We start from the raw sequence: 72,089 nt of genomic DNA, 5'->3' as shown, positions 1-72,089 counted from the left end.
AACTACATTTTACAACAACTTTCTACAACTTACTTACAACACTAAAATCTTATGAACTCACCAGCTTAATTGCTGATAAACTCTTTCAAATAACTTGTATTCTCAGGGAACTAGTAGACAGGTACTTGCGTTGGGAATTCAGAAGATGGAGCAGTATAGCTCCAAGTCTTGTTTTGTTATTTTATTATGTATTCTATATTTTGTGAACACACACATTGTAAACACTTTCTTTCTAATGAAATGGTTGTTCATTACTTTGCTTACTATGATGCATGTCTTGTGATACTAATCATGACGTCCTCCACCCCCGAACGTTTCCGCCGTTCCGGTTTTGGGGTGTGACAATATAGAACCACAAAATTAGTCCCTCATGTTATAGAATCATGTCATATCCATCATACTTGTGACACCCCAAAATCACGACCAGAAAAGACCGATTTTCATTTATGCTTTTTAAAATAATTTCAGAGTAAATCCTTTTGATTTGAAAACGTTCTGGAATTTGTTTCCAAAAACAAAGTATGAAAAAATAATATTTACCAAAGCATTTCATAAAAAAAATATTTTCATTATATAATCAAAACTCACGATGTCATGTTCCGATACAGACCATAAAGCATAAACGATAACATTACAAGTCATTCAACAAATATATACATATACAGTATTGTAGACAAAACAACTTGATGATTCATCCATCTTATGCCCTTGCGCCACTTCCTGTAATACAAATAAACTGAGTGGGTCAGGCTTGGGAGCCTGGTGAGCATATAGGGTTTTCAACCCACAATAAATGATTAATTTAATTTTCATCAACCAACGATAACCCAATTACACATCCCGTTATTCTCACTTTACGTTCCTAAAATAACTAACACAAGGGACCTAGTCTAAGAATATTTCATCAGGGCGACAACACATGCATTCAGGGGTTTCCCGACAATATATGTCAAATAAGGCAACCATGAGGGGGATGGAGTACAGCAAATGAACACCCAAGTTCATTAACACCTACAGGTGGCGAACCTGCTAGCGTTCCACAGGACTATCTAGAAAAGTCTGTGGTCGTCATCTAAACTCCGCTAGATGACTGAATCAAAAACAAAATCGAGGCCTCTCATCTATTTATCACACAACTATCTACCCACGTTCTACCCGACATATTAGTAGATAAATATATATATATTTTTATACATAGTTTAAAAACCTGTATAGCATTCCCATTCAATACATATTCCAAACATCAGATGAGACACATACACATAACACGTATTTCATAGAGAATAAATCATATCTATGAGATAAAAGAAAATGAATATACATTCACGCATATAACAACAAAATATACACATAACACGTATTTTATATAAAATACTTCGTAATTATGCGTTAGAAGAAAGTAACCACACAATCACTTGATTAGAAAATGATCGGACAACACTACGGCTTATAGAAGTAGTGTTCTTCGGCGGATCTGGAAGATCTTCACAAAAACCGGGCTCCTCGTGGACAGAGCTTCGGCTCAGGAATTGCACTTCTTGGGATCTTCGGGGCTTCGGGACTTGCTTCGGGGCTCGGGATTAATACCGGGGCTTCGGGATAATTCGGGCACGAAAAACGATGCAAAACGGGAGAGAGAGAAGAGAAAAAGAGCAAAACTCTCGGTTGCCCTCGCAAGCCTTTTATAGAGGCTAAGGCCTCGCATTACGCTGGGCGTAATGCTCTACGCGGGGCGTATGCCTCCGGAAACGTCATTGCATGCGTCATCGGAGCACTCGAGTCCGAGGCGGTGCATGCATCGGGGTACGCTGGGCATACAGCCTTACGCTGGGCGTAACCCGGATAAGTCCGGTGACTCCTTCGGATAATATCGGGTTTTAATAATTAAATTTAAATTTAAATTATTTAATAAACTTCGAAAATTCATATCTTCTACATACGAACTCCGTTTTCAATGTTCTTTATATCCACGCGTAGGTGAGACTACGCTCTACAACTTTCGTTTAGACTCCATCGGCTAATTTTGACTTTTATTTTTATTATTTATTTTTAGTAGGCCGGGATAGGAAAACTCCATTATAAATTCATAACTTCTTCATCCGACGTCCGTTTTCGCATATATTTTTATCGTTTCACTACTATTAACGAGATCTTCGATTCTCGTTTAGATTGTTTCGGCTAAAAACCTCTCAGTCTCTAATCGAGTATTCAGGTTGCATACTGCTAAGTCGAAACTTAGAAAAACCATAACTTCCTCATACGAAGTCAGATTTGGACGTTCTTTTTATGTAAGCTCTCGGTTTAACGAACTCTATGACTTTCTTTTAGATCACTAAGGCTAAATATCGCTCTAATGTAAATTTCACTTTTTACGTCATTCAGCGTTGCCGGTTCTGTCGCGAAACTTCGACAGGTCATAACTTCTTCGTTATAACTCGGATTTCGGCATTCTTTATATCTTCGGAATCCTTGTTTCGACCACTACATCTTTATGCAAAGATATCGGGCTTATCTCACACTTCAAGTTTGACGCTTATTTTATTCTTAATTTATTAAATTATAATAATTAAGAAAATAAACACATAATTCACATAATACTCAAATATTTCATCATTAATACTCCAAAAAGAGTTACAAGGGTTAACCTAGACTATTACATCAATAATAATGCCTAGCCTGGAAATGTTGACGTTGCAATTCTCTCCCCCTTAGGATGATTCCGTCCCTAGAATCACACATCAACAAACAAATGCGGATAGCGACTCAACATGTCACTCTCTCCATTTCCCAAGTGATATTTTACCCATTCGTATGTTTCCAACGGACAAGCACTAATTCGACCATCTTGCGTCGAAGCTTCTTAGTCTTTCGGTCAACAATTGCCTCAGGTTCTTCAATCAACCTTTTGTTTTCATCAATTCTCAATTCAGAAATTGGAATTATATCAGGAACTTCTCCCGTGAACTTCCTCAAATAACACACATGAAAAGTGTTGTGAATTCCATTCATTTCTTCGGGTAATTCGAGCTTGTAAGCTTGTTTCCCAATTCTATGAAGAACTTTAAACGGTCCAATAAACCTTGGACTCAACTTTTCCCTTTTACCAAATCTTATAAGTCCCTTCCACGGCGAGACTTTAAGCAAAACCGAATCTCCAACTTCAAAAGTCATCGGCCTTCACTTCCTGTCAGCATAGCTCTTTTGACGATCTTGAGCTGCTAACATTCTTTCCCTGATCACTTTCAACTTCTCAGCGGTTTGATGAACCATCTCGGGTCCCATAAACTGCTTCTCCCCAGCCTCAAGTCAACAAGACGTCGTAGGACACTTTTATCCGTACAAAGCTTGATAAGGTGTCATCTTTATGCTCGAGTAGAAACTATTATTGTAGGAAAATTCTACCAAAGGTAAATGTTCATCCCAGTTACCTAGGAATTCTATGGTACATGCCCTCAACGTATCTTCAAGTGTTTGTATTGTTCGTTCACTCTGACCATCGATCTGTGGATGGTAAGCTGTACTTAAACACAACTTGGTACCCAATTCCTCTTGTAGACTTTTCCAAAACCTCGAGGTGAAACGGCTATCACGATCCGATACAATCGTTAACGGAACACCGTGAAGCCTCACAATTTCCTTCATATAAGAATTCGCAAGCTTTTCCATAGACCATTTCTCATTGGCTGCTATGAAATGCGCACTCTTAGTGAATCGATCAACGACCACCCAAATCATGTCGTGACCATTCTTTGTTCTGGGTAGTTTAGTGACAAAATCCATCGCAATGTCTTCCCATTTACCCATAGGCACAGGTAAAGGTTCTAAAATCCCGTATTGTTTCTTATGTTGTGTCTTGACTCTCGCACAAGTCACACACTCGGCCACATACTTTGCAACATCAAGCTTCATCGTTAGCCACCAGTAGTAGGGTTTCAGGTCCCTATACATTTTAGTGCTGCCAAGATGAATCGAGTACATGGTTTTGTGAGCTTCTTCCATCAGAAGATCTCTTATTCCTCCTGACTTAGGTACCCAAATACGATCTTGGAATACCTTCAGTCTATGACCGTTTGTACCAAACACCAACGTTTTGCCCAAACGTTCCTCCTTCGGTCATTTTTCTCAAAAGCTTCTTCTTGAGCTTTCTTTATACTCTCCACAATTGTCGAGACAAATTCTATTCTCAACGCTCTTGGCCTTTTTCTCTCAACATTGACTTTCCGACTAAGAGCATCAGTAACAACATTAGCTTTACCGGGGGTGGTAAAGTATCTCACAGTCGTAGTCCTTGAGTAACTCTAGCCAGCTTCGTTGCCTCATATTTAACTCTTTCTGATTAAAGAGATATTGGAGACTCTTATGATAAGTGAAAAGTTTGCACTTCGTTTCATAGAGGTAATGCCTCCATATTTTCAGAGCAAAAACTACCGCTGCCAACTCCAAATCATGAGTCGGGTAATTCTTTTCATGCTCCTTCAGTTGTCGAGACGCATATGCTATCAGCTTTTCTCTTTGGGTCAAAACACAACCCAACCCAACACCAAACGCATCGCTATAGACAACGAAGTCTTCAACTCCATCGGGTAAACAAAGTATCGGTGCCTCGCATAGCTTCTTCTTTAGCTTCTCGAATTCTTCTTTATGATTATCACTCCAAGAATAAGTAGCTCCTTTGTGGGTCAAAGCTGTTAATGGAGTAGCAATCAAAGAAAAGCCTTGGATAAACCTTTGGTAATATCCGGCTAATCCTAAAAAGCTTCGGATCTCCGTGGTACTTTTCGATTGTTCCCACTTCATTACAACCTCAATCTTTGCTGGATCAACCATTATCCCTTCTTGGTTGACCACGTGACCTAAGAATTGGACTTCTCGAATCCAAAAATCGCATTTGGAGAACTTTTCATACAACTTCTCCTTCTTCAAGACTTCTAAACTTCTCGCAAGTGTCTGACATGCTCCTCTTGGCTTTTCGAGTAAATCAGAATGTCATCTATGAACACTATCATGGATTTATCAGGGAACGGATTACAAACCCTATTCATTAAATCCATGAATGTTGTTGGAGCATTGGTTAGTCCAAACGACATAACCAATAACTCGTAGGCTCCATATCTAGTTCTGAATGCAGTCTTCTAGATATCCTGCTCTCTCACTTTTAGATGATGATACCCTGACCTTAGGTCGATCTTTGAAAAATAACTTGAACCTTGTAGTTGATCGAACAGGTCATCAATCCTCGGCAACGGATATCTATTCTTTATTGTTGCCTTGTTCAGCTCTCTATAATCGATGCACATTCTCATACTTCCATCTTTCTTCTTCACGAATAACACTGGAGCTCCCCACGGTGTTGAACTAGGTCTAATGAAACCTTTGTCCAATAACTCCTGAAGTTGCATCATTAGCTCCTTCATCTCCGTCGGTGCTAATCGATAAGGTGTTTTTGCTATTGGCGTGGTTGCTAGTAGCAAGTCTATTCTGAACTCTACTTGTCTATCAGGTGGTAATCTAGGAAGATCTTCGGGAAATACTGTTGGATTAGTGTCTAAGTCCATAACTATTTTGGTATGTACTTGACCCGATTGTGCATGGTCCTTTTGGGTTGCCTTCACCAAAGCAACTTGATAGGATGAATTATGGAGAGAAAGGATTAAATATGATTTATTAATTTTATATGAGAATAATATATTAAAGGAGAAATCATATTGTTTAATTAATATTAGTCAATAATTAATTGGTAATTAGTTTTGTGACTAAAAGAGATTAATTAAACTTAAGGGACTGGAATTGTAATTATAAGATAATTATAATTTGGGCCATGGATTGCCTTATATGATAAGGTGGACGAATTCTATGGGGAAGCCCATATGAAATCGTCCAAGGCCTTGAGGAAAGGGCTCCATGGGTTGCTTAGGGCTTAAGCATCCAATTTAGGGTTTCCTTGTTAGATAACCCTAATAGCCTTACTATATATAAGACCCTTATGACCCAAAAACGTGGCTAATGATCTTTCTAGGGTTTCACATGTTTTTGGGCAGCCTTCAATCTCTCTCCTCTTCATCCTCTTGCTTATGGTGTTTGTGAACCATTAGAGGAGTGACAATTGTGACTCTAAGCTTTCTAAAGTCAATACAAGGAGATTTGGGATTGTTATTACTACATAACAATCAAGGTAACATCTTAAACCTATTCTAATGTTAATATGATTATTTGAATGCTAGAATTAGGGTTTATAGTCTTGGATTCAAAGCATGTACAATAGAGAAACCTAGATCCAAACTTTAGGGTTTGTATGAGCACATAGGATGTTCTTAGGACCAAAACCCATTAGTGGTATCAGAGCCTAGCTTGGTTTCAATTGTATTGATGCATTACATGTTCAAAAAAATCAATTTTTGGTGTTTTGGAGGCTGGACTCGCCGAGTCCATAGCTGAACTCACTGAGTCCATGCAGACTCGACGAGTCTAAGCCTGACCGACGAGTCAACTCGTCTGAGGGAGGGTATCTCGGGTTTTCTTGCTGTTTTTGCTTATGGATAATTACCTTATCATGTTAGATCAATATTAATCCGATTATATGATATATTTGACTATAATTTTGATCTAATTGAATATATTTATCAATTAATAAGATAATTGTTTCCTTATGTGATAATTGATTAATTATTTTGAGTAAATTGATAAATTGTTTTGCAAGAAATCATTAAATAAATCAAATATGGATAATTATGTGATTAAATGTTAATTTGAATTATTTGTTATTTGATCCTTATTGTTATGAAAAGTTTTATATTTTCCCCTTTAGGTTTTATAGTTTAAATTTGAACCCAAAAGTTTTGAAGTTTTGAAATTTAAATTGTTAAAACCCTAATGTTTTGAAAAAGGTTTCAAAACTTGCCCTCAAGTTTTGGAATTTAAATTTTGATTAATAGTTTAATTGTGATGTATATTTAAATTCTAAACCCTAATGTTTTGAAATGTTTCAAAACTTGCCCTCAAGTTTTGGAATTTAAAAGTTGATTAAAAGGTTTAATTAGGAATGTTAAATTCTAAAACCCTAGTAATGTTTTGAAAAGTTCAAATCACACCCTTATGGTTTTATTAATTAATTAAGGAGTATAATTACAAGAGGTTTAATAAATCCATAAAAGTTTTGGTTTACAATTTAATTGTATTAAAAGTATAAATGTTAAATTTGACCACTAAGTATTTTAAAAGTATAAAATACACCCTATACTATATATAACATTAAAAGTCTAACATTATATATATGTATGAGTAAAAGTCAGTATTACCGTTAGTAGGCCTCATTCACGAAGCTGGTCTATAAGGGGTGTTTAAGGAAATTGCCTATAATATGGCGATTGAATGGGTATCCACTCTTACCCACCGCACGCTTGACTAGTGGAGGATCGTTAGCCGAACGGGTAGGATAGGACGAAACCTTCCATTATAAGTATAATGAAATACAAAGTAACTAAATGTTTTTCAAATTCCCAATCTTAGTTACTTAGGCAAAGTGAATTGATGCAATTCCATGAAATTACACTTTGTGCCCTTGCGAAGACGTTAGTGGAGCGTGTGTGGTTTACCGGCACACTAAATGGTTCTAAGCAAAGGTAGCAAAGGGTGACTCAATGTTTGTCATGGTTCGGTGGAGCGTGTGTGGTTTACCGGCACATCGAATAGGTGACTGTAACATGTGAGGGCACCATGTAAGTTTGCATGGTTATTCACACCCGCTTTGTGATCCTCGGCATCCCAGTCACAAACAAGAGGGGCATATCGAGATTTAAACATGCCATTGAAATGATCAATGAATCTCAAAGGATCTAGGAGTTTTCATAGATTTAAAACTTAAATTTCTTTTTGTTTTTCATGGTGGAAATTAGTGAATCGTCATTCACTTACCTTCAAATATTTTGCAACTAGATTACGACATCCCTTTTCTAGGTTGTAGCGTATTGTGTTGGGTCCTAGCCTTAGTATCTCATTTGGGTGATTTACTAAGGACTCAATCGATCAACTAACTTGAATTTGTTTTCTCCCGTTTTGTAGATGTCAAAGTTCGACAACTATGGTCTTCTCAAATCCCGTGGAACAAGCATCCCACATGAAGATGATATTCCACGATTCGATCGAGGAACAAGAAATCATGCTTCACTTCCTCCTCCTCCTCCAAATGTTCTCCCTAACCCACAAGATCGAAGAATTGAAAGGTTCAATATCAAGAAAGCCCTATTGGAAATGAAACATGAAGATGGTAAGCTCGTGTGTGCCCACGTTCTAGGAATGAAATCACACATTGATAGGTTGATTATGTTGGGTGTGTCATTTCCCGATGAGTTGGCTGTGAACTGGGTTCTACAATCACTCCCTGAATCATATAATGAGTTCAAAAGAAAGTATTATATGATGGATCATGACGACAACCTCATTGACCTAACTTACATGCTTATTGCTGCTGAATCAGAAATGATTTGGCGAAGCAATGGAGCATTTTTGTTGGGAAAGTCAACCGACCATGCTTCCGAGGACGTTCTAGGAGAACCGACCTGCATTTGCTGCCAAGAGAAAGGGCGTTGGATAGAAGTCTGCCCCAAGAGCCTGAAAATTCCAAAGATGGGAGAGTTAAAGAGTATGACTGCGCTTCAGGTAAAATCCACTATCTAACTTCGTTAAGTTCCTATTCATTGATTCAAATACATGATATGATAAGATTGCATTTGAATGTTTTGCAGGATCGGTGAAAAGAAAGGAAGCTTGGTGAAAGAGCAAGATGAATCTAATCACAAGAAATGGATCTTGATCGCATGGACTTGAAGATTAGATTTTGAGCTTAGATAGTTATAATAGAGTTGTTAGAAATTTTCATTTTGAAATACATAGTTTTCAATGGATTTTGCATTGTAAGGACAAATGTTTTCCGCTGCTTTTATAAATAAAATAAATTTTGGTTTGACTTATTTATTTGTTTACTTCCTTGCAATGAAATCATTATGAAAATTGATGTTTGAATATTTTTTTTTCAACAAATGGATATGATTCTTATGGAAAAGGTCGAGAATTTACCAAATAGGGAGAGTTTCTCATCACCCAAATTTCAATTGGACAGAAATTTTGAATCACGCAACTTGGTTGCATGATGAATGAGAAATTTCATATTTGGAAATTATACTAATTCATTGATAAAGTGTCAAGTGAAAGGACTAGGAGATTGAGCACACAAAGTTGTGTGTTGATCAAGTCCACCATAAGAGAAACAAAGATATTTGTCATGATTTACTAAAGGTTTAGTAAATATGATTATACTTATAAGATTAAGTATAATTCGGAATTGATTAAAAAGGTTTAAATCAATAGCAAAACGAATAAGAATCAAGTAGGCAGAAAGATAAAAGTTTCTCCATTCTAAGAAGAAGGGAGAGTACCTTTTATGCTTTATGATAGGTCTTTATGATTAAGAACCATATCTTAATTGATCCTCTAAGTGAGTCTTAGTACAATTGTATGTTTAAGGAGAGGAATCAAGAATTGAAGAAATGGTTAAATCAAAAGGTCAATCATACTTCGTTCCAATAACAAATCTTAAAGTTAAGATTGTGACAATGAGTGAAAAGTATTAAGAAGGTTTATAACATTCATTAAATATGGAAAGTTGTGATGTCTTGGATAAGACAAAGGCCAACTAGGACCAATTTATGAAGTTTTTTGATAATAACTACACTAACTCTTGAATATTTGTTTGTCAAGAATTGTTTATTGACAAGAGAATATTATATGTCAATGAGTCAGTGGGAGTCTTAATGGTCTTGAAAGGTTTCAAGAACAAATCAAATAAACCTTATCGATCATCACTAGCACACGAGTTGAGGTTTACAACCTATCGTGTTGACAATATTTTGATTCTGTGCTGTTCCAATTGAGTTAATTATGCATGTGAGTCCTATGAGTTCTCATTTTGAACGCACAAAAAGGCAAAGCACCTTAATCAATGGAAGGTACATTGATAGGAAAAGGTGAGCTGCTTAACTACTTGGAAGACGTGGTGGGCAGCTGTGCTACCATAAGTCAAGAAATCAAGATTAAGAAAGTTCAGTCCATATGAGTTTGAATTTGTCGTAAACTCTGGTTTTAACAAATTCACATGGATAGGAACAAATACACCGCTTTAAATCTAAGTATCATAAGATTTCCTCCTTCATGAAAATGATTGTGAGGAAGTGCTTTCACTAAGAAAGATTTTAAGAAGATAGTGATTGTAAAGTTGCATTCTCGAATTCAATTATGGTTACAGTATCCCTTTCCATGATTTGAATTGTGAGGTTTGGCAATTAGTCTTAATTGTTTAGACACACATATGAACTATCTAAGGCAAAGGTGTATAAGCTTAAGAGGCCTTGATAAAAGATTATCAAAGCATAAAGTATTAGAAACATGGACTTAAGAAATTCAATAGGTATTGTTTTCTGAAAGTTAAGATGTTTATGAATACATGTCGAAGCTAGTGGGAGCATAAGTGTTATGTTTTTATAGTAATCATCATGATAGTGGGAGCATAAAAGTTACGATTGTATGATTATTATGGAAAGTTTTGCAAGTTGGCAATATTAATTATAGAAAACAAGAGTTATACCTTGCAAAGTCGTAAGGGTTGTAAAGTTGTTTTGCTATAATTAAGGGAGAGAATATTATGCTTCATTTCAAATCTAAAGGATTAGGTTGAGAAATGTTAATAAATTTAGTCGAAGGTACATAGTGTGTTCTTAAAATTTCGATTATGATTACGGCATTCCTCTTCACAATTCAAATTTTGAGAACATAGCAAATAAAACATTATGCGTCGTGTCCCATACGCTTCGGGTATAGGATCGATTGCAAATGCTTTAATATTTGACCATTCTAAAATTTTCCAAATGTCTAGCACATTTAGAGAGAAAAGGGGCTAGAATCGGTTTTGACTAAAATAATTAAACAACTATCAAAGGACAATTCAAAGTTCGACGACGATTGGTTGCTTGTGAGTAGTTGGAAGCTTGGTATTGAATGGACCATATCGAAATTATTACGAATAGATAAGATTCTATTAAGAATGAGTTGTCATATGGAAAATATGGAAGTTTGTCCATATTGGGAATTGAATATGGAAAATCTATGTCTAGATTAGAAACTTTTATGCAAAAGGATGTTCAAACGAATGTACTTTGAGTGAGAGACATCATATCTAAGGAATTGTCTTGTAACAATCTCCGATAGAGGACTTTGTAATATCATTGGCAATAGTCTTTGTGACTTTGGTGCAATGATATTACGAAATAATCATTGCATAGAATGTTAGAATCTAGCATATTCTATAAGTAGCAAGAATTTGATATTCTTTCACTTATGGAAAAGGATTTGGAGTTGTGAAATGAGAATGATTGGAAATGTGTTCAATTTGATCTATTTCACAAGGTAAAAACCATAGGTAAACATTGTGTGCATGCTAGGAGCCTGGGACAAGTGTAATAATTCAAGTAAGAAGTTGATTACCCGAAACGACAAATAATGAGTAATCGATATGGTGATAAATAAAAGGAGTTTTATTTATACTCAAAGGGTTGAGGCCATATGGGATTAGTATTATTCTTGTGTTTCACTTTGCATGTTTTGACTTCCAGAATAATTTAGTTTATTAAGAATAATCAAATTATTCAAACGGGCCACAGTCATTCATATGTTGGAAGTAGATATGAATGAAGACTGTCGTGAATTGGTGTGTGGATTGTCTAAAAGAGTATTAGGCATAAGCAAATGTTTGTTGCAACGTTCATGAGTGCTTATGAATATGAATTTGAGCATTGGATTAAACCCACGCTCGCTTGGATCACTCCATGAATTGTATCATGACTGATTGGTGAGACGATAACATCTTATATTCTTGAAACCGAGATGTGTGAGTTGTATCTTGCTAATCGGTTGCACATTGATAATATGAAAATGCACTAGTAACTTGGTGTTATAAAACATATTGCTGTGTGTGGTTCGGTTAGTGAGTGCAAGCAAGCATTGTATCAAAGTTTATCCGTTCCTTTTATCCAAAGTAGGACAAAAGTGATATCTTTGGGCCCCTCGATGGTTTAGTGATGACAAACGTAAATGCTCGGCCGGGCTAAGGCTAATTTGATTTGTTTAAATAGTCAGTCGTCATAAATCGGAGATCGAGAAATAGTACAAAGAGAATGATTAGAAATCATATCTCAGACGATATCTAGAATGGAGGAATATATGATCCTTTATCTAAGGACACGCGTATCTGCTAGGATCAGAGTTGACAGCGGCTTTGGAAAGCTAAGATTGCAGATCAGGATATGAAGTCATACGCATAATAGTTATTAGACTTATCCAAGTGGGAGACTGTTGGATTAGTGTCCAAGTCCATAACTATTTTGGTATGTACTTGACCCGATTGTGCATGGTCCTTTTGGGTTGCCTTCACCAAAGCAACTTGATAGGATGAATTATGGAGAGAAAGGATTAAATATGATTTATTAATGTATTATGAGAATAATATATTAAAGGAGAAATCATATTGTTTAATTAATATTAGTCAATAATTAATTGGTAATTAGTTTTGTGACTAAAAGAGATTAATTAAACTTAAGGGATTGGAATTGTAATTATAAGATAATTATAATTTGGGCCATGGATTGCCTTATATGATAAGGTGGACGAAGTCTATGGGGAAGCCCATATGAAATCGTCCAAGGCCTTGAGGAAAGGGCTCCATGGGTTGCTTAGGGCTTAAGCATCCAATTTAGGGTTTCCTTGTTAGATAACCCTAATAGCCTTACTATATATAAGACCCTTATGACCCAAAAACGTGGCTAATGATCTTTCTAGGGTTTCACACGTTTTTGGGCAGCCTTCAATCTCTCTCCTCTTCATCCTCTTGCTTATGGTGTTTGTGAACCATTAGAGGAGTGATAATTGTGACTCTAAGCTTTCTAAAGTCAATACAAGGAGATTTGGGATTGTTATTACTACATAACAATCAAGGTAACATCTTAAACCTATTCTAATGTTAATATGATTATTTGAATGCTAGAATTAGGGTTTATAGTCTTGGATTCAAAGCATGTACAATAGAGAAACCTAGATCCAAACTTTAGGGTTTGTATGAGCACATAGGATGTTCTTAGGACCAAAACCCATCAAATACTTCCGGATAATCATACACCACTGGAATACTCTGCATCACATTCTTTTCCTTCTTAGCATCAATCACGAATGCTAAATATGATGTACATCCCTTGGTCAAACACTTCATGGCTTTCATTAGGGAAATGATTCCAGAATTTACTCGGCGTTTGTCTCCGTACACCATAAATGATTCTTTCCCTGGCGGGTTTACTTTTACTATCTTCTTTCTGCACAATATCTCGGTGTCATTGGCGCTAAGCCAATCCATTCCCAGAACGACGTCGAAACCATTAAGTTCGATAGGCAATAATTCCTCGTGAAACTTATTCCCATTAAGGTCGATTAAGATGTTTTTCATACGATGGCTAACAGGTACAAACTTGCCACTAGCAACTTCGACTAATAAAACATTATCTAGTCTATCAACAGGCAAAGCTAGTTTCCTACCAAACTCATGCGAAATAAAGGGGTAGTTGGCTCCAGAATCAAACAAAATTTGAGCAGGTAATTCGTTTATGAGAAAGGTACCTGAAGCGATATCAACTTCATATTTCACAGCCTCAAGTGTCATCTGGAAGGCTCTCGCCTTCGGCTTTGGTGGAATGTTGGGCTTAGCTGCCTCCTTCTTCTTCGGACAGTCTTTCAAAATGTACCCCTCTTCATTGCAACCAAAACACATCCTTTTGTTGGATGGATACTCATTGGCAAAATGCCCAATTTTTCCATACTTATAGCAGGTTACATCCTCACTACATTTCCCAAAGTGATTTTTCTTGCACTTCTCACACCATTTCGCTTCGCCTCATTTTCCTCCAAACTTTTTGAAATCAGACTTCGAAAATTTGCTTTTCTTATTGGAACCTAAAGTTCCTTCAAACTTTCTCTTCTCGCCAACTTCAACCTTGCTGGCGGTTCTTCCCTTGATCATGTCCTCAACAGACTTGGCAGCCCAAATAGCTGCCTCTAGAGTAGGCGCCTGACGAACTGGAACTGCGTACTTCCATGAGAGTCCTTTTGCATACCGGTCAACCTTTGTCAGCTCATCTGGAACGATGCGCAAGGCAAACTCCATTTTTTCGGTGAAAGCATTTGTGTATTCATCAACTGACATGCTGCCCTTTGTTAATGTCAGAAACTTGTTCTCCAACTCCAACAGATTTTGAGCCGAGCAGAACTTGCGCTTGAACTGCGCCAAGAACTCGGTCCATGATAATTGCAGTGGATCATTAGGGCTTAAAGTCTTCCCTAGAGTGTTCCACCAACGAACGGCTCCACCTCGGAACTGACGCACTGCAAAGGTAGTCTGCAACTTGCCTCTGCAGCCACAATCCATGAAGGCTAACACCATTTCGGAGATCCAATCCATCACTCCGATCAGGTCCTCCTTTCCAGTGAAGGTCGATGGTTTGCAAGTCAGAAAGTCCTTGTACTTGCATCCCATTCCATCATTGCTTCCACCCTGATTGATTTGCCTAACTATCGGTGGGTTGGCTTGACCAACAGGCCCACTAAAGTTTCCACCTTCTGAGTGCCCTTCATTCACTTCGAGCTCTTCCACTTAAATTAACAGCTCTTCATGATTCTGTTGAAGCAGACATCTTGTTTCATCCATCTGACGATCCAACATCGTCTGAATCATCAATTGTACACCAGCCATTGTTATCGGCTTAGGTGTTGCTGCTACGACAGGTATTTGCTCAATCACTGATGGTTAATTACTGTTTTCATCAGCATTTCCAACTCCACTTCTTGTTCTCACCATTTTTGACATATACACCGAATAAGGTGAAATTAGATCCTTATTCACGATAGATATTCAAATCATCCTTATCACTCCGAAACGTTTACATGTTAGTTCTAATATCGTAGACGCACGCTTAGAATCCTACACACATAAGGTTTCCAGATCCGGACGACAACATACCATAGATCCAAACAAATAATATCATATATGGCAACATATAACATTTAGCACATAAAAGCATTTTAGGCAACTTTCATAAAATAAACTAGTGCTCGTGTCTAAAACATAATAGACACGCTTCTCAAAATTTCACTTAGCATTCTAAGTTTAAGTCTAGAAATCCTACAAATTCCTAGTTCGCCTAAACTAATGCTCTGATACCAACTGTGACAACCCCAAAATCACGGCCAGAAAAGACCGATTTTCATTTATGCTTTTTAAAATAATTTCAGAGTAAATCCTTTTGATTTGAAAACGTTCCGGAATTTGTTTCCAAAAACAAAGTATGAAAAAATAATATTTACCAAAGCATTTCATAAAAAATATATTTTCATTATATAATCAAAACTCACGATGTCATGTTCCGATACAGACCATAAAGCATAAACGATAACATTACAAGTCATTCAACAAATATATACATATACAGTATTGTAGACAAAACAACTTGATGATTCATCCATCTTATGCCCTTGCGCCACTTCCTGTAATACAAATAAACTGAGTGGGTCAGGCTTGGGAGCCTGGTGAGCATATAGGGTTTTCAACCCACAATAAATGATTAATTTAATTTTCATCAACCAACGATAACCCAATTACACATCCCGTTATTCTCACTTTACGTTCCTAAAATAACTAACACAAGGGACCTAGTCTAAGAATATTTCATCAGGGCGACAACACATGCATTCAGGGGTTTCCCGACAATATATGTCAAATAAGGCAACCATGAGGGGGATGGAGTACAGCAAATGAACACCCAAGTTCATTAACACCTACAGGTGGCGAACCTGCTAGCGTTCCACAGGACTATCTAGAAAAGTCTGTGGTCGTCATCTAAACTCCGCTAGATGACTGAATCAAAAACAAAATCGAGGCCTCTCATCTATTTATCACACAACTATCTACCCACGTTCTACCCGACATATTAGTAGATAAATATATATATATTTTTATACATAGTTTAAAAACCTGTATAGCATTCCCATTCAATACATATTCCAAACATCAGATGAGACACATACACATAACACGTATTTCATAGAGAATAAATCATATCTATGAGATAAAAGAAAATGAATATACATTCACGCATATAACAACAAAATATACACATAACACGTATTTTATATAAAATACTTCGTAATTATGCGTTAGAAGAAAGTAACCACACAATCACTTGATTAGAAAATGATCGGACAACACTACGGCTTATAGAAGTAGTGTTCTTCGGCGGATCTGGAAGATCTTCACAAAAACCGGGCTCCTCGTGGACAGAGCTTCAGCTCAGGAATTGCACTTCTTGGGATCTTCGGGGCTTCGAGACTTGCTTCGGGGCTCGGGATTAATACCGGGGCTTCGGGATAATTCGGGCACGAAAAACGATGCAAAACGGGAGAGAGAGAGAAGAGAAAAAGAGCAAAACTCTCGGTTTCCCTCGCAAGCCTTTTATAGGAGGCTAAGGCCTCGCATTACGCTGGGCGTAATGCTTTACGCGGGGCGTATGCCTCCGGAAACGTCACTGCATGCGTCATCGGAGAACTCGAGTCCGAGGCGGTGCATGGATCGGGGTACGCTGGGCGTACAGCCTTACGCTGGGCGTAACCCGGATAAGTCCGGTGACTCCTTCGGATAATATCGGGTTTTAATAATTAAATTTAAATTTTAATTATTTAATAAACTTCGAAAATTCATATCTTCTACATACGAACTCCGTTTTCAACGTTCTTTATATCCACACATAGGTGAGACTACACTCTACAACTTTCGTTTAGACTCTGTCAGCTAGTTTTGACTTTTATTTTTATTATTTATTTTTAGTAGGCCGGGATAGGAAAACTCCATTATAAATTCATAACTTCTTCATCCGACGTCTGTTTTCGCATATCTTTTTATCGTTTCACTACTATTAACGAGATCTTCGATTCTCGTTTAGATTGTTTCGGCTAAAAACCTCTCAGTCTCTAATCGAGTATTCAGGTTGCATACTGCTAAGTTGAAACTTAGAAAAACCATAACTTCCTCATACGAAGTCAGATTTGGACGTTCTTTTTATGTAAGCTCTCGGTTTAACGAACTCTATGACTTTCTTTTAGGTCACTAAGGCTAAATATCTCTCTAACGTAAATTTCACTTTTTACGTTATTCAGCGTTGCCGGTTCTGTCGCGAAACTTCGACAGGTCATAACTTCTTCGTTATAACTCGGATTTCGGCATTCTTTATATCTTCGGAGTCCTTGTTTCTAGCACTACATCTTTATGCAAAGATATCGGGCTTATCTCACACTTCAAGTTTGACGCTTATTTTATTCTTAATTTGTTAAATTATAATAATTAAGAAAATAAACACATAATTCACATAATACTCAAATATTTCATCATTAATACTCCAAAAAGAGTTACAAGGGTTAACCTAGACTATTACTTCAATAATAATGCCTAGCCCAGAAACGCGGGCGTTACAATACTGCATTTATTGAGGTATAGGGACTGAATAGTCATTATGGAAAGCATTATGGTAAATAATATAAATGCACCTAAGATGTACTCAGTATCACAAAATAGTCCTAAGGCCATAATTAATATTTTATATTTCAACATTCTCCCACTTGGCTGAGTGACTATTTATCTTCATGTTTCATTATTTGGCCAAGATAAGTTCATCATGTTTCATGTTAATACCAAAAGCAGAAAGGTACAACATGGCACATCCTTTTCGATACAGGACCCCCACCGATCATATTATGGTACTTCATATGAAACTTACGATTACTTTCTACCAAATGACTTTAGAGTTAAGTGGTAATGCATTATATTTGTCTATATAGAACATGAGTGTGCACAAGTTAATTATATAGACAAATTGCATATCATAGAGGAAAATAATCAAGTACTTGAATAATTAAACGTAACAGTTTCATTTAAAACTTTATGCTAGAATTACATTATACTAGGTATACCCTTAAACCCATATTGACGACATGTTGTTGAAATACTTCGGGACCTTTTGTCATCGAATCCGCTAGCATATTAGTAGTGCTTATGTGTTTGACACCAATATCATCTTCCTCTACTCGTTCTTGCACGAACAAGTACTTTGTATCAAGATATAAGCCAACCCCACTTGAACTATTGTTGTTTGAAAAACTTATAGCGGCTGAGTTATCACAATAGATTTTTAATGGCCTTTCTATGGAATTAACTATCATGAGTCCTTTATCAAATTCCTCAACAACATCCCATGACGTGTGGTATTACAAACCGCAACGTACTCCGCCATCATTGTTGACGACGTCGTTAACTTCTACTTATGACTCCTCCAAGATATTGGCCCTCCTGAAAACATAAATATGTATCCCGAAGTTGACTTCTTGTCGTCTTTGCATTTTTTAAAATCAGAGTCTGGATAACCTATTACTTCCAAATTAGCACTTCTTTTGTACAAAAGTTTGTGATCCTTCATCCCTTGTAAATATCGCAAGACTTTATTGGCAGCTGTCTAGTGATCTAGGCTAGGGTTTGATTGATAACGACCTAACATTCCAGTAACATAAGCGATGTCGGGACGAGTACAATTTGTGCATACGTTAAACTTCCTACTACCAAAGCATAAGGTACCAACTTCATTTGACCTCGTTCTACCTCTATTTTTGGGCATTGAAACAAGCCAAAAACATCCCCTTTAACTACAGGAGCAAATGAGGGGGAGCATTGTTGCATGTTATATTGACTAAGCACACGCTCGATATATGCCTTTTGGTACAAACCTAGAGTCCCATGGGTTCTATCTCGATGTATTTCTATGCCTATAACATAAAATGCTTCACCAAGATCCTTTATATCAAAGTGACACGATAATAAACACTTCGATTCATGCAACAAATCAATATTGCTACTTGCTAAGAGAATATCATCTACGTAAAGGACAGGTATGATGAAATTCCTCCCACTCATCTTGAGGTATGTGCATTGATCTACCTGGTTTCTGATGAAGTTGTTTTTCTTCACGACTTCATCGAATTTCAAATACCATTGACGCGAAGATTGTCTTAACCCATATATTGATTTCTTGAGTTTACACACCAGCTGCTCACGACACTTGGATATAAAACCTTCCGGTTGGCTCATTTAAACATCTTCGTGTAAATCTCCATTAAGAAAAGTTGTTTTGACGTCCATTTGATGCAACTCTAAATCAAAATGAGCTACGAGCATCATCACAATCCTAAGATAATCCTTTTGAGAAACAGGGGAGAAAGTCTCTTTGTAATCAATACCCTCCTTTTGTATATACCCCTTAATGACCAATCGTGCCTTATTTCGTTCGATGTTTCCATTTGGGTCCAATTTGGTCTTAAATACCCACTTGCATCCCACAGGTTTACACCTGTTTGGTAATTCAACAAGTTCCCAAACATCATTCTTCTCCATGGATGAAACATCCCAAAAATACAAGCCAAAAATTTCATTTTAACTCATTAATAAAACCATAATTATCTTTCAACATATAAAAATCTTAAACTGTGTATCTCAAGAATAACAAAACATCTATCAATTATATCAGAGTATAAACATCCCAGGCTGAACAAATGGTGTGTGCACTGTAATCTTCCCGAGCTCCTCTTTTGAAAACCGAAGCACCTGAAATCAAAACTAAAACTGTAAGCATGAAGCTCAGTGAGCTCCCCCAAACTACCACATACCATACAAAGCACATATCACGAAAAACATAACTCTAGGACTACTCCCACTGCATCGGGATGAATCCCGACATTGAAGTCTTGTCCGGCATCGGGCTCACCCCGACATCCGAACACATCGGTGATTGGGCTCACCCTGACATCGGGCTTACCCCGACACATACACAACATAACATATATCATAAACACATAACATAATCATATAATCTACATCAGGCTTGCCTCGACATCGGACCGAAGTCCGGAACAACAACATATAACACATAAACTAGTACGCATCGGGCTTGCCCCGAAATACATAATACATGGCATAATGACTAACTTACATCGGGCTTACCCCAGAACACATAACATATAACATAATCACATATACTGCATTGGGCTTGCCCGACATCGGATCGAAGCATGGAACATATAACACATAACACATAAAGATGCATGAATCACAAAGACATCAAGCATACACAACTACTTCTCGGGACCACCTCGACATCGGAACGAAATCCAGAAACATATAGACTGCATCATGATCACCCTGACATACTCTACTACTTAAACAAGCCGACATTGGTGCCTTTGACCCGTTCCTACTGGAAGAAAACTCATCTCTCAAACTGGATACTAAAAACTCGGGCGAGGGTATCTCTGTCAACTGCTCTAACGACTCCTCGACTATTATGACCAAAAATAAACACTTAGACACAAACTGAGAATACATCTAAGGGTAAAATGACTATTTTACCCCTTTGATCTAAATTGGACCATGACCGAGGCCCAATCCTTTCTAGTCTTTCCAAACTCACTAAGGTCCATTGAAGTCCTCTAATGGCCCAATTTTCTAAATTGGGCCCAACTCCTCAAATGGGCTTTCCACCCAATCCCAAACTAGTCCTTGGCCCTTAACTATCTCCTGGTGGCCCATCACGGCCCAACATCTGCTAAGCCAAAAGATTGGCCCAAACCGAGGCCTAATAAAGTAAAATCCATAGTCTGAGTGTACACCGAGCGTGCTCTTGTGTACGCTGCGCGTACAACTTGCATGGCTTGTACGCTGCGCATACTGCCGTGTACACCTAACGTACTCCTCTGATAAGCCATATTCTTCAAAACTACTTAATTCTTTAAGACACAACTTCCAAACTTCATATCTGAGTCTAATAACCCTTCTTAACCCATAAAGTTGATCACTTGGTGGCTTGCACCTCACCAAATGAGATCAAACTTGTAAAAATAACAACTATCTTCATGGAAATGGCTAGATCTCTTGCATGGATGCAAATGGGCCTTAAAGATTGCAACTTTACTGCTCAAGGGGCTCAAATAACTTCATGGGTGGCCATCCTAAGTCCAGAAATGGATTTGCATCATAAAAAATCCTATCTTGAAACCAAAAAGGGACAATATCCATGAGAAACTAGATCTATGATGTAGAAGCACCAAGATGAGAACTTTATACCTTCAATAGGCTGGAAATGCTGTAAAACCTCTAGATCTTTAAGCTCTCTTCAATCTATTGCTTCTTCTCTAAACACCTTCTTCTTCAAAAACTCCAAAATACTCCTCGAATGGCTATCCAAGCTCCAAAATCAATTAAATGCGAGCTAAGGGTCGATTTCTAGGGTTTAGAGGGTGGAGGCTGAAGATATTAGGGTTAGGTTATGAGATAAGGAGCTTAAATAGGGTCCAAGACCCTAAAATAGGGTTCAGGTCTGATTAGCGTACACCCAACGTTCATACGGTACACCCAACGGACTCCGAAGAACATTCGCGACCATCCTGGTCAGTACTCCCAATGTACTCCAAAAGTACGCCCAACGTACTCTTTCTGTACGCCCAACATACTCTTTTTATACACCTAGCGTACTCGGCTAATCTTGAAACCACTAAACTTCTGAAGGCCATAACTTCTTCATTATAAGTCCATTTTCGACGATCCTTATATCCGAGAAAAGGTAACGAGAAGCCCTACACTTCTATCAACTCATAACTTCCTAAATACCTTCTGAACAAAACTTCATTTTCTACAAAAGCCCAAACTGACACCTTACCGAAATTCCCCTAGGCTCCAAAACAAAAACTGGACATCCGAATCGCTTCTAACATATCGCTCTCACCAAAAATGGCCTAGATCTTACCCTTCCAAATCCAGAATCCTTATGATGACCGTCCTTCAAGCCACAACCTCAGACTATGAGTTACTTCAGAATAGGGCATTACAATAGAATTGAGCTCATCAATCATAACTTCATTCCACTTAACTGATTGATCACAAGTCATGGCATCACTATAAGTAATGGGGTCATTTTCCTTCCCTATGTCAAGACCGGCCTCGTTTAAATATGTGATGTAGTCATCAAAATTTGTGGGTCACCTGGATCGTTGAGATTTTCTTACAGGTTGATGGGTTTCTTGACATTCATTGTCAATCTCTTGAGCAGGTTCATCGTGTGGTGCTTCATTTGCGTCTGAATTATTTTGAGGCAAAATGTTTTGATTTGAATCTCGTAATGAAGTGTCAGTCGTAATGGGCATTTGAATTATGAGTGGCACTTCATTAGATTCTTCGAGATCAAAATCACTTGATAAACCACTCCCACTGATGTTGACATTCTTATATACGACCAAAATTTCCAACTGAACATAATTTTGAAAGGATCCAAGTTTGTAACTCATGCATTGAAGGGGGTTTCAATCCTCTTCTAAAATTTCCAACCAAACGTAACATACTAGTAATTGATGGACATATTTTCTACTTTAAATGAGATTCCATTCTCGTAGAAGAACCTCCTAGTATCCATGCAAACTTGTTTTCGGTGCTCTTTAGCACTTGTCGGGTTATTTTTCCACAACGTACTTCTTCACCATCTACTTCACTCCTCATAAATCTATCAATTGGCCCTCTAATACCCCTAAAGCTAAAAGTTGTAAATAATGGATAAACACTTCTGCCACTACTAAATATGCCCCACTTTCCATGTTTTCTTTAATGTTCATTTGAGCAGATAATTTAGCATCCTAAAATGCTTTCAAATATTGTAGCATTTCTTCTTTCGCTATATCTTTCACACTACGGCAAGGATGTACATTTGTATGTGTACAAGGAATTTGTTTTTTCATTCTCTTCATTCCTTGTTTAAAGGTTTTACTACAAAAGTTACATTTTATACATGTTTAATCCTTTTCCCCACCTTGTAATACATGTTCTTTACCATACTTCTAAGTAGGATCATTCATTCTACCTTCACTAGACATCCCTACTGTGTATAAAAAACATAATGTAAACAAAATACACTTATCTACAGAGCATAAATCAACAACCCCAAGTCCATATCAACAATGCAATCATCTGAAGTACCTGAAACATAGTAAATTAATAATCGTAAGCACGAAGATAAGTGAGCTCCCCCAAAATACCACATACAACATATATCACAACACATTGTTGTATCGGGTCCATAGCAACCCTGGGTCTGTATCAACCCTAATGAATTCGAGCCCAAATCGGCTCCATGCATACAACATATAAACACATCAGCAAGAGTCACAAATACAACTTGCACAATCGACACCTAGTGTCCTATAATATAGTGAGAAAACTCACATCACAGGTAGTAGCTAGAACACAATAGCTCTCACACGGTGAAGACTGGTACTACAAAACACCTAACAACAATAAAGAAGTACCCACTCATTTTACACCCTAAAACCTCTAAATTGATCAAAAGTCATCTATGATCAAAAGTTAACGGTAAAATACAACTTTGACAGGTCTTCATGGCAACCCAAAGGCCACGTCGTAGTCACTAAGAGAAAAAGCAGTTGATACCTCCCCCAATCACCACATCGTGGCCCCATAAGCGCCATGTCGTGGGAACTGGGTTCCAACAACTTAACAGATTTAGCTCTTAATCTGCTAAGTTATTCCTTCAAACTTTCCAGAACCCTTCCTAAGGCCTAATACTTCATAAAGATCGGTTCTTTTCAGTCTTACATGTCCAATGCAAGTCTAACACTTCAAATTAGGTCAAAATGAAGAAATACAACCAAAGATCACATGCATGAAGCCCAAAATAGTAGCAGACTTCAGATCTAGAACATATGTCCACTAAGGGACCTCAAAAATACATAAAGTTGCTAAATTTATGGATTCTAAGCATTCTACCCAACCCGACATAGAGAAAAATGGCCAAAAACCTAGATATATCATGCTCATAACATAAAGCTTGAGTCTTGGATACTTACAAAGGTCCAGAAAGTAAACAAGAAAATGATGATGAGATTAGCAAGCTAGATCAATGCTTCAACAATGATTCCTTATCCTTCAAACCATAAAAAAATGACCATACAAGCTCAAGATCTTCCATAATAGGGCTAGGTTTTGAATGGGGTGGGTTCTCAGAAGGTGGGGGTTGCCAAACGAGGCAACCCTAGGAGTTAGTGCCCTTAACTAGGGAACCAACCCCACAAATTAAGGTTTTAGCCCAAAACAATCCCCACGGCGTGACTAACATAACACCACGTTATGGGAGACTTAAATGAAGTCGCGTTCAATCTGGGTCTTTCCATGTTGTGGCCTTCAAATTCACAAAAAAAAAGTATACCTTGAAGACTCGGATATTACAAAGTGAACAATAACAAGCTTTAACAAGAAGAAGTGAAGAACCAGGTTCGACGCGATTGTGAGATGAAGAAGAACCAGTAGCGACGTGGAGAGTGAATGGAGTAATTAGGTCAATAAATGAACTTTGTTTTCCTTTTTGTTATAACATCGTAAGTTAATAAAACATAAGTCAAAATAAGTCAAGAATTCAAAGTCAAAAAAGTCAAAATAATATGCATCTCTACACAAACATATTCTACCTTATATTATACTATTCATTGGTAAGAAGCATACGCATCAATTACGCCCTTAGAAGCGATGCTTCATGTACTGTATATGTCCACATCTCATTGAGATTTACCTTTTTTTTATCGATTTTTTTAAACCATGGATAAGGCTAACCTATTTATAACATATAAAACCCCTAAAGACATATAAGCAATAAGGAAACATATAACTAATAAAAAAACACAAATAAATAGGGATGAGCATTTGGACCGAGGAACCGGCCAGAACCAGTACCAGAACTGAAAAGAACCGATCGGGCCGGGACCGGAACGATATTCTTGTGGATATTTGGAACCGAGAACCGGTAGAACTAAAACCGGTGGAACGGACAAAAACTAGAACCGTATGTTGCTATTTCTTGAGGATCGGTTCCAACATTGAAGACACGGCAAGAACCGGTAGGAACCGGGAACCGAGAGAACCGAAACCGATAGAAATGGCGGTCCGATTTGGTTCTTAATTTCGGTCGACTTCAGTTCCTGGGTAGGTTCTAGCCAGGTCAGTTCCTTTGCTCATCCCTACAAATAAATCAATTGGAAATTAAAGTAAACCCTATACCTATTAATGCTTATAAAGTGAACCTCTAGCAATCCGAACCAAAACAAATTCGAAGTCAATTCATCAGTCTGAGATGTGAAGAGCTTCGAAGTCTTTCTGGATCTGAGACGAAGATGTTTCCGAAGTTTTAGTATGTACAAGCATTTAATGTTTTTGTCTTTAGTTGATGTAACAGTTCTTAGGATTAAATCAAGTAAATCTTTTAAGTGTCAAAATTGTCAAACAATTAGTATTAACTAGTCCTTTGAATGTTCTCTCAGTTTGTACCATGTCTCTCCTTTACTATTTAAGATGTAGATGTTTCATGTAATTGGCACCAAGAATATAAAGTAATCAATATTCTCTTCATATTAATTTCAAACTCTCGTGTAAGTCAAATTTCTTTCAATTACATCCTTTTGTTTAAAAAACGTCTTTACTTTGATCATACTTAATCTTACTTCATTCTTTACTTACTTGAATACCTTTTTGAATAATATCTTCAAGTCTCGACTGGTTTACTAGACTTGATTGGACCAACTTATTAGAAGCAGACATTTATATTAAATGTTAATTCAAGGTTTGAGTTTTCAAACTTTGTCTGCGCACTGAATCTTGCTCTCACAATTAGTATCAGAGCTTGAGTGGTTGTCCTTTGAATCCATAAGAACATATTATAGTTGATCTGAGATTACCTTGGTATCTCAATCATTTCTATGTTCAGGATAAAATTTCTTCTATATATCGCTTCTACTATAATACTTTAACTTCAATGGATGCTCCTAATTAAACTCAACAAATGTATTTGATGCAAATAGCAAATAGCATGGGTTGTGCTTTCTCGTGCCCCATTGCTAGTTGTTGAAGAGAAGAATTCCACGCCCTAAAGTGATTTATGTGAAGGATTGGAGTTTTCGGTCTACATGAGTTTTCGGTCTTCTGGACATTGAGGGACTCGACGAGTTAGACATGTAACTTGGCGAGTTGACAAGTTCTCAGGTAACTCGACGAGTTGCTGGATGCACTCGACGAGTTAAGGTCAACATGGACTGTTGACCTTGATTTGATCAAGGTTGACCAGGGTTGAATTTGAGGATATTTATGGTATTTCGGGATTATGACAAGTTAATCACATGATGATTATAGGCTGTTGAGTTGGAGCAGCATGTTATCTGATTTTAGCCTGTCAGTTCAGCATTCACGAAAGGTGAGTCTCCTCACCATACCAATGGGTCGAAGGCACCAAGTCCGACCCATTTTGTGATATATGGTAAACTTGTTGTTGTAGAGATACATGGTATGATAGTTAGTTATGCTAAGTGTTATGCTAGCTATATATGTGATACTTGCAGGGAAGACCATGGGGTGAGCCCATGACACTTGGATGTAAGCCCATGTGGGGGAGCCCATAGGTTTTCAAGTAAAGACCATGGGGGAGCCCATCATACTTGGATGTAAGACCATGTGGGGGAGCCTATGACTTTCCAGCTAAAGACCATAGGGGAAGACCATGACACTTAGGTGTAAGGCCATGTGGGGGATCCCATAACATCCTGGAGTAAGACCTTAGGAAAAGCCCACGACATCCTTATATGTTTGTATGCATGGCTTATGTGGTTTATGTAACTTTTATAACTAATATGATTATGTAATTATATGGATTGTCTGGGGTATGCTCTGGGGAACTCACTAAGCATTAGCTTACAGTTTGTTGATTATTTCAGGTACTTTTGAGCCTAAGGGCAAGGGCAAGTTCGGATGGTGCAGCATGCACTCTCACAAGTGTTTTTCTTTTAGGACACTCTGATATTTTAAGTAAAGTTTATTGATGTATGAATTTGAAAAAAAAAATGTATTGAGATTTTATGGTTTATGGAAAACATTTTTGATTAATTAAAATGAAAAAATTTCTTTTGAAAATTGGGTCGTTACAATACCCTTTCTATTTTTATAAAAATCGAACTGATAGTTCCTGTCTGGTGGAGATAGCTAATTCAATCCGTGATTTGACCACAAAGCTCATTAAACTAGACAAGTTTGAAGGAAATGATTTCAGGCGTTGGCAGAAGAAGACACACTTCATGCTGACCACTCTGAAAGTTGCGTATGTGCTAAGTACTCTAAGGCTTGAGGTGGTTGAAAATGAGACATTGGAAGATACTAGAAAGAGGATAAAATGGGATAACGATGACTACATCTACAGATTTCATATTTTGAATGGTATGTTTGATTCTTTATTTGATGCCTATAGTGATGCTAAAAGTTCAAAGGATTTGTGGGATAATCTTGAATCAAAATACATCGTTGAGGATGATTCAAGCAAAAAGTTTCTGGTTAGTGAATTTAATAACTATAAAATGGTTGATTCAAGATCTATCATGGAATAATACAATGAAATCCTTCGTATTTTGGGTCAATACAAACTGCACAAAATGAATATGGATGAATCCATTGTTGTGTCAAGTGTGATTGACAAACTTCCACCATCATGGAAAAACTTCAAACACAACTTGAAACATCAAAAGGAGGAAATGTCTATGGTTCTACTTGCTGGTCATTTGCATATAAAAGAACCCCTTCGTGCACAAGAGAATGACAACAAACAAAGGAAAAGTTGAATCTGGACAGCCCTCGGTTCATGTGGTTGAGAACAAACCAAGAAATCCGAATAGCAAAGGACATGGAAAACGCAAGCAAGAATATGTCCCAAATAAGTCCAACAAAAAGAATAAGGAACTGGTTTATTAAAGGTGCTTCAAGGTGGGACATTGCAAGCGTTATTGTCGTGTGAATCTAGCCAATAATGGTGTTGGAAACAATGGAACCAATGAAATTGGAAGTGGGTCTAAGGACCAAGTGAAAGGATGTTAGTATTTGAATAACTTTGATAATTCTAAATAGAATTATGTTTATCATGTTTTCACTTATTTCTGAATCATTCTATGTATATGATGGTAATGTTTCTTGATGGATCGACTCAGGTGCAACAAATCATGTATGTAAGGATGAACGGTTGTTTGAAACATTAACACCGCTTGAAGATGGATCTGTGTTGCACATGGAATATGATTCTTTTAGCCTATTTGCAGTGTCAGTGTCATTAATCTTGAAATTACTTCTAAAAAGGTTGTTAAATTTTTTGATGTTTTGTTTGTTCCTAAGATTCAAAAGAATATTGTTAGTGGTAGTTGTTTGAATCTAGATTATATTTAAAATTCTGCTTTTATTTCATCATCTTCTTCTAAAATTGACGACTCCATGATTTGACATGCTAGATTGGGTCATGCCAATTTTAGAATGATGCATGAAATGTCAACAGATGGTCTTATTCCATCATTTGACATAAATCTGGAAAAATGTAAAACATGCATGCTTACAAAGATTACAAAACAGCCCTTTCCTAATGTTACTAGAAAATCGACTATTTTTGAACTTATACACGGTGAATGTCCATTTAATTATCCAAGACTGGATTTATTGTAACCCGAGCATAGGGTAGAAATATCAGTTTGGAAAGTGTCTATACACGATCCACTGAGAATCCAGATTTCCACTATTACACTTTCTATTTTTCTAACACTGCCTACAAACCCCTTCGTATTAACGAGTTCACATTTGATACTCCGAGTGTGCACCATCCACCTCCAATCTTAGATAGAATACAGAACTCAAATTATGTCGATAGCAATATCAACACTAAAATATGTTGATAACACTAAATCATCAACATATTTTGTTTCAAACATCAGATATTATTTATCCTTTGAGTTGTAGGCTTGTGTTTAAGGTAAATATCCTTTAACTTAATACGAGGAAATACAATGATATTCTGAGTATAATTGAATTGTCTAGTGAAATGCAGATGCTATCGAAGAATTTACAAATGAATAAATGATTATGATCTTTTACAACAAGATAATACTGTTTAGATTGTTTGTCAAGATTTGAGACAAATTCCAAAAAAAAAAAAGCAATATTGTTTATAGTCAAGGTTCTAAAAAGCTCGCCATGGCTCCGCCATGGCACGCCAAGGTTCCATAGTTTGTATGTGCCGCTAAGCTTTACCAAAACTCCACCTTGACTTAGGCCATGGGGTATGGAGTGTATTTTGACGCGTAAGAGCTGACATGTAGGGGGTATTCAAGCGTGAACACCGCCCCTACCGGTGAATGTGACGCGGATTGATGGGTATCATGAACGGTTACGCGAATTCTGATTCGCTAAAGCTTTTTGAGCATTAGTTTAATTAAAAAAAACTTTCCAATGTATTTCCTCTACTATATATACACAAACACATAAACACACAAAACACATCTTTGTCTACAAATAATATCTCTCTACTATCTCATTATCTCTAAAAAATATGGAGCAAAATCAAAATACCTCTACCACTTCAAACACCCCAACAACCCCAACCACTCAAAATGATCAATATCAAGGTTACATTCAAATGCTAACATCCCCAATCCAACATTTCATTTCAACCAAACTACTTCCAACAACAATTACCACAATCCCAATTCCAGGGTTTTCAATAATTTCGACCCCAACAATTCCAAACACAACCATCTTAACAATTCCAAACACAACCATCTCAAGTCCCTTGTTCTCAATCCCCAACTATAAACTTGGACAACGACGAGGACGACCGGGTCGAAGAAACACAACAATATAGGCATAGAAAATCAAAAAGAAAAGCTACAAATAGAAGAGGAATAGCTTGGATCGAAGAGGAGGAGGAAGCTTTAGCTAAAGCTTGGATTTCTATATCGTGTGACTCGAGGATGGGGAACGCGCAAACGGGAACCAATTTTTGGGTTCGTGTTTTAGATCACTTTCACTCGCTCTTGGGAAGGCAAACGGGTCGAACGTACGACGCGATCAACGGAAAATGGCGTGAACTACGAGCGGCGTGTACCAAGTTTAACGGCATATTTGAAAATCTGAAAAATATGCATAAAAGTGGTAGCAACGATTTCAATATTTTATCAACCGCATGCCAACAATTCAAAGTTACCACCGGCAGTAAAGCGTTCGACCACCAAAAAGCGTGGAATTTTTGTCGTAAGGGTCCAAAATGGGTCCTTAACCCGGAGACTTCGCATTCGGAATCGACCACCGGCTCCAACAAAAAGCCAAGAACTTCGGAGTCTGATGTGGGTTTTGGTGTCGACCTCAATGATGACTTCGATGGGACCGAAGGGGAGGGTCCACTGGAAGTCAAACTTCGTCGATCACCTGGAAGGGATAAAGGGAAAAAAGTGGTGTCTTCAAGCGAGAAAACGATTAACGAAGACATGCTTGCGGATAAAATTGACAAAACTCAAAGTTTTTTACAAAAAAATATGAGTCAACGGAGAATGCTTGGCGCCGGAAACAAGTACTCACCGATAATCAAATTTTAAACATGAAGCCGCAACCAGATATCGACCCGGAAAATTTAGTTGCGTTTCTGAAAATCCAAAAAGAAGTTCAGGAAAAGCATGGATTTTAGGTTTTAACGTTTTTAATATTTATGTTTAATTTCTATGGTTTTTAGTTATTTAGGTTTCAAGTTTTATTTTTTATTGATATTTGGAATCTAGATTTAAAATTTTATGTTTTATGTTTTTTTATTTAATATGAAATATCTAATTATGTTATTAATTTAGTTTTTTATTTTAATTTTAATCTAAATATATAAAAAAACAAACAAAAAAAACATTGTATAGTGATAATCATTTCCAAAGCTAGTGAATATGTGGTGAACATGTAGTGGAGGGTGATGTGGCGCATACGTGATATTACTTTTTTAGTAAATACATTGTGACCATACCCCATGACCTTATATATGTTTATAAAAATAAATAATAATTGAAAATACATATAAAAATATGAATTATATACACAATTGCGGCCTTAAGTCACACCTTACAAACAACGTGGCTCGTCAAAGCTCGAAAAAACTTGAGACTTGACATTTCTATCAAGTTACGTCGTTTAAAACCTAGTTTATAGTACATGAAATAGTGAGATGAGAGATGACCTATTGTAAACTATTTGGCTTAAAATGGAAATATGATAAAATCTCAAAAACACTTGTCTTAATGATGTGCATGAGTGAAACCCTTTACTGGGTTGTGACTTTGACTACGTCAAACAAGACTCTAGGGGAACTATTAGTCGTCCACTTCCAAAAGGATTTATTTATACCAAGTTACCAACTAATGCTACTATGCCTTTTTTATTTATGGAGTTTAATAAGAACAATTGAATAACGGGTTATTGATATCTTTTTTATTATTTTTTTAGAGACAACAATTACATTATAAAGGGAACACCTTAATAGCAAGTAACTAACAGATGCTCCAAACCAACTACATGAAAATAAAGAAGACAGTAAATAAATTACAATTACATCAAATAAAAGGTGAGACAATCCAATCTTCCCAACTATAAAATTCACCTTTACAATTACATTAAATAAAAGGTGACACAATCCAATCTTCCCAACTACAAAATTCACATTTGCCTCTATTTTTTATCCAGATAAACACCATGGACTTAATGTTCTCAACAACTTTACGTGGGTTACAGAATCTCGCCTGAAACAACCGTTCATTTCTGTTTTTCCAAAGCATCCAAATCAGACCATAGCAGATTGCAATTAGTCTCTTTCGTTTTTTTGGATTGTATTCCCATTTAGCCACAAATTCCACAATATCCACCACTTCGTTTACTTCACTCAAATTAATCCCACACCACCTGAAAATCATCACTCGCACCATTACCGCAAAAGGGTAGCTAATGATAATTTGGTTGGCACATTCAGACCCGTTAATGCATGAACCACATATAGTCAAATCAAGATTAATGCCTCTGTGAGATAGTGCTACCGCAGAAGAAATCCGTCTTTTTTATTAAGTTTGCTAAAATGATGACATCATAATTAATTTTTTTATTCATTTTTAAGGATTTTCTAATTTGTGTCCTAAAGACACATAAAAAAAACATTAATTAAAGTATTAATTATTATGAATATTATCATAATAATTAAATGTGATAGACATTAATTATAAATAATATTCTTTATAATTAATATATTTATATTTGTAATATTACACATAATTAATGTTTATCATATTTAAATATGATAATATTTCTTATAATTAGTATTTTAATTAATGCTTCTTATACGTATCCTTATAACACATATTAAAAAATCCTTTGCTTTTATATCTAATATGTTCCATATGTTATTAAGGGGGTGTTTGGGATAGCTTTTCAAACTAAAAAGTCCTTTTTAGAAAAGAACTTTTTGATTTATATCTTTTTCTAAAAGATGGTTTTAAAATGTGTTTGTTTAAAGTTTTGAGGGGGGAAAGAGAAAAAATGCAAAAGTTAACAAAAGTCACACATACGTGACTTTTTAAAACCCTTCTTTTCCTTCTTCTCAAAAAACTATTTTAAAAGATCTTTTTCAATTACCAAACAACTTTTAAAACTTTTGACTTTTTGGAAAAGCCAAAAATCTCATAAGTGTGATTCAATCAAACCTTAACTTAAAAAGATCTAACATCAATATTATCAAACAACCTCTAAAATCTAAGATTTAAACTTGATTTTCTTTTAAAATATGAAATAATGAAAAAACAAACAAACAACGGTTGGAACACTTGGTAAAATTACCAATGATGTTAAAATGACAAATAATTTTTAAATTAAAAAAAAAAAAAAAAAAACATTTGAGGCTCTTTAAAAGAAACTAAATTAAAACTTTATGCAAAATTAGAAAATAAACTATATATGGCATTTGCATACCAATTAATTAATTTTCAACTTTTAAAAGTCAATACGTGTTCTTATTTCTTAAACATATGGATTTTAATCGGTAGTTAGGCCAATCTTTCCAAAATTTACGATAATAAAATACAAATAAAAGACAAGATATGTGAAAGACAAAAAAAAAAAAAAAATTTACAAAAATAGCTATTTACACTAATGACATTATAAAAATAGCCAAAAAAATCGAAATTACAAAAGTGGCCACCCATTTCGCAGATGAGAAGGTCCCATCTGCGAAATGGGCTTCTCATCTACGAAAGTACAAGTGCCTAAAGCACAACTGTGCTTTAGGTGCTTGTACTTTCGCAGGTGGTTTTTCTTTTTTTTTTTTTTTTTAATTTTTTGCTGTATATATAGGGGTAATTTCGCAGATGGAATAGGTCCATCTGCGAAATCCTCTGATTCTATCTGCGAAATCGTTGTTATTTTTGTTTTTTTTTTTTTTTTAGGTTGACTATGAAATGGTTTGTTTTGACTACGAAATCAGGTTGCTATATAAATAGTTTTGTAGAAAAAATATCATTTTGGTTGTTATTTGTTTAGGAACTCTCTCTATAATTTGCTCAAAAAATGATTGAATATATGGTTTGTCTTGTAACTGGTGGAAGATGACAAGTTAATGGAACTAATCTGGAATACATATGTCCACAGGGAGGTATTTCTGAACTTGCTTTGATATTTTCTGAGTATATTAGTTATAGTGATTTTGTATCTTTGGTAAGAAGCAAAATTGGTTTGTTAGACAAATATAGAATTAGTCTTCGTTTCCACCATCCTGAATTAAATTATTATATAGCTATAGTTGAAGACATGGATGTTAGAATGTTGATAAACGTAATCAAATGTAGTGGAGGAAGGGCTGTGAAAGTGTTTGTGGTGGTTGATGAAGTTGAGGAGGTTAATGGGGGTGGTGAAATTGGAAACCACGTTGTTGGTAATTTATGCAGTTATAAAGGGAGCAACGATCCGATATGTACTTTCAGTACTCCTAGTGTACCTCAGTTTCACAGTGTTGCTGAAAATGTTAATGTTAGTTATTCACCTATTCACTATGTGGAACCTGAGAATTACAAGTCTGTTGGTGATGATGATGTTGGTGCATATCTTAATTATGTGGGTGGTCGTTGTGATGATGTTGCCGAACAAGAAGTTAAACTTATGAATAGGCGTGTGGTAGATAAAACTAAAAAGAAAAAAAATTCAAGTCAAAAAAATGAAAAAAATCATGTTTACGGGCATTATGTTGATGTTAGTGATGTATGTTTAGATATAAGCGAGCTACAAAGCAATTCCGATAGAGATGAGTTGGGTGATGAAGTTAAAGCTAAGTTTCCCGATAACCTTTTTCATGGTATGCCCCCTGTACCAGCATGGCCAGTTGATATTAATGAAGATATCCCAACACAGATGGTAGACATGAATCTTCAAAAGATTCAATGTGAGAGTATATTTAAGAACAAAGAACTTTTAAAGCGGTGTATTGGTAAAAAATATCTTCGAGAAGGTTTCCAGACGAGGACAAGTAGATCCACCAAATCAAGGTATGAAGCTGTGTGTGTTTCGAAAAATTGTTCTTGGTTACTAAGAGCAAAAGCAATTAAAAATTCTGATGGTCTTTTCCAAGTGAATAAATTTGTTGATGTACACACATGTTCTTCAACATTGTTGCAACCTAATCATCGACAAGCAAACAAATATGTTTTGGGTGAATATGTTGCTGATGTTTTGGCTAAAGACTATAGTAGAGTTTATCGGGGAAAAGAAATTGTTAATGATATGAATGCTCAATTGAATATCAATATCTCATACCATCAGGCATGGCATGCGAAGCAATATGCATTGTTGTCGTTAAGGGGTTCGAAAGAGGATTCTTTTACCAAACTTCCGGCGTATTGTCACAACTTGGCCAAACATAATCCGGGTACTGTCACACATATTAAAACAGATGTTGATGATCGCTTTGAGTTTTTGTACGTCGCACTCGGTTGCTCGGTTAGTATTATCATATTATATTAATTTTTAATTTTTATTTTGGTGTATTTGAATAGATATACAATGTATTGTAGGTACGCGCTTTTGTCAATTTTTGTAAACCGACCCTAGTAGTAGATGGAGCTCACCTAATGAGCGAGTTCAAAGGTACCATGTTACTTGCAGTTACTAAGGATGGACAAAACCAAATATTACCGGTTGCATATGGTATATGCAAAAATGAGTGTACCGATTCTTGGACATGGTTTTTTCAAAAACTACGTGATTGCATAGGAAATATGCAGGAGCTTACAATTATATCTGATAGGTCTCCATCTATATCACCATCCGTTGCCAACATTTTTCCTCACGCTCATCATGGAATATGTGGTGTCCATTTGTATTTCAACATAGTCTCTAGATTCGGCAAGAGTAAGACGGTTAAAGGAATTTTTTGGGAGGCGTGTAGGGCGTACACAGTTGATGCTTTTGATGCCGCCATGGATGTTATGAAAAAGACAAAAGAACCAGTATGGGAGTATTTGAAAAGTATAAATCCAGAAACTTGGTCCAGAGCACATTTTAAAGGGAACCGATACAATCTTATGTCGTCCAACAGTGCGGAGTCTATAAATGCATTATCTAGACACTCACGTAAGGTGCCAATACTTATGTTGATCGATTTTTTTCGTGCTACAATGCAACAATGGTGGTTTCAAAGACGTAACTTTGCAGGTATTAAGTAAATTTTTAATATTAATGTTTTATTAATTTTGATGTTATTGATCTTAACTTCTTCATTTTGGCTCTTTTTTTAGCGGAAGCAACAACAATTCTTACCCCTTGGGCGGATAAAATTGTAAAAGTGAACAAGAAAAGTTTTAGCAAATGGGATGTTCGCATGATCTCAAATACGAAATGCGAGGTAAAAAAAGGGGGCACAAAATGTGATTGTTGATTTCAAACATATGACATGTACATGTAGGCATTGGCAACTTGATGGGATACCTTGTGGTCATGTCATAAGATGTTTAACAGTGAACAATTACGAAGACTGCTCGAGGTATGCATTAAATGCTTACTTTACCGAAACACTGAGGAAAACATATGAGGAATCAATAAACCCTCTGCCAAAGCCATCCGAATGGGAGATCCCCGATGATTTGATGATTGTTAAGCCACCAATAATGGATAAACGTCAGCCAGGCAGGCCAAGAAACACAGACCGCATTCCATCCCAAGGCGAGGGTTCAATTATAAAAGAGTGTTCTACATGTGGTCAAATTGGACACACGAGAAATAATTGTACTGGAAGGGTGTTTGGTAGCGGAGCACGTCACATAATTTCTACTGCAGAAATGGCATTTAATATTGGTGGTTCAGCGAGTTGCTCACAAACCTATAACGCTGATTTTGATATAAAACATCCTTGAAATGAAGAGTAATGACGAGTTATTAACTTATTATGTATTGTAATATTTTTATTAAATCTTTCAAGACGTTGCTATGCTTTCATATTTTTGTTTAGTTTGTTGATTATATCAATTAGTGAAGGCTTTATATTAAAAAATATAGTTTGCAGATTTTTTTTTAACAGTTACAACATGTTATTTAAAAAAACAACAAACGATCCTTTTGCAACCTAATTTGTAAGTAATTTTAAAACTCAGGGAACTGCAACGGGTACTTATCTTTCTCCATGTTATATAGTCATCCCTAATTCTCATTTTGTCTTCGAAACGATCCTTTTTTACCATAATGTGTATCAACTGCTCATCCTTCTCAGCAAGCCGTTTTTCAGTGGTGTAAAAAAAGGGTCTACTGAATCACAATAATAACAATCTACTTCGTTGCATGAGCAAATTTCGATTTTATGTGAGGAAGTCATAATAAAGTCGATATTGTATTAAACTAGACAGTAATGACAAGTCCAACTTTGAAATGACTAGAGATAAATTACAGTTTGACATAACAAAACATTGTAGTAACCTGTAGAGATAAACAGTAATGACAAGTCACTGTAGTAACCTGCACATAACAGTGGGGCCCTTAAGGGACAAGAGATAAATTACAGTTTGACATGACAAAACACTGCATAAAGCTGAAAATCGTAGTCCAAATATAACCATTTCGTAGTCATAGTATTAATTCATAGTCTATTTACTTATATAAATAGATGTTTAAGATCTAAAAACCAAACACCCGAATCACCTAAACGAAACGAATTCCCATTATTAGAAATGTCGTCGAATGCAGCAAGTTCTTCGAATGAAGTACCTGGTTCCAATTCTGAAAGGCCATGGACGACAAACGAGGTGTTAGTTCTAACACGATGTTGGCTAAGTGTTAAGGATGGTGTATCGTTACTTGCTCCCCCGCATTGCCTAATTGGTGATGAATGGAGTCGCATCACATCTTTGTTTAACCATGAGATGGGAGAAGGGCAAAAAAGAGAAAAATCAGATGTTGTTACTAAGTGGACGGGTGTAAAGGAAGAAGTGACATGGTTCAATCGAGCATGTGGTTATGCGAAACGTAACAATGTTCGTTATCGTCACGAAGAAGAGTTCTTGGAAGTTGTTACAGAGTTTTACATCTGTCAGCATGACGGCAGAGACTTCGAATATGAGGAAGTTTGGAAGGTTGTTAGAGATAAACAGTATTTCAAGTAGACGGCTCTATTTTGTGTTAAGAATAACCCATGGACTTGTGTTTTACGTTAATGCTTTGTTCGTATTATGTCATTGTTTTTCATATAATTGTTGTGATGTTTTTAATGGTTCATGGAATCCTTGTTACTAATGTATTCTAATATATTGTGATAACTAATGCAATGACCATTTATTAACTCAAGTTAATCATACGAGTTGCTCACATAATAAACTAAAATACATTTTAAACAAACGAAATACATACGAAATACATAAAAAATACATGAAAATAACCTACTACATGAAAATAACCTAGTACTCAAATAATAAACTAAAATAGATTTTAAACAAACGGGATATATTTCAAAATATTCCAAGGGGTTTCAAACTGGAATTCCAACCCGTTACTTAATGACTTGTATTCCTCCTTAGCAGCTTCCAAGATAACCTCCTCAGTAGCATTTAAACGAGTGTCGTCAATTTTAGTATAAAGATCGTTGAATAATAGAACTTCGGTTTTCATTTCATACCATCTTGCTAAGATGTCTAGTTCGTCACGATCGTTTCTTGTAGCCCTTTGGTTTTCAGCATTGAAAATATTGGTTAAACGGGTCCAAAACATTGGATCGTTCAACTTGCTTGTTTCGTACACATGAATATAAGCATGTGTAAGAACCAAGAACTCTTCATTGCTCCATGATATAGAACTCATTTTGATTGAAACTAAGAGAGTGGAATATAAAAAACAATATTTGAACAACTGTATTGGTTTATTTAATAAAGTATTTATGTAACATAAGGTCAATTTATAGTAGTTTCTACACAAAATCGCAGTCCAATCTTCTAATATGTCTGCATTTCATAGTCAAAATTAACTGACGAATGCAGTGTACTATACTAATAACATAACAGAGCACTGTTTGAGTTGACAAGTCATCCCCGGTCGAATGACAACACAATACATTGCTGCTTGAATTGACAAGCCATTGCATCAGGAAATGAAGGAGTCGTTATAAATAGATTTTAATATGCGTTGTAGTTGTTTCGTATTACTTCCCTCCCTGCAATTATGGACTCACCACATACATGGAGGAACGCAGAGGAGGTCGCTTTGGTTCAAGCTTGGATTATAACTGTAGAGGAGGATTTTCCACCGGGTCCCCCACAAGTTCGTGCTGGATCATTTTGGTCTCGTGTTTGTCATTTGTTTCACCATTTAATGGGGCGTAGTCAATATCGAAGAAGAAAAGATGTCAAAGCCAAGTTTCTGGATTTGAAAATGAAGGTGAAAGAATTTCAACGTATTTACAACGAGTTGGATAATGAACATGCAAATACGGATGAAGACATTCTACGGCAGGTGGCTTTGGAATTATACCGTTTTGAATATGATGGTAGCGAGTTTACCCACTTAAATGCATGGAATGTTTTAAAGAATGTCCCTTATTTTTAATAACAAAAAAACGATATTATTTTCAATATAAACTATTAAGTTTACCGTATCAACATCCCACCAAGCAACCATGAAGTTGGGGTACGTAGCAATACCAGCCATAAACGCCCTCCAGTCCTGTCCTTCTTCCAAAGCATGAGAAACAAAAAAATTTGGAGGCATTATTGTATGTCGGTCGCTCTCAAACCGTCTCTCCATCAAAAGTCGGTACCAAATGGTTATATGCTGCACACATGATACTTTTGTTATTGACTAAAAAACAATTAACTTTTAAAAGAATTAATTAACAATTAATTTACCGCTGACTCCAACCATCCGTCGTGTGTATGCCCAAACAATGAGCTCCAAAAATCTTTATCTAACACGAAATTAAACAAACGATGTTGGACATCATATGAATGCAATACATAATTTTGGATGACATCCTCACCGCCTGCTACGTATGGTTGCAGGCGCAACATGGAGAAGTCATGAGCAACACCAAAAACTGGAGGAGGAACGGGGTTTGTTGATTTCATATCAACCTTCTTTTTTGTTCTTCTTTTTTGCTTCGGTGTCGTGTGCAACTAAAAACAATATTGAAATGTTTAAATCTATATCTTTCATATAATTCACAAAAACATAAAATCATCGGTTTATAAATAAAACGAATACCTCGGTGTAAGGAGGGCACAAATATTGTGATGGTTTTCGACTCCTCGGTTTATCGGGTGTAACTTCTTTGTCATCATCATCATCATGAAAATAATCTACATTTCCCGTTATTATTAGTTCGTCTTCGTCCGGCACATCATCATCAAATTTGTTCCCCGCATTGTCATTCCTCTCCTCCCACTCCTACATTAAAAATAATACTTTATACTTAATAACGAAATACATATAATTTAATAAGCAATAATATCTAAATAAACAAAATATTTATATTAATGTAACTATAATAACCTCTTTAACTCCACTATAATCATTTACATCAAACACATCATCATCAAATTTGTTCCCCGCATACTCATTCCTCTCCTCCAACATCTACATTAAAAATATAACTTTTTAGTCAATAAAAAAAGACACTTTAATAAAAAGTAATTATTATAATCGTAAAGGTAACATCTATAACAACCTTCTCGTCTTGAGTATCACCAAAAACATTTTCAGTTGTATTGTTTTTATTCATCACTTCATCTTGTACAACCTATATTTTCAAATATAAAATATGAACACATGTATTCATATATGTTAATAAAATTTAATAAATAGTGTAGCGTGTAACTAACCTGTTCATCATAATTTCTTTGTGACTTTGTCCTACCATCATAAAAAATGTCGCTCCAAAATTGGTCATTATTCACTTCTTCAACAAAAACCTCTGTAGCTTGTTGGTTCATAAACACATGCTGCTCCAGTGCATGTAGCCGTTTCAACACCTCCTCTAGCTTGTGTTTCCCACTGTCCCGACCTCTACCATGAGAGCGACCACTGGACGACATACTAGACGAAGATTCATCTTGTCTCCTAAAATGGTCCCGTACTGGGGATGGAACTGCTTTCCCTTGACCATATACATACTCTTGAAATGACATATAATAAAAAGATGTCATCTCATCATCACCCGGTAGCATGTTTTGTCTTGGTGGTAGTCCTGCCTAAAAAATTAAACATATTAAAAATGCATATAAAAGTATAATAATCAACTTTATTAATAATAAACGAATTAATTTTAAACCTGCATCTTTGACCACATCTTGTTCACGTCAACCCATTTTAATTTTTTTGTTCCGCTCCATCGTTTCATCCGAGGCAAGTCTTTATTTTTTCTCGATGCAAATCCACATGCACGAACAGCCGGAATCATCTCATATATCCATATCTACAATTTTTTACAATTACAGTAATAAAAGTTAAAATTAAAATAAAAAACATAACAATAAAACAATTTAAATATAAGAAAATTTTTATACCCTTATTGGAGCCGTAAATCCTGAGACGGAGTACTTTAAAGTTTTACCACCCTCAGAAACTAATAAATTATTATGTATCTTATTTCATGTATCCTCAAGGTCAACATAGGTAAAATCCCAGAGATAGCTACCCCAAGCGAAGCTAACAAAACAAAAAAAACAAAATTGATTATTATATAAATTATAACTTTAATAAAATAGAATTTTTAACGTAAACAAAATATACCTATTTCAGAGATCCAAATTCTTAGCCAAATAAAACCAATCTTGTGGCACCCGATCATTAACTTCTTTACCCAAAAAACCTTCACACAAAATGTATATCAAACATACTCTAACTGCATCAACATCGTCAAGTGCTAGGAATGTTCGATTTAAAATTAAACTTTTCAGGTCGCCGATTTTCACCGAACTATTAGTATGGTCTGGAAATAGCCGTTCACGCAGTAAACATCTTTTTTTACTGCTTATTAATTTTTCTGACCCTTTTCTCCCAATGTTTTTTGGATGCTCCCCAAAATTGAAGCCGGTAATCAAACAAAACTCTTCCGGCCCATACACCATTTTCGTATTGCCTACTCGAAAATATAAACGTTTTATTCCATCTGGATATAAAACAGGGTCCGACCGGATCTGATGAAGGAACATTTTATGAAACAATAATGCGTCCCCTTGTAAACGAGGGACATCAATAAAATAACCAAAGACGGTATCTCTGAAAATAGCACGTCGGGCATCATCTAAAACTTCAAATACTTCCCATATGTTACCGCCACAGCCTTTTAAGTTCGCAAAGGCTTTCGTATTCATTAAACTAAAATCATGCTGCAGAAAAAACACAAAAACAAATTAGATAACTAAATTTTTTTTTTTTTTAAAATATATGATTACGAACTGCAAATACAATTTCTTAATTACTAATATATATATTTCCGATAAAAAACAATAACATACACATATATAAACAATTTTCCAAGTTATACAACTAATATATTAACGATAGAAAACAATATCATACATAATTATATAAACATTTTATTAAACATATTTTCAATTTAAACGACAAATATATCAATGACAAATATTCAACTTAAACAAATTTTCAAGTTAAACGACAAATATATAAACAATTTTTATCTTTCTAATTAAAACTAACATTTTATAACCATATAAACAAAAATTTTTTTTTAAATAAAACGACAAACAAATTAACAGTTTTGCAAGTTATACGACAACTTTATACAAATTTTCAACTTACACGACAAATACAAACAATTTCTAACAATATATATACAACACATTTTCAACTTATACAAATGTTTTACTTATACGACAAACACAAACAATTTCTAACAATATATATACAACAAATTTTCAACTTATACAAATGTTTTACTTATACGACAAACACAAACAATTTCTAACAATATATATACCACAAATTTTCAACTTATACAAATGTTATACCTATACGACAAATATATATACAAACGACTATTTTGCACTTTATATAAACAACTATACAATTAGAATATACAAGATTTCAGGTTATACAACAACTAAAAAAACAACAAAAATAACAAATTGTAAACATTATCTACGCAGTCTCTACTTGTCTCTACTTGCATTTAAACTACAAGTATACTAAAAAAATATTAAAACTATCAAACACAACAAAATTACCCTTTTTTAACACTAAATAATACAACAAATGATAAAATAAAGAGATTGTTGACATTAAAAGAGTTAAAATCTAACCATATTTGCGGGATTGTTGACATAATCCTCAATTTTCTTCAAAAACTAGCCAAAATTCCGAGATAAGCCCAAAGTTAGAGAGAGTTTTTGTGTAGAGAAGGGTGAAAAATGAAGAAAAAAAAAACGTTTTTATAGTGAAAATCGATGGTATTTCGCAGATGAGAGCCCATTTCGCAGATGGGCCTTCTCATCTGCGAAAGTACAAGTACTTAAAGCATAGTTGTGCTTTAGGCACTTGAACTTTCGCAGATGAGAAGCCCATTTCGCAGATGGGACCTTCTCATCTGCGAAATTAGTGGCTATTTTTGTAATTTCGATTTTTTTTGGCTATTTTTGTAATATCATTAGTGTAAATGAATATTTTTGTAAATTTCTCCAAAAAAAATGATTAACTTGAATAAGAAAATATAATTCATATAGATATACTATATTCATTAACCGTAGAGCTTCAAGAAAACAATATTATAAATTTAAAAGTCTTGTGTTTATTAAATTAACTTTTAAACACCATTTAGGTATTGTTTGTTTTTTGTGTGCAAATCTTTTTGACCTCTTCTTTCCGCGTCGTGTAAACCACGCGCATACATGAAGCTTCGCTGACTGTTTTTTTGTTTTTGTTTAAATAATACAGACCTAAAAAGGTTTATGCGTCATATTCTTGGTGCAGATGTAAATCAGAGTCTTCAAACCTCTTCAGACATCTTCGAACCTAAAAAACATATATATCTCAGTTATTATTATTATTTTTTTAACTTAGATTTATTCACACTTTATTTAAGATAAACAATTTGGAAAAAAAAGTTACAATACTTAAATAAAAAATATTTAACAACACAATCATGACTTGTGTGACAAATTTATTAATAAAAATTAATTACAACAATAGTCGTTAGAACTGTTTATATAGATATGAAAAAAAATCATAATATTGTTTTATATTTTTTGTTCCAAGTTTTATAAAACATTATTTAATGTAATATAATTCATATATTGGGATAAATATTTGTGGCTAGTTAGTTAATTTAATTGAAAATGTAAAATAAAAATTTTGAAAATTTTATTTAAAATCAAAGTTTCTTTTCATCCATTTTATGTGTTAAATTCTTTTATTGTTAATTACAATGTTTTGAAATATCTTTGCGACAATAATTTGTTGGTTTTTATCAAATATATATGTTAATTTGTATCAATTTTTTTTTAAAATTTTTTATACAATAATACATAAAGTCGATCTATATTTGTTAATTAAATATAATAAACTCATAAAATTATTGACGAACTCTTTTAAGTTTTAAAAAAATCGGTTTAATTAGATTTTAGTTTATTCTAGCAGCCTGCAAACGTTTAAAAACAAATAATCTTCTTTCAGACTGCAGACGTTTGATCCACCCCTTCTATTGCAAATATGGTTCGCAGACTGCATACATTCTGCCTCAGAAAAAACAAACAACACCTTAAATGGTGTAAATGATTATCATTAGAAGAAAACAATGGGATAAAATATTTTGGAAAACATTGTTAATCCCAAATTATGATTGATTATATATGTCAATGGTATATATTAAATCAAAATAAAATAATGGAAGTGATTTGTGATACTATAAGAAGTTATTTATTTATACAGTTGTATTACAACTTGTACAAATTATGTTATACAATCATATAATACATAAATTATTGTGTATGTCTAAAAAATATTGTGTATTATAATTTACTATTTAGTAAAATTATACAAGTAACTTATTTTGACTTATGATATAGTTTATAAGGTAACTTTTAGTAAATTATTTTAAGATAGCATTTGATAAGTTTAGAAAGCTTTTCCAAAAAATATTTCAAATAAGTTATAATTATATCTATTTTTTTTGTTTTAGTTATATATCTAAATGTCAATTAATGTTATTTTATATTGCAATCTAGTTTATAAATTTCTAATATGTATTAAGAGCAAACATAAAAAAACATAAATTGTAAAAAATATTACCATAATTAAATGTATTAGTTATATGAAATATTTTTTATTGAAAATATGAAATATATTAATTATAAATAATATTTCATATAATTAATATACTTCACATTTAATTATAATAATATTTCTAATAGTTAATGATTTTTATATGTACACTTAAAGCATATATTAAAAAATCTGATTATTCTTTATCTAATATTATTAATTTATAAGCTAACATATTATTATCTATCAGCGAGTTATTTAGGTCAAAGATAACCTAAAATTAATTTTCTAAAACAAAAGGTTATGTTATCAGATTTTTCAAAAATGTTAGTTTTCTAAGAAAATTAGAATTGATTAAGAAAAAGATTTCATTGTGTAAATGTTTTGTTTAAGGTAAGCAAGTTAGATTTTTAGCATTTTTTACATTTAAGGTAGGATCAAGCTAGGGTGAATAATGACAACCCATTATTACTTGAATATATATGGTTTTAAAGTGACCCACGTGGCTTTGTTATAAAAAAGGATAAAAAGAGAAAGAAATATTAGTTTTATTGTTGGATTTTATAAATGCTTCAGACTATTACCTAAAAAAGTATAAAGGGACTTAATTTATAATAAATGAAACTTAAGGGGGTTTAACAGAACATTTTGTCAAACGACAAAACCCCTTTTCACTTTCAGTCCATTTTCTCTCTCAACAAGTTTCAGTTTTTCTTAGTTATAAGAAAACGTACCATTTTATCCTTCTTCAATCCGTCTGTCCAACACAGAATCACACATATCTGTAGGATTCCTTTCGGTTTCCGGCGAGATGTCTGCGCATGAACAGTTATCTCCGGCGTCTCCGCCTGCCTGACATCCGACTCCGAGATCAGATTTTTTTATCAGCTCCGGTGACACTCTAATCGCCGGGATCTGTCATCGTTGTACGGTTAGATTCTAATGCTTCATGCCGCTTCTGTATTTTGATCTCGGTTATTCCAACATCTGATTTTAATTCGCTATATTTAAAAAATTGAGTGAGAGGTTTTGAGCTTTTCATGGATTTTGATTGATTGAAGAGGCCGAATTGATGTGTATTGCCTTAGTTGCTTTCCTCTGTCTGATTTCCGATGAGTTTCGTTTGGGGCTTTTTCAGGAAATTATGATTGGCCTTAATTGACGGATAGGATGAAGAATAGTTGGAAAGATCAAATTTGGATTTTAGTTTGTTGAGATGATGACGTATAGTAGTTTTTCAAACTGCAGGCTTTGATTTTCTGTAGCTAACTTGTTCGCCTTTAGAATAATTTAGTTTGCAAAGATAGATCATGAGCAAAATCGTTAAGATTCCAACCGAAGTTGCTAAGTACTTTTCATAAGATCAAACAACTTCTTCTCAGTTCTCAGGAAACATGAACAACGAGAGAGGAGATTTCCAATTCTTCCATAGACGACTGAATCAAACCTCCAATGATTCTCTTCTTCCTGGACTCTACGACGATGTAGCCCTAATTTGTCTAGCCTGGGCTTGTAGATTCGATTACGCTTCACTCTCCTGCTTAAACATCCGATTCAATTCCCTCATGAAAACAGGCTACCTCTACGAGCTCCGAAAGCAACTCGGAATCATAGAGCATTGGGTATACATGGTGTGCGATCCCAGAGGTTGGGAAGCATTCGATCCAATCACCAAAAACTGGATGAGGCTTCCCAAAATCCCTTGTGATGAATGTTTCAACCACGCAGACAAAGAATCATTAGCTGTAGGTAGTGAATTGTTAGTTTTCGGGCGTGAACTATTCGAATTTGCTATATGGAAATACAGCTTAATCCATAGAAACTGGGTGAAATGCGAAGCAATGATTCACCCGAGGTGTCTATTCGCGTCCGGAAGCTTAGGAACAATCGCCATTGTTGCAGGAGGTAGCGATCAAAACGGAAACATTCTAAAATCTGCCGAGTTATACGATTCATTAACAGGTAGATGGGAAATGCTTCCAAACATGCACTCCCCTAGAAGATTATGCTCAGGTTTCTTCATGGATGGAAAGTTTTATGTAATAGGAGGAATGACAAGCCCTAATGATTCATTAACCTGTGGTGAAGAGTTCGACCTCAAAACCAAAAAATGGAGGAAAATCCCGGGTATGTACCCGAATGTAAACCGGGCAGCCCAAGCTCCACCACTTGTAGCGGTTGTTGATAATGAGTTATACGCAGTTGAGTATTTAAGCAATATGGTTAAGAAATATGATAAGATTAAGAACTTATGGGGTGTTTTGGGTAGACTTCCAGTTAGGGCTGACTCATCTAATGGTTGGGGGTTAGCTTTTAGGGCTTGTGGGGATGAACTTTTGGTGGTGGGTGGACAAAGAGGTGGACCTGAAGGTGAAGCTATAGTCATTAATTCATGGTGCCCTAAATCCGGGGTTAAAAATGGTATTTTGGATTGGAAGATTCTAGGTGTGAAAGAACATGCTGGTGTGTTTGTTTACAATTGCGCTGTCATGGGTTCTTAAACTTATCTCCAAATCTTCAAATCCCTAATTACACGTTTTTAGTCACCCTTTCAACTTATCTGATTAACTTTCTTTTTTTTTTTTTTTTAATTTATTTTCGTTTGTGTACTTTTTTATTTGTGGTAATAAATTGGAAAAAGGTATAATTGTTTTGAGGTGTATCATGTATGTTAGTTACTACTTACTATATTACTAGAGTTAAAGGGTAGATTTGGAATAGTGAATGTGATGATGAATTAGTTTTGAAGCAAAGGGGGGAATAGGGTAGGGGTAGGGGTAGGGGTGGGGGGTGGGGTATGATTGAAGTCAAAAAGAGGTGATTGGGTGTTTGGGCAGCAAAGTTTTTGTAGTTATTGAATGGAACATGTGGAGGGGGTTTAAAAGAGCCCCTATGGCCCACCAAATTGTCCTTCATATGGCAAATATTAGCTGTGTTTTGACAGTTCATCTTTACTCAGATGAAAGAAAACTCATTCCTTTTATGGAATCATGTAGGCCCTTTTTTTATTTCTTTTTTTTAATATTCTTATAATCTTATCCCATATATATTTTTATAATTAATCTTGAATAATGTCAAAATATATATATATATATATATATATATATATATATATATATATATATATTTGCATTATGTGTTGTTTTATGTTGTGTATAATTTGAGGAATAAAAAAACATATCTAGATTGAATTGTTGGATTTTATGATGTTTTTAATGGGAAAGTTAGAATTATTTATTATTTAATAATAAAATTTGGAACATGTGGGCATGATGGTGGGTTAGAAAATGAGTTTGAAGTGGGCTCGGGTTTTTTTTTATTTATGATTAGAGGGCAAAGTGGTTAGTGGCACCCGGCAATGAGTGGTTACTATCATGGATAAGACAAAAGAAATGGGAGGGGTAGGAATGACTTTTTAATTGGTTTGAAAGACTCGAAACGAATCCAACTTTTCAAGGGGTGTTTTTGACATTTTGTATATCACATGGGCTTCGTTGGCCCAACAGCTGAGATGGGACGTAAATCTTTAATCTTGAGTAGACAATCTACATGTGATTCTAGCCTTTGTGGACGACTAGACGTTGACATTTATTTCAAATTTATATTTTCGACTTCGTATTTCTAAAAGAATTAATTATTGGAGTATAAATAAATATCAATATTAAATGGCATGAAGCAGACCTTAGACAGCGACTAGTTCCAAATTCAAATTTACTGTTGTATAATTTAATTGGTGTGAAAAATCAATGGGTTAAAGTTTTTGATTATGGGCCGGCTGTCGATAAATATATTGTTAACTTTAATACCAAAAGTTACACTTATATTTTAAATCCTGATTAATGTGTTACAATAGTTCATAACGATGTTTCATAAGAACAATCTATAAACGTATTGTTGATAATACAATCAAGCAAAACTAATTTTTGTTATTACTAGAGTAATCCGTTTTCTTTATGTCTCTATTGCGTTTCTCCTCATCTTCCATATTAAGATGTACAAATGAATTTATGACTTCCATTAAACATACGATAATGATTCATTTACGACTTGTATTATCTTTTTTGGTATGTCGTTTGTTGTTATTGTTAAATTTTATCAGCATACTAATGAAGAAACATTGAAAATAAAATTAAAAACAAAAAACCGAAACCAAAAAAAAACTGGTGGTTTGGATTTTTTTTAAATTAAAAATGAATTATTTCTTTTCGGTTTCGGTTTTAGCTGATCAATTTATCCATAATTTTGATATAGTTTGTTTAATAAACGGATCAAAAACTAATAGATATATTTTGATATTTATAAATAAGATTTTGTTTGTTTATTAACCACCTCCTGATACAACTATATATTAGTTGGGTTTAATTTCAAAAGTTATAAATATACCTTTTATTAGTTATAAGGATGTCCATCTAATAATTTATAATCTGTTTTATTTATTTATTTATTTATTTTTAAAATCAAAGGATTGGGCACCCTAAATCGGTGTAGCAGTGCCTTTGTATATCCTAAATATAGTAATTATTCATTATAATATTATGCAATTATAAGTATATAAAATGTGTTTTGAATATACTTTTTTTTAAAATGTCAATTTAATAAAATAAATCCTAATTCAAATTAATAATATACAACAATTAATTGTTACAGATTTAAAAAAATATACTTTTTATATTTTTACCTAAAAAAGATATAAATAGAAAGTAAAAAGAAAATAATTAAGTATATATTAAAGATTTGTTTTGGTGTAAAGCTGTAATTTGAATTAGGATTTATTTTATTAAATTGACATTAAAAAAAAAGTATATTCAAAACACATTTTATATACTTATAATTACATAATATTATAATGAATAAGTATTATATTTAGGATATACAAAGGCACTGCTACATTATGTAAAAAAATGATATATGGTTAGAAATAGTCTAAGTCATAAGATATTTTAATTAAGAGTGAAATGAATAAACAGAATATTTGGTTAAACAATTCTTAAAAGCTGCCACTTTCCTCACAAATTATATTATAATTATGATAATATGTTGGTAATATTTGAATGCTTAAAATGCTCTCTAGATATAAAATCAATGTTCACATTAAAAATACTTTACAGCGGACAAATAAATAATTTTAGACTTGAATCTTACTAATAAATAAATTCTTTCAAAAAAAAAAAAAAATCGTAAGGACTACAATGTGGTTTAATTGCAGATTTTTCAAATACAATTTTTTTCTCGAAAAACTAGAATTTAAAGCTGAAAATGCTAAAAGTACTTTGTCTATTTATGTTATGAACAATCTGTTTAAAACCACTCATTCCTACTTGCTGTGCGATTCCTTTTTTCCTTTTTTAACATATGCTTTATACATCCAAGTCCATTTCTTTTTTACTTTAACTAAATAAAAACAGAAATCTTCAAAAAATTAAAAAAAAAAAAAAAAAAAAAAAAAGTTCAGTTAACTTTTACTTTCTAACTAGAAGTTTAAAGTTCAAGCAACTTTGAAATATGTTGGACCTCCGTATTTTCTTTTACATCTATGTTATTATTTTGAGAATTAAGAATTGAGATTCACACAACTGGGCCTCAGGACACAAAAACCCAGCCCAAACTAACTTGGTGCATAAACAATTAGCGTTTGATGGGCTAAAAAAGATAAAGTCATCACACATGTGTATCTTGAGAAAACTATTTTGTAATTAAAACATAAAAGAAGAGACTGTGTTTTACTTTTAATGAATCCACTTAAAATGATTTGTTATGATAACATACAAAAAATCCCGAATCCACACCTACAAACAATGGTCTTATATTGACCTGAATTATTTACCATACAACAAGAAACAACCATTTTTAAACAACTGGCCTTCGGTGAACAAAAACACCAGCATTTCTAAGACCAATAAAAAGGCTCAAACAATCCTTGCATCTACTATTCACACAATCAACACCATCCAAACATCGAATAAACATCTCATCAACACGACAAATCGCTCCACTTTCAAATAACTCAAACAACACTTTGATATGTGTAACCCCTGCATTCATCACAAGCACCACAAAATCCCCATCTTTTGCAGTCTCCTTAAACCAGTTAATAAACTCAAATCGTTCTTCATGCAATGGAGCTTCAAGATAATCACCATTGTCAACACTAGTACCAATCTTTTCATCATCCTCAACAAGACCCGGATGATAAACAAATGTCACACCACGCTTTTTCACATAATTAGAAAAAGCAGACACGTTATGATCAACTACAAACACATTGAATTCATTTTGATCGATGGGATAATTAGCTTCAAACTCCGATTCGTCTGTCCCCATGTTGATGTAAATCAACCTGTTGCTTGATGAAATGTTCATGAATTTTGGCAAGTAAGAAACCTCGTTGAAGTTTTGATCCATGGGAGGCTCGATGTGTTGCATGTAGGGTTTGTTTTTGGAAATGGATGAGCATTCGTTTGGGAGCTTATAATATTTGAAAAATTCGACATTATCTAAACGTTTCTTGAACACGATCAGTGCAAATGATCCGATTCCACAAACATGGAGGATTTCAGACCTTCTCAAGAGTAATGAAACTGGTGTAGCGGATCTTACCAGGCTACCCATGTTGAAAGCGGAGAAACGTACAAGCATGGCGGAAATACCACCAGGTTTTAGAACGCGTTCGGTTTCTAGAACGAGAAGAGGTGGAATGGGAACCTTATGGTAGATTCTACACATGATGAAATCGAAATAGTTTGTTTTGAAGTCGAGTTCATGATCGATTTGATTCTGGAAAATCGATGAGATTCGGAATGCGTTTGTGATTCCTAATTCTCGAAGTGTTAACAAATCTGAATCTGAACCCTCGCCTATGGATAATGTTCGTGAATCGAGGCTAATCATCTCCTTGTTTATCAACTCTTCGATCACACCACGAGTCAGATTCTTCATGTTTGAGAATCGAAACAGGTTGAGATCCAAGGAACATTTATCGAAATTCTCGAAGATCGGTTCATTCGTTCGAATTTCAAACGCCATACGACTGATACGAGTGAATGAAACGATAACCAAAGCCAACACAAAACATAAACTCCCTAGAATCATTCGCCTTGTTAATGCCACGCGAATCAGTTGCCATTTTAAGGCTTTGAAATCCATTTCGAAATATGTTGTGATCGATTGAAGTAAGACGTGTAAAAGTTACGAAAAATCAAATAGCGACAAAAGTTGGAGTGTGATTTAGCGAGTACAAAACCTGGAGGAGGTGTGATTTCCACCCACGAGTAATACCGTTGTAGTTTGGAACCCTAACCATGCCTTCATCGGACTCCTTCTCACCATCGTCGTTTCGAACTGCTTCTGAATCATCGTAAATTGAAATTTGGATACCTACATTATCGAATTTGGAAAACGGAAATTTTACGTGTTTGAATTAAGAAGGAAATCGGTTTGAATTTTGAGGAAGAAGAAGAAGGTATACAAAGAGTAATGGCGGATGTGGAAAGCGAGGGAGTTTAATGTGGAAGCGGGAATCATGGTCCTTCACTCACATCCCAATAAACAAGGTGTGAATCGCTCATATTTGTCTGGTTGACTCATGAGTAACTATGTTGGACTCCATGTTTTAAAAAAAACCGGTTCGAACCAATTTCTAAAATGGATCAAACCGTAGCCGCGTTAAACCAATGTCATTGAACTGGTAAAAAACCATTTGAACCGGTTTATTACGATTAGATAAATAGATTTAACCTAGCCATTAAAAAAAAATTCATTTCCAAAAGAAAATTTAATAGCTCGATCGATCAGGTTATCCGAAATGTATAGAACTCGAAGGTCCACGTACACCTCTGTGAGATGTGGACCGACGGTTGAATCGGTTAAAACCAATGATCGAACCGATTGATCTGGAACCAATCATTAGACCGGTTCAACTAAAAAACTGTTTTTTAAATCATTGGTTGGAGTTGAGGTGAAGAAATCAATAAATATGCTTGTGTGATAATCTAAAACTTGATCATGAGGTAGCAAGATGTAATTAGTCAAGATAAATTTGAACATGTTTTGATATTGATATATGCTTTTTTGGTCGAATTCTAATCTTTATAAAGAAACATAAGTAGGATGATTCGATCCATGCCTTGTACTCAACACATACATCACTTGTTGGAGGGATAAATGATCTAAATTTGAGTTTGTATAGAATGGGACTTAAAAAGGATACACTCATTGTAATATTTAACTCGACTAACTTCATACATCATTGTGAAATTATTTAACTTATTAAATGATCCAATGGGCTCATTGGTAAGACTGAGGAGTCCACTAATGGCCTAGTGAAAAAAGCCCTTTGCTATATAGAACCATTATGAGGTTAGAGGTAACGATACCATTCTTGTCATATTGTTTTTTTTGTTACTAAGCATGCACCACCTCATTTTTATCGTATTATTTACATTTTTTACCATCTAGATTAGAGATAGAGATGGTGGTGATGGTTGTCACTCCTTTTAAACAATTTAATCTATATAAAAACTAAAAAAAAAAAAAAAAGATCATCAATTGAAATTAAAAATACATAACAAGAAATTAAAAACATAAAAACTAAAAACTATAAAAAATAATAATAATAATTAAAACATGCTAAATTTGATTCTTGTTTATTGCACTTGGATCCAAACATCCACTTACATTGCATTAAGAAGTAAAATTTATACATGTAAATATAATTGTAACGTGTTTCAAAAATGTTTTAAAATATATGTTATGAATTTACAAAAAAAATAATAATAACACAGTTGCATAATAATAATAAATTTATAAAAAAACAATTTTTATTTTTAGAATAACAGATTTTATTTCGTTATACCCATATATCATAGATATTAAATTTCAAAATATATTATGCAAAATTATAATTTGTTCCACATGTGTAGTTCTTCATAATTAAAATTATCCGTGCTATTATAAAATATAACAACATAAAAACTTAAAAGAGAGGATATAATTAAATGAAGAAATGAGAGAATTAAATGGATGAGAGATGGAAGAGACTCCACATACCACAATCAAGCTCGGTATAAAACACACACCAGTGACGATATACGTTGCGTCCAAGGTGGAAAATAGTAGCCTAAGTCACGCCCACTCCCTACAATTTTAAGACGGTGGATTATCATGCTATATTTGTTTTTTATTTTTATGATTTAAAATAATACAAAACTTAAAATTTCATTAAAATTAAATTGACAAGTACATAATAATAATAAAAGATAGACAAAACTTCAAAAATGATCCCTATTGTTTTTAAAAATATCAAGTTTAGTCCTTAAGTTAAAAAACCCTCACAGGTGGTTCCTATGGTTTCAAAACTTTTAACTAATGGTCCTTTTCGCTAACACCGTTAGCATTTAACCGTTAAGTGAAGGGCATTTCAGTCATTTCATAACCGCAGGGACCATTTATGAAGTTTGCCATATTTTTTAAAAAAAAAAAGTTAAAAAAATATAATTATTTAATATTAAAGGACCCTCTCTCTCTCTCTCTCTCTCTCTCTCTCTCTCTCTCTCTCTCTCTCTCTCTCTCTCTCTCTCTCTCTCTCTCTCTCTCTCTCTCTCGTTTTTGGAGACCATATGCATATTCATCTTCTTTGGGATCCATTAAAAACATCACATATTCATATCTCTCTCTCTCTTTCTCTCTCTCTCTCTCTCTCTCTCTCTACACCATTGTTTTTGGAGAACATATGCATCTTCGTCTTCTTTGGGATCCACTAAAAACAGCATACATAAAAACACTAAATCATCTTAACCTTCATCCATATCATCTGCATCTTTCAGCCAGATCACTTGAAACCCAAACAAAGATACGCTAAATTGACATCTCGTGTTGGGTTTTTTCCCCCTATATTCAAAAAAACTTATTGGCTGATGAATTTTCCGATTTGAAGTCCTACGAGAAGAACCCAATAAGGAATTAGGTTGATTCATCTCATCCGATGAGATCTGTAGTGGAGATTAGACACCAAACCTTTCTCTCTTCTTTTCCTGCGAGTTGTTGGCCAGAAAAAAATGGTTGTCGGAGTTGTACCAGGAACCATCTTCCAGATTGGGATTCAGGGGAGAAAAAAATGAGTTGCAGAAAATGGAAATCAGTTATCAATTTCTGTCTGTTTCTTCATGTTTCTTTTTTCTTTTCTTAAACTACTAAAATATATCAGCTTCCTTGGAATGAAGATGGATTTACTAGAGAAAATCCATCGAATTTGGAGCATCACCGGAATGAATATGGATTCACCCGAATCAGCTTCACCGGACGAGTTCTCAGATTCTTCACTCATGTACAAACCAAAAACCTGATACACCGAGTTTTGATTCCCAGATTTAAACAAATCGATTTCGATTGTATGTTCAGTTGTTTATAGATGAACAAGATGGACACAAATAGACCTGTAAATTAAATTTTATTTATTTATTTATTTATTTTAAAAAAAGTAATAAAAAAACCTCATAAATGGTCCCTGGGTAGTGAAATGACAAAAATACCCCTTACTTAACGGCTAAAAGCTAATGGAGTTAGCAAAAAGGACCATTTGTTAAAAGTTTTGAAACCATATGGATCACCTTAGAAGTTTTTTGAATTTAAGGACTAAACTTGATATTTTCGAAAACCACATGGATCATTTTTGAAGTTTTGTCTAAAAGATAAGACACTTGAAATTAAAAACATACCATACATGAAACATAAAAATAACATCATTTCGGTCCACATATTGACGTCATTTTGTGCACCCACTGACAACTTGCCAAAACTCTACATACCGAAAAATATGTTATTTTCTTGGCGGAAAATTTTAAAGACCATTGTTTAACACCATTTCATCGTTTTCACAATTTCCTAAATTACGTCTCGCTCTATTAAACAAAGTGTCAAACTGTAACATCACTTTGTTTGTGTGATTCTATTTGGTGTAAATTTGTTCTTCACTTTGGTAATGACTTTACCCATTTTGTTGTAGAATCTTTGGATGATTATGTTTCAAAAAGAAGACATGTTTGTAGACGCAGACTATCTGGTCCTCATGTAAATCGACCCATGTATGGGCCAAAGCGACCTCTTCTGCAATTCTCCAAGGGCAAGCATTTGAAGAAGCCATTTTGAAAGAGGTTTATAAGTTTTGAATGCTTGAGAAATGAATATTGAAGGTTTGAGAGTGATGAAAAATGTAGATGATTGTTCGTATTTATTTTGGTTGAAAAAATGTTTAAATTTTGAAAATTTGAAAAAAGAAAATGGTTAGTTTTATTGAAAAGTGATGTATTTTAAAAAAAAAAATGATAACAAAATGAAAAATTAAATCACATTTCCCCTTCCTCTATACGAAATCACGAATTCGTTTGCCAAACTTGACATGTCAAGGCGGTGACAGCATAGTATAACCTAATTATGGCTAATTAAGGTTTATAGAGAAAACAATTTTTGTGAGATATAAATTCTAAGCCCTTGTTTTCAACACAAGGAGTTAACACTTGTTTGTTGATATCGCTAGAAAGGAGTTTTTTTCCCCTAAAGTCGTTGATTTCTCCTCTACATCATATGAAGGGCACCTTGAGGTATGAACTACGAAAAGAAAAGAAGAGAAAAGAAAGTCACGGGAGAAAAGAAGAGAAAGGAAAGGAAAACAATTTTTTTTTTTTTTTTTGTGCTCCCGAGTTGGAGAGAAGTAGAAGGAAAATGAATCATTTTGTTCTTTTTTTCCAAATCCTCCCAAATCGGAAGGAAAGTTAGGAGGGAAAGTGATCTTCCCATTTCCCTCCACTTCCTTCCAATTTCCTCTTTTAATGAAACTCGGGAACACCAATTTCTTTTATTTTCTTCTCATTTTTATCTATTTCTTTTCCTTTTTCTCCTTAAATTGAAGAGGTGTTAGGTTATCTCCATTGGTGAGCTAGAAGCAATGGATCACCAATTAAACATTTAAAAAAATGAAAAATAAAAAGAAAAACCCACGATCTCCTCATCCCCGCAACCGGCTCATCCATTTCATGACCCTTTCATTACCCACGTGTCCACCATGCCGTGGAATTAAATTAGCTTTTATAAACCAAAAGTAAATTTGAAATAAATATGTTTAAACTTTATAAAAAAATAAAATAAAATACACGGAAAATGCATGATTTATTTTTCTCTCCAAAATGAGATTAATATTGATATAATTTTTATAAATGTTTTTTTTAGTTAAAAAAAAAAAAAGTTAGGCTGGATTGTAAATAAATGTTAAATTTTCTAATGGTTGAGTTGGGTATTTTAATGAGAGAAATAATATTTTTTAATATATAAATAGATTTGAATGAATTGTGAATAAGGATACTCTTATAATTGTCAAACCAAATAGAGTTTCTGCTACATAGTGACCTGACTTTGGAATTATACCGGGTTTTATTTAAAACTATTTCTGTTGCGATCTAGCTCGTTATGAAGCCCAACAGTTAAGGCCCTAATACGTACGATTTTTATATGATATAGGCTTGAAAATTAGCTATAATCTTTATTAATGGTAAATTACACTAATGGTCCCTATTGTTTGGGTTAATCTGCGTGGTTAGTCATTAAGAAGATTTTTTAACGTTTATTGTTCATTTTTATTGCGTAATTAGTTCCTGTTCGACCTAAAATGACTTTTTATCTTTATTATTTTCTTTATTAAGTAATTTTTTTCCTATTTATAATTCTAAAAAAATACCCACTCCACAAATAAAAAAAATTAAAAAAACGGTTTTGATATGGTTTATCGAATATAAGTTTATTTATTTGAATCACAATAAATAATAACAATAAAAAAATCATAAATAACTAAAATTAAAAAAAATAGAAAACAAAATGTCAAAACATAAAAAAGGTTTTATATATATATATATATATATATATATATATATATATATATATATATATATATATATATATATATATATATATATAATTTTAAATTTACAAAATTACATAAATGGTCTTTAAGATTTGTAGTATATTCCAAATTTAGTACAAGAGTAAAATAGTTTTTTTCAAAAAAAAAAATCTAACAACAATAAAGATTTAACAGTTTCATAAAATTTTCAAACTACAAGGACCAGTGACGTGACGTTTTCCATAAAAATCTTCAAAATAAGATATTTTACAAACCACGAAGACAATTACTAAATTTTGTTTATAACATATGATTTTTCATAGTTCCTTTAGTCCCCTACATACATTAACGACATTGAGATAGCACACATATATAATGACTAATTTTCTCTGTCCTAAATTGGTCCATATAAAAAAAATTATAACGTGCTTTTATTTTTTGTACTTTAATCTTATAAGCCCTAAATTTCTGATTTTGTAACGTTATAGCTATATTATTGACCTAATTCATGAATTATGATTGTGAAATTTTGATTTCATTTACACAATTCCACTAATTATTGGAACAAAATGAATTTCTAATTTCAATTACACATAAATCTTATTACCCGGTGTGTAAGTTACTGAAGCCACATTAGTTTTGCCTGTTCCAACTGTGACAAATAAAAGATGAATTCTAGCAATCTTATATAGATAGATTTGAGAAATTAGGCCGGAGATGATTTTTAATGTTTGTCGAAGTTGTATCGTTGAAAAAGAAGAGCTTGCAAATGTTACAAATAAAAGATGAATTATATCAACTAGTTTTTATCTTAAACGCTACATATTAACTAAAAACTAGTTTATATTTAACATTATATTATGATAAATAGGGGTGCAAACGAGCCAAGCTATTCGCGAGCTACTCGAGATCGGATCGTTAAAAGCTCGACTCGAAATCGATTTTAAACGAGCCTGAGCCGAGCCCGAGCTTAATATTAAGCTCGTTTATTAAACGAGCTCGAGCTCAAGCTTATGTCATTAAGCTTGATTAGGTTCGCGAGCCTAAACGAGCCTTTATATAATATAATTTAATATTATTTATATAAATTAAAATAAAAACATATTAGGGGAATTATGGATTTAGGGTATTAGTAAACGAGCTTTTTAACGAGCTTGAGCCGAGCGTAAGCTCATTTAGTCACGTCAGATAAAAAACGAGTCAAGTCCGAGCCCGAACTGGGCTTGTATAATTCTTTACGAGCTCGAGCTGAGCTCAGCACAAGGAAACTCGAATCGAGCTGAGCTCGAGCTCGAGCCTCATATAACTTAAACGAGCCCGAGCCGAGCCTGACCAGGCTCAAGCTCGGCTTGGCTCATTTGCACCCCTAATGATAAACTTAAAAAATAAAACATCTTATAAACCTAGTTTATTTATACATGCAAAACAAAACCTAAATCCGCCAGCTCACACAAATACAAAAAGGGACTAAGGTCCCATTGGTCGGGGTGAGCCTCGGTTGTCCACAATTTTGAAAAATTTCTACTATTGTTAATATTTTAATCCTTAAAATTGGGCACTTAGTCACATTCATAATTCATGGCCTTATCTAGTGTTTAAAAAAGGTAGTAATTCCGGAAAATACGTGTTTTTTTATTTGCTTAATTTATGAATGCTAGCTTTTTGTGAGTTGTTCTAGAATATATCATTCTTTCATAAGTTTGGAATAGGTGAAAACTTATTCTAATAGTAATATAACAGATTATATAATAATAACAATAAAAAACAACAGTAGATAAGAGCAAAATGATCATATTTTTTAAATGTAACAATTTCGGTATTTCATTTGATGAGTACGTTATGAAATGAATAATAAAAAACAAGAAACCGACTATATAGTTACAAAAATGCTATAGCATATGAACTAAATTTGTAATTTACATAGAAAGATATGTTAATTAATTATTAGATTGTTCTTCAAAAGTTCAAATTATATTTTTAGTCAAAAATCATATATTTCTTTTTCAAATTAAACAACTAACATTACGAACTAACACCGTGATTAAAATTATGTATCACACTTGCAACAAATACGTCAATTCATAACTTAAACTCGAATTTTGTGATTAAATAATCATTAAAAATATTACTCTTATCTTTATTTTTTATTTTTTGTATATAACAAAGGAAATTAGCCAGCTATTCAGGATAGTCCCAAGTTGGTTATGAGTCAACTCATATAGCCTTCAATTGTGCTGATAAGTTGCTAAGTGATAACATCAAGAAGATGTGGTTTCGTGATCATTTTGTTTATTTTATCTTATCTATTTATATGCCTAACATAAATTTTTTGGTTTAAGTTCGTTGAATTTGGCATGTTGATATATTGGTTACTCATTGTATTATCTTGTCTTTTTGATATAGCGATCTAACCATGTTGGCTTAAAAATGAAAATATGTTTTTTCTCTCTTTTGCATGTTGATATATTGGTTACTCATTGTACATTGTTTCAAAAGTATAAACATAATTAGAGTTTTTCCCAAAATTTAATATCATAAAAATAGGAAGATGTGCACGATCATACATTTGTTTTTTCGTGATCATCAGAAGTACATGAAACAAAAATTGAAACTGTAAGTCAAAGCTTAATGAGTTCCTCTAAAGTACCACCACACAACACATAACATACACAATTCAACATGTTGGGTCTACAACCTCCCGGTTGGATTACCCTGGCTCACAACCCCCTCGTTGGATTGTCGTGCATATCACGTACTGGGTCCACAAACTCCCGGTTGGATTACCCTGGCACACAATTTCTCAGATGGAATGCCCTGGCCCATAAACTCCCAGTTAGATTGCCCCCGTCTCTTGACTGGCAGCACAAAGTTATAGTCTCAACCCCAACATAACATGTCGGCATATAATAAATAACAAACATACTCAGCGGACATATAATCGTACAACAAGTAATCACAGGTAGTCCTACAGATCAGCCAGTCTAACGCCTATCAGTAGCTATCATATTATTATACAGATCTACCGCATACTCAACATATCATCAATAAGTATATAGCAGGATATCAAACCAATAGGTTGGCCTTTTTGGTGACTTTGACCTGCAAGTACAGTGAAGGAAACATACCTCTAAGTCTGAACAAATAGTTGAATAGACCTCTGCTTCGAATCTTAGCTCTACCTGTCACCTATTTATCAAATAGGGCCCAATCTCAAATACAACTCATAAATACCCAAAATACACTTAGGTTAACTTGGTCAAAACTGGTAAAAGGTCAAAGTCAACCTACAGCTGACCGCCACGTCGTGGCCAAAAAACGCCAAAACAGACATGCCTTAGCCCAGTGGCCACACCGTGGTGGTCTAAACCACGTCGTGGTTACTATTCCTCGGACATCATAATGGAATAAGTCAATTTCTTCAATCTCATGGGCTCCAAAGCCCAAATTTGGTCTATTCTGGGGTCCAAATGGATAAAGTTCTAACTTTATCCATTAAGTCCCTCTAATGAGTAAGGATCTCAAATTCTAAGTTCAAAAAGAGCAAAAGCTCAACATGGGTTAAACATTAAGCTCCTAATCCTTAAAGTCTTTTTGTTTAAAACTTAGTTTTGATCTCAAATAACATTCTAAGTCATCATGTTTGCAACTTTATGAGTTTGAATGGCTATAAATTGTCCAAATCTTAAACCCTAACATTTCACAATGCTACAAGCCACCAAATGTATGCATGGAGGAAAGGAAAGGGTCAAGATTCTATTTTATAACTCTAAACACCCCCAAAACGTCCAAAAAGGAAACTCATTTGGTCTTGAGTAGTCCAAACTCATATAGACCAAAAATATGGGATCAAAAGCACATAACTTCTAACATTAGCAAGATCTAGAGAGATAATCATCAAGTTCCAAACTTTATGTTACATCCAAAAATTTTACGCCAAATTTAAACTTTTCCAATCATAAATAAAACCAAATAGTATTTGTTTACAAAATGTTTTCAAATCATTATTCATCAGAGTTTCCTAATAACCAGATCATAAGGATGAGGAGCGGTACGATCACGCCTTCGCCTTGCTATGATCTCCTGAAGTACCTGAAACAATAAACTGAAAACTGTAAGCCCGAGGGCTTAGTGAGCTACCCCCAAAATACCAATACCACCATGATAATACCATATCAGTAACAGACAATCAATAACATCCATATTGGGCTATTGGCTTGACTGGACCGCCCTGTAGGGCCTACAGTCTATCTGATCCTATCCTGAGCCTTCGGCATGACTGGACCGCCACGTGGGCCTGCAGTCTCCCCGGACCGCTCATAGGATATGTTGGCCTTCAGCATAAAGCAGGACCGCCTCAACCCAACCAACAAGCAAATAACCATGTCCACATAACTATCATATACTAGCGTATACAAACATCAAACATATCTATCTCACTGATTATCAATCATAGAAATCTCTCGTAATTAGAGCACCGACCTACCAGGTCACTAACATACCAATCCCTACGAATCATAAGAGCATAATATACTGTCTATCCTGATTCCGATCTAACAGATCATAACCACATGTAGCACACCATAGAAATAACAACTTAAGGGCCGACCTTGGTGCCACAGACCCTATTGATATAGTGAGGATAACTCACCTTGCAGATGTCCACTCGGTAGATGAACCCTAACCCTCGGATCACTGTCAAAAACTCCACCACCTATTACCATAATATAATCATGCCCATAAGTTCCCAACCTTTCAAGTTACCCCAAAAGCCAACTAATCAAACCCTGGTCCAAGTCAAAGTCATTAGTCAAGTTTAACAGTCCATGTTGACCCTAACACGCTGAGTACCCTCGACTACTCGCCGAGTCACCAGAGTGACTCGTCGAGGTCCTTCGGTTTACGATCGAAAACCTAAGGCTACTCGTTGGGTTCCTTCTTGCAACTCGACGGTTGCACACGCATACATAAATTAGGGAAACCTCAACCGACTCGCCGAGTTGTTCATACAACTCGTTGAGTTCTATGGCAATCTTCATCGGACTTGCCGAGTTGTTCATCCAACTCGTCGGGTCCAGGCCTATCTTCATATGACTCGCCGAGTCGACCTTGCGACTCGCCAAGATCCTTCAGTCCTTACGCCATACAGACTCTTTTAAGCCATGCAGTGGCTCCAAATTACAGATCCAAGCTTCTAAGGCATGCATTTCACGTAAAGTTGCAAACTTTACGTGCATGCATGGCTAAAAAGGCTCTTAATGTCAAATCCAAGCTCACAATGGGGGTTTCATACTCAAGGAGGCTTCATACATGACCAAGCTTGGAGCTTTATGACTCTAGAACCCAAAGAGGGTCCAGATCTGAAGTTACAACTTCAGATCTAGCTTATATCCCACACTACCATCTCAATCAAACCATAAAAACCCTAAATCTCAACCAAATGAGGTCTAGAAGGAAAATGAAGTAAAGGTAACGACTTGATACCTCTAAATGATGCTAACTGAGGTAGATTTCTAATTCCCATGCCTTCCTTGCTCCTAGTCTCTTGTCCTCCAAATTCTTCCTTTCCAAAAACCTCCTTTCTAAAGCTTAAGACACACAAGGATGAGGCATGCACGAATTGGGGTTTTCTGAGCTCTCAGAGGACTATAAAGAGGCCAAAGGAGGCTTATGCTTCCTTAAATAGGGTGAAAAACCTAGAGATCTAGGGTTTCTTCTGCCAGCTCCTACTCGTTGAGTTCTTCATGGACCCGGCGAGTAGGCCACTAATTACGCGATCCCACCCCACTGCTACTTGACGAGTAGGGCAACCAACTCATCGAGTAGATATTAAAACCAAATAAGCTTTCATTTAAATCAATACCTGAGAATCGAGGCATTACACTTTATACCTCCCGGGGGTTTGCTCAAGAAGTGTACAACTCAGATCTACCAAGCTTGGAGCTATCTTCTTGCTTTTTAATGGCTTCCTTCCCTCTATAATGGACACTAATCACCAAAATGAGCTCATAACACCATCAATGGAGATTAGGGTTTGAAAGGAACATAGTGGGCAATGGAGGTTGATGATGGTAAAAGGTCTTGGGGTTAATGATGTTTAAATAGGGTGCAACCCTTAAAACTTAGAACTTTTCTCCAGCAACGCGACACCTATTGCCATGTCGTGGTGGTCCATCAAAAACCCGTGGCCCAAAAATAATTGTGACGCCGTGGTGGAAGTCCACCGCGTAGTGGCCACCCAGAAAGCATTAAACATTTGTAATTTAGATTCATACCTGAAATGGGTGTTACAATTCTCCCCCACTAGAATTAGACTTCATCCTCGAAGTCCTCAACTGCAAATGACTTAGGGTAATGCTCACGCATCTCTACCTCAGGTTCCTATGTCTACTCGGAACACTTCCGATGCTACAATTGGACCTTTACCAAAGGAACCTCCTTGTTGCATATGGTCTTCGTCTTCCTATCCAAAACCACCACTAGTCTCTCAACATAATTCAGACAATCTTCCACATGAATATCCTCCAAAGGGACAAATGCTGAATTCCCAGTCACACATTTACGAAGCTACGAAACGTGGAAAGTGTTGTGGATCTGACAGAGCTCCTCAGGAAAATCCAACCTATAAGCTACCTTTCCGACCATGGCAATGACCCGAAATGGACCAATATACCAAGGCGCCAACTTACCCCTTTTCTTGAAGCATATTACACCCTTCCAAGGTGATACCTTCAACAAAACCATGTTGCCGACCTGTAACTCCAACTCAGACCGACATTGTCGACATAACTCTTCTGCCGACTATGAGTTGTCATCTGAAGGATTATCTTAGTCCTTCCCATGAACCTATGACCTACCTCTCCCCCGACAAACTGGGTATGCCACTTCCTCCCATAGAGAAACTCGAATGGCAGTGCACCAATGTTGGAGTGACAACTGTGGTTTTAAGAAAACTTGGCTAAGGAAAGGTAGGAGTCCCAACTCCCACCAAAGTCTATGAAATAGGCTCTCAACATGTCCTCAAGTGTTTTAATGACCCACTCACTCTGTCCATCAGTTTGTGGATGATAAGCAGTGCTAAGATGCAACCTCATATCAAGTTCCTCATGGAACTTCTGCAAAAATGAGATGTAAGCCGAACATCTTGATCAGATACAATGGAGACTAGAATACCATGCCAAGCAATAATCTCTCCTACATATAAATTGGCCAATTTCTCGGCTGAAGAGCTCTCTCGAATGGCCAGAAAGTGGGCACCCTTAGTTAAAAGGTCTACTATAACCCATATCGCGTCGAAATATCCCTTAGTCGTTCAAGGTAAATTGGTGATGAAATTCATAGTAATATGTTTTCATTTCCACATGGGAACCTCCAATAGCTGTAGCTTTCTGTCACACCCCCAAACCGAATTGGCAGAAACATTCGTGGGTGGAAGACGTCATGTATAGTATCATAACAATGCATAATAGTAAAACAAGCAACAACATCCATTGCATTAATAGAATAGTTAAATACATGTGTGTTCTTTAGTAAAATTTAAATGACACCAAAAATGTATAATCAAAATAATGACGAGTCTTGAATGCACTCTGTCCTTCAAAAGCTGCATGGGTGTACCTGTCTACTGGTTCCCTGAGAATACAAGTTATTTTGAAAGAGAGTATCAACATAAAATGTTGGTGAGTTCATAAGTGTTTAGTGTCATTTAGTTATTAAAAACCTCAAAATGTTTGTATTAAAAACCTTGAAAAGTTTGTAAAGTTTTCCTAGAAAATCCTATATTTCCTGCTTATAATAAAAAGTAGCCCTCTACCCGAGGCCCGACTGTTTACATGTTTGCTCTCGTATAAAATGTAATGTTTGCATATATACTTGGAATAGTATGGAAAAATATAGTAGTATTTTACTACTTTATAAAAGTATGCTTTTCCCATTTATAACCATTGTCTATTAGGAAAATAGAATGTTTTAACCCAACAGTACCACTACTAAAATATGAAATGAGAAAAATGAAGACTCATAGTCGTATTAAATGTACTATACTCTTTGGGAAGTCTTGTTGCCTTTAAAATAGATTTGGTTAATTAAAGCTTTAAATGTGATTTAGTTGTAACCATGATGATTTACGGGTGAATACCCGACGACCTTCTGACATCATAAAATAGTAAGGTGACATTTTGTCACCCCTTGGCCTTACTGGCTGGGATTGTAGCTAGCAGTTAGGGTGTGGGAGTGTCTGTGCCATATAGATCTATACACACAATTCCCGCTCTCCCTCCAGGAGACTCTGGTTACAAATGTGATACAACAAAATATTTTTGTATCATGAAGTAGTATTTCACATTCTAGTTATCTTGTTCTTTCTATACTTGTGTGTGTGTGTGTATATATATATGTATGTATTTGTATATGTTCTTTCCTATTCTTGTATATGTATATGTTCTCTTCCGTTCTTTGTATATGTAGATGTATATGTATATGTTCTCTTCTGTTCTTAGTAATTGTTCTCTAAACTATACCTATTACAGTTTACTAGTAGATTTAGTTTGTTCTCGGCTTATAGAAAATGAGTCAATTGTTCAGCTTGAACAATATAGTTAAGTATAGTTTTAAAATATAAATTTTATATTCAAATACGCATTTAGCATGTATAACTATAAGTTAATCGACATTCGGACTAGTGTATCCTACCCTAAGCCCCCAACCAAACAAGGAACAAGAGTCAAGGTTATCCGCAATAGTCCTAAGTCCATTAAAGCATACTTATACACTAATACATAAATGAATATTGTTTTGAAAGTAAAAGAGTTTGAAATAGAGTTTAAAAGTATTTTAAAAAGGGTTTTACAATAAAGTCTAAAAATGTTTTAAGAGTAGTTTGAAAATGTGTTTGAAATGAGATATTTGACAAGTATATAAATGTTTATACCAACACAATTTAATTGTGTTCAACCTATATCCCCCCCCCCCCCTAAAAGCATTTAAAATAGTTTAAAAGGTTGATTGCAGGGGTATGAGCTCACCTGAAGTGAGTGGTTTGCATGAAAGATCGATATGGGATGCTGAGTGTCAAGTGAAGTCTCGAACACAAACGGATCCTATTTAGCATGCAATAACACATATATGTATCAAATTAGGGTATATCTAAAATAGTTATGATTGGAAACCACCCTATGGACTAGGAAACAATTGAGACTAAGTGTTAAAATCTTATGTGATTGAATGAGGGAGGTTCACGGCCATGGGTTTATGACCCATGAGTGTACGACCGTACACTCATGAAGATGTGTGCAAATGAAGTGTTTTAAGGTCCTTTCTAGCATCAAGGAAGTGTTCTAGGTCCCAAGCTTAGCTTTAATGAAAGTTTAAGGCCAATTATGACCATCAACAAGGGTTTACGTCCCTTTAAGGTGTGTACGGCCATGCACATGGGTTTACGGCCGTACACCCTTCATGTTCTTACTAAGATGGTCGATTTTGAGATGAAAAACAAGTGTTTCTAGTAGGCAATAAGCATAAGAAGCAGTTACTCACGATTTGGAAGCTTGAAGAGGGTTTACAACCACCAAGAACTAGTGTGTGTTCTTGGTGAAAGATGAAGAGCCATCCAAAGATGAAATTAATGAGATGAAAACATGGATTCACCACTAGATAAAGCAATGTAGTAAAAAATCAAGGTAGGAAACACTTACATCTTTGAAGATCTAGGTGAGAAATTTGATGATATGTAACATCCCGAAATATCAAGAGTAGAGTTGAAGGGCTAAAAGAGTAAATTGGGAAAGAGCGACTCGGCGAGTCCATGTGTGGACTCGGCGAGTAGAGTCGCGACTTGGTCGCGTGTTAAGTGGCCGACTCGGCGAGTCAGTGTATTGGACTCGGCGAGTAGGCGCTGAGTGGAGAAAACCCTAATTCTCGGGGTTGAGCCTTATATAATGATCATTATGTCTTCCTCCCAGCCTCTTTATCACCCCTTGAGCCCCAGAAAACCCTAAATCGCGGAGAAGCACCATTTTTGAGTGGATTGGAGCTTGGAGAAGTAATGGTTGAAGGAATTTTGGGAAGATTGAAGGCTTGGAGCAAGGGGCTTTGCTTGGATTCGAATTGCATTGCAGTTGGGGCATCACTTAGAGGTAGTATCTCGTTTTTGACCTGTTGATTATGTTGTTTCTTCATTTTGGGGTTTGTGAGAAATTGTCTATGGATGAAATGGGAAGTCTAGAGGTTAGATCTGAGGTTGCTACCTCAGATCTGGAAGGGAGAAGAATCAGAGAGCATGAAAGTCCCTGTGTTGGAGTGTTTAGTGAAGCTTGCATGTCCCAAACCCTAGCCCCAATGTGCAAACGGCTTAGATCTCTTTGGATTCACGTAAAGTTTGCCACTTTACGTGATGGATGAGTGGTAGGAGGCTAGATCTATGTCTTGGAGCAGTTGCATGGCCTGAAATGCTTCGGAATGTATTCAGACCGGCGGTACTCGGCGAGTCACATGGGTGGACTCGACGAGTTGGATGAAGATGGCCTGGAACTCGGCGAGTTGTATGAACAACTCGGCGAGTAGGTTGAAGATAGCCGTAGACTCGGCGAGTCTGTTCTTGGACTCGACGAGTCTTGACGAAGAGTCCCAAATATTTCCTGGTTGAGTCGAGAATCGGTGAGTCAAGGGATGACTCGGTGAGTTGGGTGTGAGTGGACTCAGAGTTGTGGGACTCGGCGAGTCTCGTGGTGACTCGACGAGTTGAGTTGCGATATGGGGAAGTTCTGATTATGGGAACTCGACGAGTCACAGGGTTGACTCGGCGAGTAGAGTCAGTCAAGGGTTGACCTAGACTGAGGACTTTGATTTCGACCAAGGGTTGGCCGTTGAGTTTTAGGGTTTGGACAGCGATGTGGCCTTTGGGCCAAGAGAGAGGTAAAATAGTCTTTTACCCATAAGAGGGTGTTATGAGAGGATTTATTCTAGCCTCGAGAGTTATATTCATGAGAGTATTTGCCTTACGTGTTAGGCGGTGGTGAGTTCGAGATTCAAGTGTGGGGATATCTGCTTTCTGCTTGCCAGGTGAGTCTTCTCACTATACTTTACCTTGAGTAGGTAACCAGAGTTATGTGTTAGAGTATTTGTATGCCATGTATGTTATGTGTTGTACTGCATTACTTTTATGTGTTTGATGCTGTGCATGTTTACAGAGCTAGAACCGGAAGGTTCACAGAGTTAGAACCTGAGGGTTCACAGAGTTTGGGTGCACGGACCCACAGAGTTATAGCCTCGAGTGGCTAATATGTGTTATATGTAGTATTTTGGGAACTCACTAAGCCTTGTGCTTACAGTGTTGATGTTAGTTGTTTCAGGTACTAGTGACGACCGTGGGAAGGCGCCGGCTTGATCCGTACACACACGTTTGGAGCTTGACATTTTGATCTTGGGATTTTGTAATATATTGTTGAACAATTAAAAAGGGGTTGTTTCTATGAATATTGATGGAATTATGCTTTTATAAAAATCGAAAATTTTGTTTGAAAATTCAATGTTACATGATAGTTGAGAGAGAACCTGAAATCTTGGATTGGGAGTGTGTAAAGTGTTGAAAATGGCTAAGTATCACTTATATAGGTGAGAGTGTATGACCATGAGGGAGTGTACGTCCGTACACCCATGTGTACGGCCATACACACCTCCTGAAGGAGTGTTTGGCCCGAAATGTAACTTTATGACTTTGGTAACTCATCCCTAAACCTCAACCTTGATTGTACTAAGCTTAGGACACTCAAACAGACCCTAAACAATGCTAAAAGATAGCAGAAACGAGTCTGACTTTGATTGATTAGAACATTTTGTAGAAGATAGAAATTTTGGGTTGTCACATTTTCCATACGGTCTCTGGTGCTCGGCTTTGACCATCCGACAGGTCAAGCACCTCTTGACATACCATGATATCTCTCTCTCTTCATGCATGACCACTAGTAACTAAGTCTCAAATCCCGATGCATCTTGGTGGCTCCGGGGTGTATTGAAAACTTGTACTTGTGCGCCTCCTCTAGCACAGTCTGCCTGATTCCACCAAAGTCTGGCACCCAAACCCGTCCATACCGGGTCAATAATTCACAACTGTCAGTAGCATACCTATCAATCTCACCCCTGAGTCTCTCCTGTTTCCAATTCTCCTTCTTGACTCCCTTAGCCTGAGCCTTCCTAATTAAATCAAGAAGCGGATAATCAATTGAAATCCCCATACACATGCCCTCAACAGAAGAACTATCCGACTTGCGGCTCAGAGCATCAGCAGCCATATTCGCTTTCCCGGGGTCATACATAATCTCACAATCACGTCAAGCCATTTGCAATGTCTTATGTTCAGATTTGGCTGATCCATGTGATATCTCAAACTCTTGTGGTTCATGTAGATGGTACACCGAACCCCATACACATAGTGCCACCAGATATTGAGGGCAAACACTACCCCCCAACTCCAAGTCATGAGTTGGATAACGACCCTCATGCAAATTTAGCCACCGAGAAGCATAAGCAATAACTCTCCATTGTTGCATGAGCACCGTCCCCAAACCAATGATGGATGCATCACAATATACGATGGAATCCTCAACACCCTCACGTGTGGGTCAATACTGGAGCCTCATACAACTTCTGTCTCAGAGTCTCAAACATAACCTGCTGCTTAGGCCCCCAACATAAATCCGCACCCTTCCTGGTCAGACAAGTGAGGGGTACCATAATCTTATAGAAGTCCTGAATAAATCTTCGATAATACCCACCTAATCCCAAGAAGTTCCTGATCTTTGAGGGTCACTTTGGAACCTCCCACTGCATCATGATCTCAATCTTGTCCGGACCAACCAAAATCCTGTTTTGGTTGATGAGATGCCTCAAGTACTAGACCTCTCGTAACAAAAAGTCACACTTCAAGAACTTGGCATACAACTGTTCTCGCCTCAAAACTCCCCTAAGCTCTTGAAGGTGCTCCTTATGCTGCTCCCTGATCATGGAATACACTAAGATATCATCAATGGAAACAATGGTGAGCATGAATCGGCCTGTATACCCGAATCATCAAATCCATAAATACCGCAGGCACATTGGTGAGCTAGAATGGCATCACCATGATCTCGTAATGACCATAACGAGTCTGAAACACGCTTTTACCAATGTTATCCTCTCTAACCCTCATTTGATGATACCCTGACCTCAAAGCGATCTAAGAGACCCAAGATGCACCCTGCAGATGATCAAAGAGATCATTAATCCACGAAAATGGTAACGGTTCTTCACCGTCAACTTGTTTAACCCTTGGAAATCAATGCACATCTGATGTGAACTATCCTTCTTCTTAATGAATAAAATCGGTGCTCTCCACAAAAAACTGCTCGGTCTAATAAACTACTTACCCAATAGCTCCTAAAGATGAGAGGAAAATTCTTGCATCTTAGGAATTGGGGCCGCACCTAGTATCAAATCGACCTTGGACTCAACCTGCCTCTTAGGCACACTGAGTAATTCCTCCAGAAACACATCAGCAAACTCTCTAACACCTGGTACATCTGAAACTGAAACCTTCGTCCTAACCCGGGTGTCAACCACATATGCAAGATAACCCATACACCCATGCTATAGATACTATCGATCCTTAGCAACAAAAGAAAAGATTGGTCCAATCCTGGTACCCTCTCCATAGATAACCAGTTCTCCCCCACATAGGGTTCAAACTACCACTCGCTGACCCTCGCAGTCAATTATATTCCCAAACCTGCTCAACCAATCCATCCCTGCTATCACATATACATCCTCGTAGGAATGGGAATCAGATCAATCGAATAAGGCACTCCAAAGATCTCTAATATACAACCCTGATAAACAATCGATGCAGAAACACTGTGTTCGTTGGTGATAGAAATCCGTAACAGATACTCCAACTCACCAAGAGACCTATCAAAATCCATGCTGAAAGAATAAGATACAAAAGTCCAACTTGCACTCGAGTCAAAAAGAACAAGAGCAGGCAAGGAATTCACTAAGAAGGTACCTAGCAGAACCATAAACATCAGCATACCATTAAATAACATGACAGAGAAATAATAAATGAAAACATACCAGTAACAACGTCTAGCGCTGCCCTGGCCTCCTCTGCTGTGAGCTGGAAAGCACGACTCCGAGCCCTCAGGGGCTCCTCCCTACCCTGGCATCCATCCATAATCCTTAGGGTAGCAGTAACTAGCAGCTGAATTGGCCTGGAATCATGTAAGGGACACTGAGCCTTCACATGACCCACCTACTCACTATTATAGCATATCCCACTGCTCAGTGGAGGAGCCTGCTGACAACAGTCCTTTTCATAGTGTACCTTCAGGCCGAAAT

The 72,089-nt window shown here is 35.5% G+C and overlaps 3 protein-coding genes and 1 pseudogene across 3 annotated transcripts; 2 read left to right on the top strand and 2 right to left on the bottom strand.

Annotated features, from left to right (window-relative positions):
• The first annotated feature begins 30,054 nt into the window (after positions 1-30,054).
• LOC145006770 (uncharacterized) lies at positions 30,055-30,675 on the top strand. Its single transcript, XM_078965823.1, has one exon. The coding sequence runs from the start codon at positions 30,055-30,057 to the stop codon at positions 30,673-30,675; it is 621 nt and encodes a 206-aa protein (XP_078821949.1).
• A 7,792-nt stretch (positions 30,676-38,467) lies between these two features.
• Positions 38,468-41,943, bottom strand: LOC144998478 (uncharacterized). The gene is made up of 10 exons (XM_078958234.1): positions 41,351-41,943; positions 41,125-41,266; positions 40,890-41,033; positions 40,441-40,809; positions 40,287-40,358; positions 40,112-40,195; positions 39,824-40,006; positions 39,469-39,735; positions 39,215-39,394; positions 38,468-38,983 (listed from the first exon to the last, which is right to left on the bottom strand). The coding sequence occupies exons 3-10, from the start codon at positions 41,016-41,018 to the stop codon at positions 38,933-38,935; spliced, it is 1,335 nt and encodes a 444-aa protein (XP_078814360.1). The 5' UTR covers positions 41,019-41,033; positions 41,125-41,266; positions 41,351-41,943; the 3' UTR covers positions 38,468-38,932.
• Positions 41,944-46,233: 4,290 nt separating this feature from the next.
• On the top strand, positions 46,234-47,501 carry LOC145036889 (F-box/kelch-repeat protein At5g60570 pseudogene; annotated as a pseudogene).
• Positions 47,502-50,686: 3,185 nt separating this feature from the next.
• LOC145006763 (uncharacterized) lies at positions 50,687-51,982 on the bottom strand. The gene has a single exon (XM_078965819.1). The coding sequence runs from the start codon at positions 51,980-51,982 to the stop codon at positions 50,687-50,689; it is 1,296 nt and encodes a 431-aa protein (XP_078821945.1).
• Positions 51,983-72,089: the final 20,107 nt, after the last annotated feature.

The sequence above is a fragment of the Lactuca saligna genome, chromosome 1, assembly GCF_052625555.1.
Source record: "Lactuca saligna cultivar CGN05327 chromosome 1, ASM5262555v1, whole genome shotgun sequence".
NCBI classification, from domain to species: Eukaryota; Viridiplantae; Streptophyta; class Magnoliopsida; order Asterales; family Asteraceae; genus Lactuca; species Lactuca saligna.
The sequence above is the reverse complement of the archived record's forward strand: the minus strand, read 5'-3'. Positions and strand labels throughout refer to the sequence as shown.

Coding starts and splice junctions, on each gene's coding strand:
- LOC145006763 (XM_078965819.1), bottom strand. CDS start 51,982: ATGGATTTCAAAGCCTTAAAATGGCAACTGATTCGCGTGGCATTAACA.
- LOC145006770 (XM_078965823.1), top strand. CDS start 30,055: ATGGGGAACGCGCAAACGGGAACCAATTTTTGGGTTCGTGTTTTAGAT.
- LOC144998478 (XM_078958234.1), bottom strand. CDS start 41,018: ATGATTCCGGCTGTTCGTGCATGTGGATTTGCATCGAGAAAAAATAAA. Junction 39,736..39,823: donor TGTGCCCTCCTTACACCGAG/GTATTCGTTTTA, acceptor TATTGTTTTTAG/TTGCACACGACACCGAAGCA. Junction 38,984..39,214: donor CTTGGTGGGATGTTGATACG/GTAAACTTAATA, acceptor TTTCAAATCCAG/AAACTTGGCTTTGACATCTT.